General features: G+C 47.3%; 3 protein-coding genes across 5 annotated transcripts in view; all 3 read right to left on the bottom strand.

Annotated features, from left to right (window-relative positions):
* Positions 1-23,154, bottom strand: part of Oscp1 (organic solute carrier partner 1) — a 37,840-nt gene extending 14,686 nt beyond the window's left edge. The window contains exons 1-5 of one of the 2 annotated variants that reach the window (XM_059254953.1): positions 22,936-23,154; positions 16,241-16,270; positions 5,905-6,059; positions 1,315-1,482; positions 297-377 (exon numbers count right to left, since the gene is read on the bottom strand). In XM_059254953.1, coding sequence (XP_059110936.1) covers positions 297-377; positions 1,315-1,482; positions 5,905-6,059; positions 16,241-16,270; positions 22,936-23,047 — 546 coding nt within the window. In that variant the 5' untranslated portion in view covers positions 23,048-23,154. The remainder of the gene's footprint in view (positions 1-296; positions 378-1,314; positions 1,483-5,904; positions 6,060-16,240; positions 16,271-22,935) is intronic. The other variant, XM_059254954.1, reaches the window with a different exon arrangement.
* A 3,194-nt stretch (positions 23,155-26,348) lies between these two features.
* Mrps15 (mitochondrial ribosomal protein S15) lies at positions 26,349-34,697 on the bottom strand. Its single transcript, XM_059254952.1, has 8 exons — positions 34,451-34,697; positions 34,170-34,211; positions 33,038-33,116; positions 31,333-31,381; positions 30,424-30,508; positions 28,245-28,303; positions 26,730-26,921; positions 26,349-26,507 (listed from the first exon to the last, which is right to left on the bottom strand). Exons 1-8 carry the CDS (start codon positions 34,578-34,580, stop codon positions 26,370-26,372), a joined length of 774 nt encoding a protein of 257 aa, XP_059110935.1. The 5' UTR covers positions 34,581-34,697; the 3' UTR covers positions 26,349-26,369.
* A 3,393-nt stretch (positions 34,698-38,090) lies between these two features.
* On the bottom strand, positions 38,091-51,875 carry Csf3r (colony stimulating factor 3 receptor). 2 transcript variants are annotated; one of them, XM_059256113.1, is made up of 15 exons: positions 51,812-51,875; positions 49,646-49,945; positions 47,800-47,923; positions 47,484-47,671; positions 46,090-46,259; positions 45,854-46,007; positions 45,687-45,766; positions 45,094-45,307; positions 43,691-43,879; positions 43,217-43,318; positions 41,530-41,676; positions 41,280-41,420; positions 39,704-39,797; positions 39,434-39,515; positions 38,091-38,908 (listed from the first exon to the last, which is right to left on the bottom strand). In XM_059256113.1, the coding sequence occupies exons 1-15, from the start codon at positions 51,873-51,875 to the stop codon at positions 38,432-38,434; spliced, it is 2,526 nt and encodes an 841-aa protein (XP_059112096.1). In that variant the 3' UTR covers positions 38,091-38,431. The 2 variants fall into 2 exon arrangements, with proteins under 2 accessions (XP_059112096.1, XP_059112097.1); XM_059256114.1 differs by lacking the exons at positions 45,854-46,007; positions 46,090-46,259.
* Between the last annotated feature and the right edge of the window lie 18,183 nt (positions 51,876-70,058).

Raw genomic sequence — 70,058 nt, 5'->3', positions numbered from 1 at the left:
TGCGACAGTGTCTGAAGCAGGGACACTAAAGATGGGAAGCTTGAGAAAAGCTTTGAGGCCAGACTGGTACCTGGACAGCAAAGTTCTTCTGTAGAAGCAGAGAATAAACCCACATTTCAAAGAAGCTCAATGGAGGTGGGAAAAAAATGGCTGAAATCTATCACAAGAATGCTTATAGTCGCAGATTCAAAGCATAATGGGCATCACTTAGGCGTGCAAAATCCTGCTCCTGGTCTTTCTGGATGACGGGCTTGTGGCCAGGGGAGCAGCCACCCACAGGGGTTCCAGGCACTTACTCGGATGTGCAGGTCTTGGAAGAAGATGAGCAGTGTCTGCCGGATCAGCTGGAACTCCCCAGCAGAGAGACTCCCATATATCTGCCGAGGCAAGGGGGGAAGTTTTGCATTTTCCACCATGGTCTGAGTTGTAGGGACAGGTGGGGGGCGGGTGCTCAGGGGTGGGACCCAGATAAGCAGGGACCATGCAAGCAGGAGTGTCAACACCCACCCTCCCAAGTAGAACAGATCCTGCCACGTGTGGAGATATATTGTGTACCCTAATAAAGCTTGCCTGAGGATCAGAGGACAGAGCCAGCCACTAGATTAGACATAGAGGCCAGACAGTGGTGGCACACACCCTTAATCCTGTCAATTGGGAGGCAGAGATCCATCTGGATCTCTGTGAGTTCAAGGCCACATTGGAAACAGAGCCAGGCAGTAGTGGCACACACCTTTAATCTCAGTACAAGCACACATGACTTTAATCCCAGGAAGTGACGGCAGGGCGAGAAAGGTATATAAGGCGTGAGGAAACAGGAACTAAAGCAGTTCAGCTGAGACTTTTTCTGGTGAGGACTCAGAAGCTTTCAGTCTGAGGATTCATGGAAACAGGATTGGCTGAGGAGTTGGTGAGGTGAGGTTGGCTGTGGCTTGCTCTGCTTCTCTGATCTTTCAGCTTTCACCCCAATATCTGGCTCAGGTTTTTTTTTTTTTTAATTAAAAGACCATCTAAGATTTGAACAACAGCCATGCCAAAGGCCTTTCCCCACAATTTAGCAGACATGTACTTCCAACACCCTTTCAGACAAGAGGGAAGTTCTTTGTTGTTATTTTCCCTCTACAAAGGCCACAATAGAGAGCATGAAATGATAACTGCCCATTGTCGTTACAAAATAGGCAGCTGTGGGATTTTAGAATGTTCTAGGAGACTGGCAAGCTTTGACCCTGTCACTGTTATCACAGAACCTGCTGGTTCTTACAGCTGGCTGAGAACAAGGGTTGTGGCAGTGAGATGACAGCCTGGTGACATGCTTACCTCTATCAGCTGCCGGAAGGTCTCATCCACTTGCCGCAGGATGGTTGGGGAGTCCAGGATGAATCCCTTGATGGAGTCTAAGTGGTTGAAAGTGACCAGCAGCACATCCTTGGGGCGTGGACATAGCAGCACTTGATATTTGAAAGCCATGGTCATCAGGTCATAGAGCTGTCAACGCACACACAGAACAGATGAGATCACAAAACCAGTTCAGAACCCGAGCAAAGCAGTTGTGGAAAAGCAGGCCACGGGCTTGCCACACAGCTCAGGTGACCACATGGGTTGCTACCCAAGTCAGAGCAGTTCTGAGAATACAAGATGTTAGTAACTAAGCTAAGACAACAGGAGTAGCCAGAAAGTCTCTGGGCAAACCATGGTTTCTGGTCATCGTCTGTGTCTTCCTGATGGACACATATAAAACCATATTGGCTGCTGTGAGTTCTGCACTGGACCCTGGACTTGGGAGGATCTGGAATCCTGATTCAAGTTCTTCTTTGTTAAATTTCTTTTCTTTTCGAGACAGGGTCTCTCTGTGTAGTTTTGGTGCCTTTGCTGGATCTCACTCTGTAGACCAGGCTGGCCTCGAATTCACAGAGATCTGCCTGGCTCTGCCTCTCGAGTGCTGGGATTAAAGGTGTGCACCACCACTGTCCAGCTCAATTTCTTTTTTATATTTCTTTATGTGTATGCATGTTTGCCTGGGTGTGTGTCTGTGTACCATATAAGCACCTGGTGCATACAGAGGCCAGAAGAAGGTGCTCGATCCTCTGGAATTGAAGTTACAAACAATTGTGAACTACCTTGTAGGTGCTGGGAATTGAACCTGGGTCCTCTGGAACAGTAGCCAGTGCTACCCTAACCCTAACCACTTGGCCATCTTTCCAGGCCCTGTAGCTTGCTTTCTGTATTAGTATGGTTTTTTTTTTCTTCCTTTTCTTTTTTCTTTTTTCTATTTTTGTAGTGCTGGGAATGGAGCCCAGGCTTTGTGTACACTAGGTGTGATGGTTTGAACAGGAATGGCCCCCATAGGCTCATATATTTAAATGCTTGGTCAGGAGTGGTGCTACTTGACAGGGATTAGGAGGTGTGGCCTTGTTGGAGGAAGTATGTCACTGGGTGGGCTTTGAGGCTTCAGGTGATCAAGCCAGGACCAGTGTCACTCTCTTTTTCCTGCTGCCTCCTGATCTGGATGTAGAACTCTCAGCTCCTTCTCCAGCACAGTGCCTGCCTGCGGCCATGCTTCCCGCCATGATAATAATGGACTAAACCTCTGAAACTGTAAGCCAGCCCCAATTAAATGTTTTTCTTATAAGAGCTGCCGTGGTCATGATGTCTCTTCATAGCAATAAACATTGATTAAGACACTAGGCAAACATTTTACTAACTAAGCTAAATCCCCAACCCTATCCCCATTTTAATTTATTTTTTCATTTTTCAAGACAGGGTTTCTCTATGTCATTTTGGTGTTAATTTTAAATTTTGTAAGATTACAAAAACATTTAAATTATATGCATGTGTCTGTATATAGGGGTGTACACATGATTGCTGGCCAGAGGCACTGCACTGTTTTCTCCTGGAGACAGAATTACAGGTGGCTCCACCTGACATGGGAACTGAACTTGGGTCCTCTGCAAGGGCAGTATATGCTCTTAAGCTATATACTTAAGTCTATGCTCTGAGCCATCTCTCTAGCCTCCACTCTTATTTTTTAATTATTGAATTGATTAATACAGTTTTTTTTTTTTTTTTTTTTTTGGTTTTTCGAGACAGGGTTTCTCTGTGTAGCTTTGCGCCTTTCCTGGAACTCACTTGGTAGTCCAGGCTGGCCTCGAACTCACAGAGATCCGCCTGGCTCTGCCTCCCGAGTGCTGGGATTAAAGGCGTGCGCCACCACCGCCCGGCGATTAATACAGTTTTGAGACAGGGGACCAAGCTCACTATTTTTTTTTTAAATTTTTTTTTTTTTTTAAGATTTTATTTATTTATTATGTATACAGTGTTCTGCCTGCATACATGCCTGCCGGCCAGAAGAGTGTACCAGATCTCATTACAGATGGTGTGAGCCACCATGTGGTTGCTGGGAATTGAACTCAGGACCTCTGGAAGATCAGTCAGTACTCTTAACCTCTGAGCCATCTCTCCAGCCCCCAAGCTCACTATTAAGCAGAGGCTAACGCTGAACTTCTGATACCCCTGCCTCAACCTCCAAAGTGCTGGGATTATAAGTGTGCTTCACAACACCTGCTTCCTAGCACCATTTTTAAATACAGCAGGTAGTTTTTGTTTGGGTTAAACAGAAATAGAAAGTACACATTCAGCTGGGCGTTGGTGGCGCATGCCTTTAATCCCAGTACTCGGGAGGCAGAGGCAGGCAGATCTCTGTGAGTTCGAGGCCAGCCTGGGCTACCAAGTGAGTTCCAGGAAAGGCAAAAAGCTACACACAGAAACCCTGTCTTGAAAAACCATAAAAAAAAAAAGAAAGTACACATTCATTCATTTTCTCCACAGCATAGTGTAGTATATTATTTTAAGGTGTGTTACTTTTGTTTATGTTGCATTTGTTTAACTCTGTGAAGCTGTGTTACTGTGCCTGTCTAAAACACCTGGTGGTCTAATAAAGAATTGAATGGCCAATAGTGAGGCAGGAGAAGGGATAGCAGGCAGAAAGAATTAATAGAAGGAGAAATCTGGAAGGAAAAAGGAAGTAGCCAGAGAAGGAGAGGAGGACACCAGAGGCCAGCCACCCAGCTATACAGCAAGCCACAGAGTAAGAGTAAGATTTACAGAAGTAAGAGAACGGGAAAAATCCAGAGGCAAAAGGTAGGATAATTTAAAGTTAAGAAGGGTTGGTTAGCAACAAGCCAAGCCAAGGCTATGCATTTATAAGTAAGAATAAACCTCTGTGTGTGTAATTTATTTGGGACCTGGGTGGGGGCCCCTCAAAAGAGCAAAAAACAAACAACAACACCCCCTTGTTAGTGAGAAAACAGACTTGGGGATGAAGTAACTTTTCCAAAGGAAGATAATGGGAGGTAAAGGCTATTTAAAGCTAGTGTGTCTCACTGAGGCTTCTAGTACCAGCAACAGACAGATGTTGATTCTGTGTACCCACCATCTAGTGTTAGTCTACAGGACTTCAAAAAAAAAGTCCATATAAGGGAGCAAGTTGAGAAATAATTATCGTTATTCACATCTAACTTCATAATTGTCTACAGTCCCAGAACTTGGGGTGTGGGGATGTGGCTCCATTGGTAGAAGTTACTTAGCATGCAGGAAGTCCTGAGTTTGATTCCTAACACAACATAACCAGATGTGGTTGTGCAGGCTACCATTTAGGAGGTGGAGTCAGGAGGATCAGAAGTTCAAGATCATTCTTAGTTTCATAGTGAGCTGGAGGCCAGCCTGGGCTATGTGAGACCCTATGTCATTAGTTTAGTTTCTCTCCAATGTGCTGGATTTTTATGTGTAAGCATGTGCCTGTGGAGGCAGGACGTTAACCCTCAGTGTCGTCCTTAGGAATGCCATTCAGCTCTCTTCAGACAGATATCTTCCTGTCTTTACTCCCAGTACGGGGATTGTGAGAGCATGCCACCATGCCCAGCGTTTGGTTCTGGGGTCAAACTCATGGTCTCGTGTTTGTGAGGCAAACACTTGTGACTGTGCCCAACCCTGATGTCACACTGTGCTATAGGGTCCCCTCCAGAACACAACAGTATGTTTGGCTGCCGGGCTTTTCTGGGTTCCTCTTGGCTATGATGGTTTCTCTGACTTTGGTCAGGAAAATTAAAAAAAAATATTATTTATTAAGCTGGATGGTGGTGACACACGCCTTTAATCTCAGCACTTAGGAGGCAGAGGCAGGCAAATCTCTGAGTTCAAGACCAGCCTGGTCTATAGAGTGAGTTGCAGGATAGCCAAAGATACATAGAGAAACCCTGTCTCAAAAAACAAAAACAAACAAATTATTTATTATTATTATTATTATTTTATTTTTCAAGACAGGCTTTCTCTGTGTAGCCTTGGATGTTTGACCATTTTTTCTCTTCAAGACAGGGTTTCTCTGTGTAGCCTGTCCTGGAATTCTCTCTGTAGACCAGGATGGCCTTGAATCCAGAGATCTACCTGCCTCTGCCTCCTGAGTGCTGAGCTTAAAGGCATGCACCACTAGCACTCAGCTAAAACCTAATTATTAGGGTGTATTTATTATTTATATTAATGGGCTTCACTGTGACATCTGCATACAGGAACATCATGCTCTGATCATATTGGTCTTCCTAGCCCTCTCTTAGCCTCTTCCCAGAGGTAAAGCTTGGGGGTTGAGTGCTTGAACTGGGGCAGCACGTGCTCATGCCCATGGATAGGGACATGAACAGCAGGGCTCTCTTGGGGCCTGTGGAACACAACAGGGTTGGCTGCAGACGCCTCCTGAGACCCTCTCAGCCCGACAACTGACTATAGCTTATACTCACAGTACTTGCTTCTTCCAAGACACCATGACATTTGGAATCCTATTTGATCCCGCCTAGGACCACCCACAACGGGTAGGAGAGGGGCAGCTGAGCTGAGCTGATTAAGCGGCTGTCGGCTCACCTTATCCATGCTGGCCTGGTTCAGTCGCATAATGGAGGCATGAGCCAGGCGGTCATACACAGTCCTCAGGGCCTTCTTAGAGTACAGCTCCTGGGGTTTGAACAGCTCCTCCATAAACTTTCTGTTGAACATGGTTGAGATGATGTCATTTAGAACTGTAGAGACAAGAGAGAATCCAGATGAGCAAGAAAGGTACTGTAGGAAGCCCTGTGTAGGAGTGCTGTCAGTCTGTGAGTGGGTGATAGGCACAGACAGAGCTCAGATATGGGGTGCTTGGTGGGAGCAGCCCCTTGGGGAGACGCCCAGGGGTCCAGTAGGAAGCAGGGCTCAGGAGTGCTCCATGACAACCTTCCGGGCAAATGTCCATGATGACAATATTAGAAGAGTGGGCTTCAGGTGTTACACATCACTTTTCCCACCATTATATGCCTTGATAAGGAAAATCTTTCTTTTCTTTCCTTTTTTCAAATTAATTAATTTTTTTATTTAATGTTCATTGGTGTTTTTTTTTTTTTTTGCCTGCATGCATGTCTGTGTGAGGGTGTCAGAAGCCCTGGAACTGGAGTTACAGACAGGTGTGAGTTGCCATGAGGGTGCTAGAAATTGAACCTAGGTCCTCTAGAAGAGCAGTGCTCTTAACCACTGAGCCATCTATCCAGCCTCTGAAAAATCTTTAAAAAAAAAAGTACTGCTTTCCTGGGGTGGTGGTGTTGTGGGATATCTTTCTGTATGCTATGAACATGTGTTGCTCCTATTGGTTAAAGCTACTGGGTGGTGGTGGCACAGGCCTTTAATCCCAGCACTCAGGAGGCAGAGCCAGGCAGATCTCTGTGAGTTTGAGGCCAGCCTGGTCTACAGAGCAAGATCCAAGATAGGCACCAAAACTACACAGAGAAACCCTGTCTTGAGAAAACCAAAAATAAAATAAAATAAAATAAAATAAAATAAAATAAAATAAAATAAAATAAAGCTGCACTGGCCTATGGCAGGGCAGAATGGAGCCAGGCAGGAAATCCAAGAGAGTCAAGGAGAAGAAGGCGGAGTCAGAGGAGACACTGAGCGCTGCCAGGGGAGCAAGAGGTAACGCCACAAAGTCACATGGCAAAACATAGATGAATAGAAACGGGTTAATTTAAGATGAAAGAGCTAGCTAGCAAGAAGCCTGAGCCATAGCCCAAACAGTTTGTAATTAATATGCAAGCCTCTGAGTGATTATTCTGTAAGCGGCTGTGGGTCTGTGGGTGGGAGAAGTTTGTTCAGATTGCAAAGCCAGGCGGGACGAGAAACTTCTAGCTACAGTGGTGACACACGCATTTAATCCCAGCACTCGGGAGGCAGAGGCAGATGGATCTCTGAGTTTGAGGTCAGCCTGGTCTACAGAGTTCCAGTGTAGCTAGGACTACACAGAGAAACCCTGTCTCAAACAAACAAACAAACAAACAAACAAACAAAACAAATTAAAAAAATAAAGAATGTAGGGCTGGAGAGATGGCTCAGCCGTTAAGAGCAGTTGCTGCTCCTGCAAGAGGACCTGTGTTCCGTTCCCAGCACCCACATGGTGGCTCACAACTGTCATTAACTCCAGTTCTATGGGATCCAATGCTCTCTTCTGATCTCTGAGGGCACCACGCATGCATGCACATGATATTCGTGCATACATCTATGCAGGCAAAACACTCATACACATAAAATAAATAAATCTAAACATTTTCTATTAAAAAATAAATAAAAAGACTGTTATATAAAGACTATAAGTTAGAGCACATCCTTAAAAAAAGAAACAGACATTCTTTTTTAATATTTATTTTTAGGTGTATGGATGTTTTGCCTGCCTGTATGACTGCACCATGTATGTGCAGTGCCCATAGAGGAGGGTGTTAGATCCTTTAGGCCTGGAGTTACAGATGATTATGAGCCACCAAGTGGGCAATGGGAATTAAATCCAGGTCCTTTGGAAGAGCAGTCAGTGCTCTTAACCACTGAGCCATCTCTCCAGTCCCCTAGCACACACAGTTTTTTTAAAAAAAATTCAGGCGGGGCATGGTGTTGAATGCCTTTAATCCCAGCACATGAGAGGCAGAGGTTGGTCTCTGTGAGGTGGAGACCAGCCTGGTCTACAAAGTGACTTTCAGGCCAGTCAGGGTTACATGATGAGACCCTGTCTCAGAAAAACAAAAAGAGGGGGCAGGAGAGATGTCTGAGGTTAAGAGCACAGACTGCTCTTCCAGAGGACCTGAGTTCAATTCCCAGCAACCACATGGTGGCTCACAACCATCTGTAATGAGATCTGGCGCCCTCTTCTGGTATACAGGCAGAGAACACTGTATACATAATAAATAAATAAAATGTATAAACAAAGACATTAAAATTTCACTATAGTTTATGTGTAGAGGTGTGGTGGTGGGGCCTGTGGGGGACAGGGGACGACTCTGTGGCTTTGCTTCCTCCTTTCCACCTTTCCAAGGGTTGCAGGGATTGAACTCAGGTTGTCAGGCCGCATGGCAAGCATTTTGTCTGCTGAACCATCTCTGTGTGTTGTTCTCCTTTAAGCAATCTAAACCATTTTCACTTAAGATTGAACTTCACACATGTCAGGCAAACATGTGGTGATTGACTTTTCGTAACAAACATTTTATGAAAATAGACATGGCTGCCCAATGGTTAGCGATGATGGTGTTTTTAGAGTATATACAAAACATGCCCTTCAGATTGCTCCATGTTAGCTTGCCCTGATCCCTCTTTGATCTACGATATCGATTTCACAGCACCGGAATATATCCCATCCTGTTGGGCCAGTGAAAACTTCCACCTGTTGAGAATTAAAGATTTGTGAAAACCAATATAGCCCCAGTTCTAGTCACATGGATATTTTGCACTGCTCAGGTAAATGCAGAGAGGGGTAAGCCCTGGTGTGAGAACACTAGTGAACACTAGTGTAGGGAGGGCAAGCTCTGGTGTGAGAACACTAGTGAACACTAGTGCAGGGAGGACAAGCCCTGGTGTGAGAACAGCAGTGGGTACAGGTAAGCATAGATTGTTCTTAATGTATTTTTTTAAAGATATATTTATTATGTATACAATATGCCTGTACGCCAGAAGAGGGCATCAGACCTCATCATTGATGGTTGTGAGCCACTATGTGGTTGCTGGGAATTGAACCCAGGACCTCTGGAAGAGCAGCCAGTGCTCTCAACCTCTGAGCCATCTCTCCAGCCCCTTAATGTATTTTTATAATGTCATTGTGTGTTGTGTGTGTGGGTGAGAAGTACATGTGTGTTAAGACGCATATGTGGAGGTCAGAGGACAAGTTCACAGTTAGTTCTCTTCTTGCACAATTACGTGGATTCTGGGGACTGAATCCAGGTTGTCAGGGTTTGCTGGGCAGGTGCCTTTACCTGCTGGGCCATTTGCTGGCCTAGATGAGTCTTGAAAAAATTGAAAAGCTGGGTGGTGGTAATGGTAATGGGCCTTTAATCCCAGCACTCACATGCAGGAGGCAGAGGCAGGTGGATCTCTGAGTTAGAGACCAGCTTGGTCTACAGAGAGAGTTCAAGGACAGCCTGGGCTACAAAGAGGAACCTTATCTCCAAAACACTAAAAAAAAAAAACAAAAACAAAAACAAAACAAAAACAAAAAACCAAAAAAAAAAAACCCCAAAAATGAAATTATGTGTCTGTGTGTGCAGGTGCCCTCAGAGGCAAGAGGGCTCAGAGACTGGAGGGGTCTGATTCCCTGGAACTGGAATCCACCTGACACGGGTCTGGGAACCGAACTTGGATCCTCTGTGACAGCAGTGCATGCTCTAATCACTGACCCATTCCTTTAGCCCTCCAGATTGTTCTTTTTTTGTTTGTTTGTTTTTTCGAGACAGGTTTCTCTGTGTAGCTTTGCATCTTTCCTGGAACCTGAGTGCTGGGATTAAGGGTGTGCGCCACCACTGCTTGGCCCTCCAGATTATTCTTAAACCAGTTATTTTTAGTATAAAGATGAACATATATGCATATCAAGAGTATATATTCACGCCAGGTGGTAGTGAATATAAAGATGCATACCTTTAATCCCAGCACTTGGGAGGCAGAGCTAGGCAGATCTCTGTGAGTTTGAGGCCAGCCTGGTCTACAGAGTGAGATCCGGGACAGGCACCAAAACTACACAGAGAAACCCTGTCTCGAAAAGCCACACACACACACACACACACACACACACAAAGAGAAAAGAACTCAATATATATTCATAGACAACTGGGTTACATAGTTATATATAACAAATTCCTTTTTAAAAGATCTTATTTATTTATTATTTATTTTCAAGACAGGGTTTCACTGTGTTATTTTGGTGCCTGTCCTGGATCTCACTCTGTAGACCAGGCTGGCCTCGAACTCACAGAGATCTGCCTGGCTGTGCTTCCCGAGTGCTGGGATTAAAGGTGTGCGCCACCACCAGCTGGCCTATTTATTTATTTTTTAAAGCTATATTTTTATCACTTTTAATCATGTGTATGTGTGTATGTTTGTGGGTAAGCATATTCATGTGGTATAGGCATGTTCAAGAGTGCAGGTACCCAACAGAGGCCAGTTGGGTCCCGCTGGAGATCAGTTACAGGCAGTTGTGATCTGCCTGACGGAGTTGCTGGAGACTGAACTCTGGTCTTCAGGGAGAGCAGTACATATAGGTGTGCTCTTAACTGCTGGGCCATCTTTTCAGCCCGTGTTTTTTATTTTTAATTCTACGTGTTGTATCTGTGTATGGATGAATGCAGGTTCCTGTGTGGGTCAAAAGAGGGCGTCGGAGCCCTGTAGCTAGAGTTACAGAAGGTGGTGAGCCATGTGGTGTGGATGCTGGACACTCAGGTCCTCTGTGAGGCAATACAGACTCTTAACTGCTGAGCTGTTTCTCCAGGCCCTAAAATGAATTCTTAATATGAGTGCTTATTTCTGAAAGATACAAACTCCACTTTCTTTGTTTTCTTTTCTTTCTTTCTTTGTTTTGTTTTGTTTTTGAGACAGTTTTTCTGTGTAGCTTTAACTGTCCTGGAACTCAGTCTGTAGCCCAGGCTGGCCTCAAACTCACAGAGATCTGCCTGTCTCTGCCTCTGCCTCCTGAGTGCTGGGATTAAAGGCATGTGCCACCACTGCCCGGCTAAACTCCACTTTCTTTTGCTGATGCAAAGGAAGTGCTGGGTGGCTGGCTCTGGCTGTATGTATACTTTAAAGAACTAAGGCAACAAAGAGCAGAGAGTTGGTTGTTTGTGTGTTTCTCTGTGCAGACCTGGCTGTCCTAGAACTCACTCTGTAGACAGGCTGGCCTAGAATTCAGAAAGCCAGCCGCCTCTACCTCCCAGTGCTGGGATTAAAGACATGCACCATCACCCAGGAGTAGGGTTATTATTATTATTATTATTATTATTATTATTATTACTATTATAGTGGAAAGGGAAGCTGAGGGCTTTATGTGCTTAAATCCTTTCTTTTTTTCAAGGTAGAGTTTCACATGGTCCATCCAGGCTGTCTGGAATTAAGGCCTCTACCTAAGGATGGCCTTGAACTTCTGATCCTCCTTGCTTCCACCTTCAGAGTGCTGGGATTAGAGGCAAACACAACTACACTCAGCTTGTATCTAAATCTCAAACGGAATTGCTTCAGAGAGAAGGGGGAGGGGACATATTTTCCTCCCACACTGACTGTGGTGGTTTGAATGAGAACAGCTCCCATAGGCTCATAGGTTTGAACACTTGGTCCCAAGCTGAAACTGTTTGGGAAGGCTCAAGAGGTGTGGCTTTGTTGGAGGAGCAGTGTAACTCAGTGCTGGCTTTGAGGTTCCAAAGGCCCACACCATTCCCAGGGCTTTCTCTCTCTTTCTGCCTTATTGGTCAAGATGTGAGCTCTGAGCTGTTCCTTCATCTGCCACCAAGGCCTCCAACCCTCTGAAGCCATATCCCAGTTAACACTTTCTTTTTTAAGTTGCCTTGGCCATGGTGTTTTACCACAGCAAGAGAACAGTGACTAAGACATTGACACACAGCTGACTCCTTAGAGAACCGTGGAACTCACACTTCACCTTTGGGTCTTACCCTAGACGACATCCTGCTCCTCAAACAGCAAGAATTAGACCCAAGGCCAGCACAGGCGCCCTCACATCTGAGGATTCCGGCAGGGCACAGGCCAGCTAACATTCCCTCCTCAGGGATGCTCAGGGACACAGGAATCCTTCAGACAGAAACAAGCAAGGACCTGCAATAAACTGGGTTTTCTAACTTTTTTTCCTCACCACAGCCTTTATATAAAGTGCAGAATCTGCAAAGGACAGATACAAACGAAAGGCCACAGGGTCCTCAGAAAAGAAAAAGGGAAGAGTTTCCAGGAAGGAAAGTGTCCTCCCGTTAAAGCATCCCTTGTCAGCTGTGATTGGGTGAAAGTTGACAAGGGGCAGGGTCAATTCTCTAGGGTCTTTGAGCTCACTCAGAATCCAGGAAAGCAGCTTAGCCTCAAGTAAATTGGTTCCAAAAGCAACAAAACCCCAAGGTGATTGTTACTGACTTTGGCAAAGCAAAAAGAAAAATGAAGCTTTTCCCCAGGGATGTGAAACAGGTAAGCAACACCATGGCTCCTGCCTCAGACCTAAGCAATGTCCACCCACTGAGAACTAAGGACAGTGTCTGTCCCTGTGGACTTAGCAGGCTATACATGAGCCCCTAAAGAAGAAATGGAAGTTTCATGGCTGGGCCCTGGCATCCAGGGATCCCCTGTGACCAGTCATTCTTTGTGAGAGTGTGGAGACAAATTTTCCTCTCCCAGTTTGCTTTGTGTGGCACTTGGCCCAGACAACAAGGTGAACACCACAGCGCCACAAAGGAAGGAGCTCCACTCTAGAGCTACACGCTGCACCAGATTCACATCTGAGCAGTGGATTCAGTCAGACGTGTAGTCCGCCTTAGTTACCAGGTACTTAGATTTCCCTGTCTTTTTAAAATTAAAAAAAAAAAAAAGAGAGGAAATTCAACTTGGCAATGGCAAATGGATTTATAGTTTGCCTACACCAGGGAGAAAAGCCTACTTTCCCTTGTCTCCTCTGCAACATCACAATCTTATAGAAAAGATGAAAAGAAGACCATCATGTGCACATGCTAATTTGGCTGTGGGGTAAATGGCCCCAACTGTGTGTAGTTTCCTAGAAGGTAAGCTCCTCCTTTGGCCGATGCAGGGCTGCATAGTCTTTCCCTCTGCACAGCACGGGACTGGGGGAAATCTGAGTTCTTTGGAGTCCGCTGTTTCAATACTCTGACAGTTGAAGGGAGGGGCACACGTGTCTCCAACTAGAACATCCCTTCCCCTGCCAGGGCCAGGCTTCCACCATGGTGTTTGTTTTTGGCACTTGAGTGAGTTCTGCCTCATTTTTTATGAGGCAGAACAGAGTGGAGTCAGATTTGATCATGAAGTGGGGTGAAGCCGGGAGGGGAGGGTTTTCCACAAGGACATCAGGAGGGCTGGAAACTGGGCTCTTGACACGAGGCTCCTAGTTTGGACTTAGACAGATGATGAAGTCAGTGTCTGCTGATTTTTTTGACACTTCTGTTAAAATAAGCTCCAGCGCTCTAAGTACACACATGAAAAGCCCTCCAGACCCACACTTCACACCTGAAATTCTGCCAGGCATCAAAGGACGGGCCAAAAATTGCTCAAGGGAAGTGTCAAAAGATGGTTGTGAAATAGAATAGACACCAGCACTTCAGTTGGGTGTCTCTGAACCTAGTCTGATGAAATAATTATCTTGATGAAAGCAATTCAGTTTCTACCAATTACCCCTGCTCCAAAACTCACTTGTTTATGGAAATACGCACTATGGAGCCGAGGTTACAAGGCAGAAGCCAGGGAATGTTCTGCGTGACTACAATGGTTTGAATCTTTACGCAGTTTGGGACACTGGGCTTGGAACTTTATGTACAATGGCTCATTTAAAGTTCAAGGCAACTCTAAATTACCCCCATTCCCACATTCCATTGACGAGGAAAATTTAATCTGAGAGTGTTTAAAATCCAAGCTGACACTACTGATGATGGAGTTGAAATTAGAAAGGGTTCTGTCTCATCATATTATTATTATTTTTTAAAGCATTATTTATCTGAGACAGAGTAGGTAGCCCTGGCTAATCTGAAACTCACTATGTAGACAAGGCTGGTCTTGAACCCTCAGACATCTGCCTGCCTCTACCGCTCGAGTACTAGGATTAAAAGTATGCACCAGGAGCTGGAGAGATGGTTTAGAGGTTAACAGCATTGGTTGTTCTTACAGAGGACAAAGGTTTGGTACCCGGCACCTACATGGTGGCTCACAGTCATCCATAACTGCAGTTCCAGAGGATAAAATTCCCTCTTCTGACCTCTGGGTGCACCAGGCATGAATATGGTACACATACATCCATACAAGGAAAACATTCATACACATAAAAATAAATAAATATATACAAAAACCCTAAAATATAAAAGTGCACCACCACACCCGGCCTAATTATATAGTTGTGTGTGTGTGTGTGTGTGTGTCTGTGTGTGTGTCTGTGTGTGTGTGCACAAAGATCAGAGCACAACTTGCTAGGGTCAGTCTTTCCTTCTACCATGTGGGTCACAAAGATCAAACTCACGTTGTCAGGTTTAGGAGCAAGTGCCTTTACCTACTAAACTACCAATGGCTTCTCTTTTCCCCTTCGAAAATGGCATCTTACTATGTAGCCCGGATTGGCCTGGAATTATTTAGACCAGACTGGCTTCAAACCCACAGAGATCTGCCTGCTTCTGCCTCCTACGTGGTAGGATTACAAGTGTACATCACTATACCTTGATATATATATATCAATATAATATATATATTCTCATATATATGAGAATAATATACACATAAAGATTCAGAATGTTATAATTCAATAACACATCATATTTACATCCATCTATCAAAATTTGCTAGATAGATTTTTTTTTCTCCCCCCCAGATAGATATTTTATTCTATCTGTTTTTGCTTATCCTGTTCCAGATTCTTCTTCATTCCCTCTCCTGGCATTGTTTTAAGTTTATTTTCTTTTATAATTGTTTTTGTTTTCTACCAGATCACAGTCTAAGTAAATTTCTATCACAATTAGGAAAATATTTATAGCCAGGCGGTGGTGGTGCACGCCTTTAATCCCAGCACTCGGGAGGCAGAGCCAGACGGATCTCTGTGAGTTTAAGGCCAGCCTGGGCTACCAAGTGAGTTCCAGGAAAGGTGCAAAGCTACACAGGAAAACCCTGTCTCAAAAAACAAAAAACAAAAACAAAAAAAAATTATTTACAAAGTCAAAAACATTGTCTCCCATAATAATATAAAATCTATGTAATTAATTATGCTAAAAATTGTCTTTCAATAATAAAAGAAAACAAACCTACACCTTTAAACTAAAAATCAGAGATATCAAAATGCCTTCAGTGGGCCTTTCATATCTTAAATATACATACATTTTATGCACAAAATTAAAAAATGTTTATTAGCATATTAGTTATGCATAATAATGGGAGTTGTTACGACATTTTCACACATGTACATAATGTACTTTGATCATATTTACTCTCATTATGCTTTTAAGCATTATAAATATAGAGATCTGGAACATCTGTGTGAGAAGAGAATTTAAAATACTGAGGCTGGCTGACGAGAGGCATGAACCATTCCCACGTGTCAAATGAAGGCAGGCACCTATGACATGTAAACACTGAGAAAAGCGGAGGTCTCGCTCCGAGCAAGCCTCGGCCTTCCCAGGTTTGCAGCTGGTTGAGGGCGAGGGGGAAACAAGACTGACGGAAGGCAACAGTGCATGCATGATCCGTGCCTTCGGCCCACACTCTTGGCAGTCATGCAGCCACATGCTCCCATCTTCCTCCGCTGCTCACCAGGGATCGCTGTGTGCCAAGGGGAACATCTCAGGAGGGCCACTCACACTGACCAGACTCTCTGGTTACAGGATAATGTAAGAAGGACGGCTTCGGACTACCAGAGGACAACCTACCCGGGGGTGGAGCTTCTGCCCCAGCTGTCCCTGAAAGCTTGGACCAACAGAAGGGTGGGGGTCGGGCGAGTCCTCAGATGCAGTGCGGCCCTTCACTGGGGCTTGCTGGGCTCTCTCATCTTACACAGTGTGTTTATTCCTTTGGAGTAGAACATTCCAAAGTAAACCCAATGTCTTAGCTGAAGAAACTCACGCCTAGTTCTTACCTAGAAACACTTAAAGTGGTCCTGCTTTTAAAAGTCCACTTACAACGGACTGAGTGAACCTGTAAACGCAGACGGAACGCATGCAGCCCAGAAATAGCATACCTCGTTTTCTGTCCACCTCTGTCCATTCATCTATATGAAGCATACAAAAAGAAAACACCAGTTCAGGAAGCAAGAACATTAGAACATTAGTTGCATGGAGGCTTTACAAATACCATATTCAGTTTCTGGCCTGTGGAATTTTATTTTTTATTAATATTTGAATTTCATGACTTTTTTTTTTTTTTTTTTTTTCAGGACAGAGTTTCTTTGTGTAGCCCTGGCTGTCCTAGAACTAGCTCTGTAGACCAGGCTAGCCTCCAACTTAAGAGGTCTGCCTGCCTCTGCCTCCAGACTGCTGGGATTAAAGGTGTATGCCACCACTGCATGGCTCTTTGTGTGTGCATCTCTCTGTGTGTGCGTCTCTGTTTGCCTGCATGTATGTATACCACATGTGTGCCTAGTGCCCTTGGAGACAAGAGGGAGTCATCCTCTAGAGTGACAGACAGTTGTGATCTGCAGTGTGGGTGCTGGGAATTGAACCGGTGTCCTCCAAAAGAGCAGTCCGTGCTCTTAACCACTGAGCCGTCTCTCCAGTCTGTCGAATTTAATGTCTTATGTGCATGTTTCACCTCTAATTAAAAACTTTTTTTTTTTTTTTTTAATTAAGAGCTGTGAAAACTAGGTAAATGACTAGTGGAAAAAATAGCACAAGAGGACGCTCAGGAGGACTAGCTACCTTGGGGCTCCTCTTAGAAGGCTCCAGAAGTTATGTTCTCCAATACTGTAAGAACATACATTATGCTGGGTACAGTGGCACACATCTTTAATCCCAGCACTTGGGAAGCAGAGGTAGGCAGATCTCTGTGAATTCGAGGCCAGCCTGGTCTACAGAGTGAGACACTGTCTCCAAAAAAAAAAAAAAAAAAAAAAAAAAAAAAAAAAAAAAAAAAAAAGCAGCAAGCATACATAATTCAAAGCAGACTTTTAACACTAGCTCCCCAATGAAGAATAATTCCAAGAACAGACAGAAAAAGGAGTTTCTTTTTGAACAGTCTGATTAAAAAGAAATAATTTATTTAACTTTTGTTTTGTTTTTTTTCAAGACAGGGTTTCTCTGTGTAGCTTTGGAGTCTATCCTGGAACTCCCTTTGTAGACCAGGCTGGCCTCGAGCCCAGAAATCTGCCTGCCTCTGCCTCCCGAGTGCTGGGATTAAAGGCGCGCGTCACCACCGCCAGGCTATTTAACTTTATTTTATGTGCATTGGTGTGAAGGTGTCAAATCCCCTGGAACTGGAGTTACAGACAGTTGTGAGCTGCCATGTGGGTGCTGGGAATTGAACTAGGGTTCTCTGGAAGAGCAGTTGGTGTTCTTAAGCACTGAGCCATCTCTCCAGCCCTGGACAGTCTGATTTTTTTTCCTCCCTAGAGCTGGGATTGAATCTAGGGTCTTGTGCATTTTAGCAGGCAAGGTACAAGTGTTGTACCTTGAATTCATGTCTTTTTTTGGTTTTTCGAGACAGAGCTCTACCATAAGCCCTGAAAAATCAACTTTTCCCTTTCTCATGTTGTTGGTGGGAACATTTCAGTCCACAGCCTCCCTCCACTTCCACTTTTCCACCCCTTCCAATAAAGAGTTCCACACACATATCCATATGTGGAAAGCATTTCACAACTAATGGCATTTAGGGAAACTCTTGCCACTGTGTGCTTGGAAATGATTTCTGAAGTACACTGAAGCTATGCACACCTTCAGCACACACTGGCAGGGCCTCAACATACAGTACAAACAGCTCTTTTGAGACTAGCGGGCTCCACTGCGAGGTTAGATTCCCCTCCAAGTCACTGTCTTTCTCAAGAGTCACAGGCTTAGCTGGGCCTGGTGGCACAGGACTGTAGTTCTAGCTACTCAGGAGGCTGAGGCTGGACCAAAAGTTTAAGATCTGCTGGGCCTACAGAATGAATCCAAGGCGACTTGGTGAGACTAAGCTATCTCTAAATCAGGTGGGCTGGGGAGGGAGCTCAGCGGCAAAGCCCTTGCCTAGTGTGCATGATGCTCTAGGTCCAGTTCCCAGTACTGGGGGGAGGGTGATAAAGTCAGAGGCTTTTGGAGAGAGTGTCACGGGGAAGCAGGCCCTGGTCTGGCCTTCCTAAAGCAGTTATTTGTTTCTTGGGCATTGTATTCACACCTGATGGTTCTCTGTGGTATTAGCACCATGGACTTGCAGTATTTAGAGATGGAAAGTTTTCATCCTCTTGACGATGTGTCTGGGGACAAGGACACTCTGCCTGCTGTGGATAAAACTGGAAAACGCCAGGGAGCATTGTGACTCCAGTCGGCAATGGCACCCAGCACCAGCAGAGGGCTCTCGAGAGCTGCCAGGTGCTCCCCATTTTCCTCTTGAAAGAGGCAGGGTAGGTACCCTGAGCCCTGCCTTCTGCCCTCCAGATGAGTCAGTCTGTGACAATTCAACTTCAGTTATATTTTGCATGGGATGTAGGCCTATGGGTTCCGGGGCTTGCTGTTAAATTTCACCCAGAAAAATCAGAATAGAACACCACTGCTATTTAGTCCTTCAGTACAACATGTCTTAGGAAAACAAAATAAAACAACAACAACAACAACAACCAAACAAGCAAACAAAACAAGAACAAAAAGCCACTTCACAGTCACGTGGTCATGATCTCAGTTTCCTCTCCTGTAATAAGGAAGGTAAACACCATGTAACAGGGTTTTAGCTGTAGGGCTTTTCTGAGGACAGAAGTGAGGCAAAAGGTAGCTTTTATTGCCCACTCTAGTGCTTAAAATGTGAGACAGCATTTAGAATGCAACTCTCACAAGCAGCCCCTTTAAGAGCATACTTCCTTTCTGTTCAACTCTAAACTCTGTCTGGCTGCATTGTGGGAGAAACTGCAATGTCTGCCCTGGCCTTGTGGGAACAGGGACGGCCTCCAGGAGACCAATTAGTTGTGTAAGATAATGAAAACAGCGCCAAGAAATACAATCCCCTCAAAGCCTCCATGAGGACTAATTTAGCAAGTCTGTGTTTTTATTGGCCTGTGTGTAGGCATCTGTCCCAATGCCCTGGCTCCAGCTCCTGCAGCGACACCAGCTTTAACAGCAGAACAGCCTCGCTCTTCTCAGCTTTTCCATTTCATGATGTTTGCTTTCCTTCTACAAGGCCTCACTGGTCAACTATATCATCATTTCTTTTAGAAACTCGATATGCACACACACATGCACATTGTGCCCATTTGTGTGTGTGTATCTCAAAGTCTTCTGTCTCCTCCTGATCCACCAGATCCCACAGAATTCCCATACAGTCCCTTCAGAAAAGGCAACATAGTGCAGCAGTTAAGGACAAGCTGGACAGGAGCTCTAGAGTCTCATGGCCTGGAGTGGTCAAATCGCTTACTCTTCCCACCACCGTGCAACCCTAGGCAAAGTAGCTTTGGCTTTTCCTGTAGATTTGGCTGGTAGTGTTATCTATATGACAGAAGAGCTGTAGGCATCAAGATGTTTCAATGAAGTATTGATACAGTGGAAAAACTGTTTCCATAGTCAGGAGTGGTGGCTTGCGCCTACAATCCCAGCACTTAGGAGGTTGAGGCAAGAGGACTGTTGAGAATTCCAGGCCAATCCATGCTACTCAGTGACTTTTGGGACAGCTACAGCGTGAACCTTGTTTCAACAATGCAAAATAAATATTTTATTGTTGTCGTTATAGAGATGTGTCTTGAGTTTTAGAATCAGTTATGGACTGAGCTCATCAATTCCACTTCCAGGAGCTGCACAGAAAGGCTTAATCCAGTTCTCCCTAGAATCTCAAATGGCGTGACATCTGCCAGAAACTGTGGAATGAGTGAGTGTATGAAAATTAATTACTAAAGACGGCTGAAAGTCCATAAACCTGGATCTAGGCAAACCAGAAAGACTCTCACTCCTAAACATTTTTTTTTCCTGGATATAATGGCACACAACTGTGATACCAACACTGGGGTGGTGAGAACAGGGGGATCAGAAGTTCAAGGCCAGCCTTTGTTACATGAGACCCTATCTCAGAAAACCAGTGAGCTTTCATATATATTGTACTTCTGAGACAGGGTCTCACTATGTGGTGCTGGCTGGCCTTGTACTCACTAGGTAGACAAGGCCGGCCTTGAACTCATTGGGTAGACCAGGCTGGTCTTGAACTCACTAGGTAGACCAGGCTGGTCTTGAACTTGCAGTGATCCTCTTGCTTTAGCCATCCAAGTGCCTGGCTTACATACTACAGCTCTTGGTTTTTATTTTATTTATTTATTTATTTATTTATTTATTTATTTATTTATTTATTTATTTATCCAAGACAGTGTTTCTCTGTGTAGCCTTGGCTGTCCTAGAACTCACTCTGTAGGTCAGGCTGGCCTCAAACTCACAGAGATCCTCTTGTCTCTGCTTCCTGAGTGCTGGGATTAAAGGCCTGCATCACCACACCCAGCTAAATTTTTATTTTTAATTATGTGTATATGTCTGGGTATGTGCCTGTAAGTACAGGTGCTCTGGGAGGCCAGAGGAGGGTGCTGGATTCCCTGGGGTTGGAGTTACAGGTAGCTGTACACTTCCCAGTGGATGCTGGGAATGGAACATTGTAAGTGGAGCAAGTGCTCTTAACTGCAGACCCTTTTTCAGCCTGCGACTTCAGTTCTTAAAGACAAAGCGTGGCTCCTATTTACAGAACTTTGCCCAGACCGCCTCTGGAAAGACAGTAGCAACTACTAACTGTGTACATGAAATGCATGTTCATTCAGTCCTTACAACTTTGCTTTCAGGTGTGTATTATTATTATTGTTATTATTATTATTATTATTATTACCATTTTATAGAAAAACAGGCTCACAGAGGCTACACACCAAGATCATACAGCTAGCTAAATGTGGAATCTAGACCTGCATGCCTCCAAAGTGCACATCTTTTTCTTTTCTTTTTTTTCTTTTTCTTTTTTTTTTTTTTTGGTTTGTTTGTTTGTCCGTGTAGTTTTGGTGCCTGTCCTGGATCTCACTCTGTAGACCAGGCTGGCCTCGAACTCACAGAGATCCTCCTGCCTCTGCCTCCTGAGTGCTGGGATTAAAGGCGTGTGTTACCGCTGCCCGGCTAGGGCACCCTCTTAATTGCTAATTTACATTGTCTTCCAAGAGGCAGAATACCTAGAGAAAGCTAGCCAGTCAGTCCCTAGGGTCATTAGCCTGAGTGAAATCACACCACACAGGCAGCAAGAAACACAGAAGCCTTCTGAGGAAGGAACAGGATGCTATAGAAAACTGCCAAGTTGTTCAGCAAACCTTTCCTGAGCACTGCTTTATTCTGATCTGGTGTTGAATGCTAGATGCTGAAGTCCAAACATGAGTAAGACAAATAAGTAGGTAGACACATATAAACAGATGTGTTTCAAACAGCCATGTAGTAAAGTGTAGAGAACCATGGACAGGGTGCTGTGAGCACATTGGAAGTCCTTTTCCTATAGAAGGAGGCCTCCTGACGGATAATGGTTCTTCAGGTCAGTGGTACAGAAGATCAGGGAAAGGATGGAGAGGCAGAGACCACAAGCATGGAGTCATGAAGGACACAGTTTAAAGCTCAACATACACTCTGATGTGATTAGAACTCAAAGTGTGAATCAAGCAAGGATGGGAGATCAGACCGGGAAGGGTGCCAGTGTGTCTTGCACAGGACTTGGCCTCCATTTAGACAGAAGTGGAAAGCTGACTGCAGGTTTTAGGGAGAGATGGTACTAGACGTTTTTGCATTTTGTAAAGCCCTCTGGTAGCAATGTTCCAAATGAATGGAAGGGAATGACCTAGGGAGTTCTCTTATCTGTCTAGGCATGAACTTATATGCAATCAGACACAACAATAATTAACCGAGTGTGTACATTTAACATCAGTTGGGTGAGTGTGCATACGCTGTTGCGAGAGAACAGTGTTTTCATCACAATTCATCACCTCTCCCTAGAAATATAATAGTTCACACTCAATCCCAGGAAATTTGGTGAACAAAGTTGTTTGATGAGAAGAAAAAATGGGACAGTGTTCTGGGTGGTCATTTCTCTGTGTATCACATATGGCATAATTTTGCATTTACAAGCTTTCCAATATTTTCACAATCGCATTCCCCTCCAACACTTGCAAAGGTAAAGAAATAGGTTTTCATTCTTATCTATTATTATTTTAGGCCCCTACATTTCTAGACATGACTTCTGAAATAAGCATGACTAATCTTCAGCGTATGTGTGAGGACAGAAACACGCGGGGGTCAGCATCTGTTCCGCGGGGGTCGGAGAGGATGATGATACTAGCCCAAAGCATATGGCCAGGTGAGCAGCCGGGAAACTTTGGGAAGCGGGCAAATTTCAAGAGACCAGGAAATGGAGGTTTCAAGTACTTTGAGTATGTCCAATGCAGGTGTTAGGTTTCTCTGTGGGGAAATGCTCTTTTGGAGAATTAATTTGACTCCCGAGGGCTTCCAACTGCATGGACGCTGCGTCTTGTGAGAAAGGTACCCGGCTGTCAAAGTGAAGTGCGCAGAGGCCTTGGTCTGGCTGTTGGGAAGGGGGCGGGGGGGGGGGGCAGGAAGAGGGGTGCCGGTCTGGCCTTAGGTATAGGGGGTGGAGGCGGGAGAGCGAGGCGCGCGAGGGGGTTGGGGAGGGCTAGGCTGAGGGTCTGGATGGGGACACTTAGCATCGTGGTGATGAGGGGAGCAGGCTGTGGGGGCCTCTTACCTTTGCGGGCCTTGTCTCCGGGAATGTTCTGAGCCCTCAGCCGCTGGTCCAAGACGTAGAGCATCTCCCCGCCCAAGTTCAAAAAGAGCAGCGGCAGAGTCCGCACCGACATGATGGAGGAAACCCGCAGGGCAGGTGAAGGAAGAGCCCCAGGGTTAGATTGAGCAGCCTGGAGGCCCCTCCGCGTCCCATAGTCCGGTTGCTGGGGCAACGCCGCGGACCGGAAGGAAGAACCAATCAGAGGGCGGTTTGATGAGAGGTGGCCCAAGAGCGGGGGCTCATTGGGCTAGGTGACAAAGACCGCTTTAGGGGATTGGTCCGAACGGGTGCGCGACGTTGGCCTCCGGGGAGCGCTGGTTTTGAGTTTTCCTTCGGAGCCTTCAAGTGCCGCGATCCTTCCAGACAGCCCCGCACGGGATGTCGCAGCATAGCCAGGTCCCAGTCTTACCGTGGATGAACGAGGAAAGTCATCCCCAGCCCTGGGAGCCGCCTGCCCGGTCTAGAGTCGCGACCCGCTGTGCTGTTCCGGGCAGATTTGTCAGCATCTCCCAGAGATGCTCAGGGAAACCAGTGAGATCACGGCAAGCGCCACGAAGACGCCCTAAATTATACCAGTCCCTCATCTCGATAGGTTATATCATTTGTATTTCCTTCCTAAACCCTCCCGGAAGCGATGCCACACCGGATTTCCTATTCAGTGAAGCAACGCGGCTGGGCCCTCCTAGCGGCTTAAGCAGGCTCCGCACACGGTTCTCCACCCTCCGCTCCAGGATTAGGTTTGGCTGGTTCTTTTCAGCGGATCCCAGTAGATTTCAGTGTGTCTGCTAATCATTTCCCCCTCCAGCCACAGCAGTCTTAAGTTTTGGCTCCCACATCCACCTTCCTGGGTCCTATTAATAATCAGCCACCAAATTCTTTTTCTCATATAATCTTTCTTTTCTCAAGTTTATCCCTTAATTTCCCTTTCTGTATTCCTATGTTCCTTCGAATCACTGCTCTGTGCAGCACTTAAAAAAACAGCACGTTCCAGACTGAACGATGGTGGCGCACACCTTTAATCACAGCACTTAGGAGTCAGAGGCAGGCGGATCTTTGTGAGTTCAAGACCAGCCTGGTCTACAGAGTTAGTTCTAGGGCAGCCAAGGCTACACAAAGAAACCCAGTCTTGAAAAGCAAACAAACAAAAATATTACCACCCCCCCCCCCCGCTTCCTCCTTCTAGCATCCTCCTAGTCGGTTTCCTTTCCTCTTAGCAGCCAAGCTTTTTGAAATTTTATCGTACAACTTGAACTTCTTGACACCCCAGTCCCACCTGTAATAAACATCTTTATCTTATGCTGAGCCTCCATACATTGTTATCAGCCTAGCTCCCAAAAGTATTTGAAGTTTTGTCAAAACAGACTCTCTTTCTCTCACACTCTCCCTTCTATGAGTGTCAGGCAGTATATGGAATCAAGACTGAGCTATGAACCAGGCTTGGTGACACAGGCCTTTGGTCCCAGCACTTTGTAGGTAGAGTCCAGCCTGGTCTACATAGCAAGTTCCAGGACAGTCAGGCCTGCGACTTTATCTTAAAAAACAAACAAACAAACAAACAAACAAACAAACAAACAAAAAACAAAAAAAACCACAAAACTAGAGAGAGCTAGGTTTGGACCCTAATTAACTTGTGAATTTGGACATGTTGCCTAATCTTGCTGAGCCTGTTTTCAATAGGAAGACAAGTAGGTCAGGTGTAGTGGCACACACTTTTAATCCCAGCACTCAGGAGACAGTGGCAGGTGGACCTCTGTGAGTTCGAGCACAGCCTGATCTACAGAGTGAGTTCCAGGACAGCCAAGGCTACACAGAGAAACCCTGTCTCGAAAAACCTAAAAAACAAAACAAAAAATATGAAGATGAATTGTGTCGTTATCCCCTCCAGGAACAGTAAGAAGGCCTTAATGAAATGGGCCTGGAGTGGACTAGAGGTCCTATGCTACAGGACCAAGTGCCAACCTCTCAGGCGACTGAGGGGTAAGGAGAAAAGGCCACATTAGTGGATCGGGCCCGCAGGAAAGGCAGTTTTAATGTGCCACCACCACCCGGCTTCATCTTCACTTCTGATTCTTTCTGCCCACTCACCTTCTCCTTCATCTCGGGGGTGGGGGGTGGGGTGGGGGGGGGTGGGGGTGGGGTCCTGTGCCCTGGGAGTCGTTTTTCCTGGCATGGCCAATTTTCCTTTTACATTGCTTCCTGGTCAATATAAACTCTTGGAGAGGGGCTGGAGAGATGGCTCAGTGGTTAAGAGCATTGGCTGCTCTACCAGAGGACCCAGGTTCAATTCCCAGCACCCTCATGGCAGCCCACAACTGTCTGTAACTCCAGTCCCAGGGGATCTGACACCTTCACACCAATGCACATAAAACAAAATTAAATAAGTTAAAAAAATTACTCTTGGAGAAAGGGTTTCATGTAGTCCAGACTGGTCTCATGCAACCAACGATGACCTTGAAATGATATTCTTGCCTCTCCCAAGTGTTGGAATTGCAGTCATTCAAACGCCACAGCCCAGTATCTCCAGGAAATCACACACCCAGGGCTTCAGCCACCTGGCAGCTCCCAAACTGCTCTGGTTCAGGTCTCAGCCCTGATCTTCCACCTGTTCTTTGGTAGTAGCACTTTAACATATCTTTCTCTTTGTAGGGTTTTCCTTCTCAGAATGAGGTCCGAAGTTCTTTCTTCAGTATGATGAACTCATAGGCTGAAGCCCTATGTTACAGTATTTAATTTCTGAGTCCCACTGTCCCTGAATGTGTACCTCTAGATTTCTTTCCCTTTTAACTTGCAGTTCCTTCCGCCTAGATGCCATTTCTCTCTGCCCTGTAAACTCCTCTGCTGTGGAATAATCCTTCTGTACACTGTGTAGATTACGCTGTGATTGGTTTAATAAAAAAGATGACGGGCCAATAGCTGGACAGGATAAGGTTAGGCAGGAAAACCAGACTAAGGACACCAGGAAGAAGGAGGAGGAGAGTTGCCAGGAGATGCAGAGGGAACACATGCTGCAGGACAGGTAAAGCCACGAGCCACATGGCAATATGTAGATTAATGGAAATTGGTTAATTTAAGTTGTAAGAGCTAGTTAGTAACAAGCCTGAGCTATCGGCTGAGCATTTATAATTAAGTCTCTGTGTTGGTTATTTGGGAACTGGCAGGCAGAAAAGGAAAGAAAGGTCCGTCTACACTCCTCCTTTATCCTTTGGGACCCAGTCAGGTAGATAGCTCCTACAGCTTCCCTCCTACTCTGCCAGCATTACCTCTCTGAAACATACCCCATGACATGTTCCTATGACGGCATCCACTGGGTGATAGCCAGAACTCTGCCTCTGAGATCCCAGGGCCAAATGAAAAGAAGGCATGTTCCATCACTCTTCAAGGCAGAACGGACTTTATTAATTTTCTTTGGTCACCTCTTGTAGGGTTTGGGAAGGCTTCCCTGGCACCCCCTGGCTGTTTTGTTTTTTGGCAGCCACTGCAGCAGCTTTTAAGGCCCTTCTTTGCTTCTTCTGCTTCTGCACCTCCTGGAAAACCTGGTGGTTGAAAGGGGATAGGAAAAGGCTTTCTAATTTTACGCAAAACCTCAGGTTTGGAGCAGGTCTGTGGGAACTCTCTGATGGAACCCCATTCTTTCTTCATGTGCTGGTGACCTGGGCCAGTTCTAAGCCATGGTCAGAAACAGACAACTTCTCCCTTCTACTCTTTACCCCGGTCCAGGGAGACCGAACAAAGCAACCAACTCTATTGATTCATACCCGAGTGCACAGGGCCTTCTTGGCAAGGATGCGGCGGTGGACCTTCTGGAAGTGCAGAGGGGGTAAGGTATACTCCACCCCCAGCTCTCTGCACGCCTTCTCGAAGACATCATAGTTGGTCTGCCGGAGGAGTTTGAGCATCTTTTTCCTTTGGTCGATGCTCATCAGCAGATGGCGTTTGTGGGCTTTGTCCTAGAGAAGAATCTGCATTACTATTATTATTTATTGTTTTAAGACAAGGTCTCACTGTGTGGCCCAGGCTGGCCTCAAACACATGGCAATTCTCCTGCCTCAGCGTCCTGGTTGCTGGGATGACAGGCCTAAGCTTATTTATTACTTACTTAGCTTACTTATTACTCTTAATTTTAGTGTTTTATAAGTATTAACATTGTTCTGCAGGAGGCACTGTCAATGTTCATAGTTACAGAAGGAAAATAAAGGCTTGAGCTTATTTAACATTCAATAGCTCTTCAGACTGTGGGCTCTGAGGTCAAGTCTTCAGTCTGGGTCTACTGGCTGGTCTGACTCCAAATCTCACACTCTCCCCTGTACTATTCACTCAGCTTCTCCAGCACTTAGCAGATTGTCAGCTTGAGTAGGGAGAAACAGGACCTTACTCTCTATTCCAGGTCCTGCTCCGTGAGGGGCCTCTGCAGTGGGGCTGGGATTCTACACGTCAAATGAGCAAAACTGATTTCCAAAGAGCATATTCAACCAGCTCCTGGGAGTACTTAAGGCTAGACCAGTCTGTGTTCATAATTACATACTTATTAAAAACCACAAGCAGTTGGGTGTGATGGCACATACCCTATAATTTAGCTCTCAGGCAGCTGAAGCAAAAGGGTGGAAAGTTCAAAGTCAGCCTGGACAGCACAGGGACCCAAACCAATGGCGATTTCCTACTTCTGGCAGCTCTGTGCTCTGCACAGAGTGGTTAAGAACACAGGGCCCTTGGCAAGACTGCTTCATTCCAAGCATCAGGCATCACTTCTAACAGTGTCCCTTGAGGAATAATGTCACTCCATAGAGAGACTGCGAAAGACACAGTCCCAGGTTCCCAAGAGATGAGGTGAAGAGCCCAGAGAAGTGCTGTGCACCATATTAATTGCTAGTATTAATTCTTATAATCCTTGCAATCCTGTGGCAGGGGTCTCACTTTGCAGATGTGAGAGGCTCACACCAAAAAGCTTCCCAAAGTCATAGCGACTTTAAGTAGAAGTGACAGAGCTAGGATTTGAACGGGTCAACCTGACTATCCATGCATTCAACAAGTATCTATCAAGCAGCCACTATGTGTCCAATGTGACCACAGTCTACAGTCTGTTTTCTTGACTACTGATGACTCTCAGCAGAGTTCTGTAAGGCTCCCTTTGTCCCTCTAAAGGCAGGAGGGGAGTGTTTTCCTACTGGGGTTGAGGTGTCAGTCATTGGCTTCTTAGGATCCACAGCCCTTTACTCCCAGACTCCCCTCCCCTAGGCTACTGTGGTTAGCTGTGAGTGAAGCCCAGGGCTTACCTTTCGATGTTTCTGCATATGTTCTTCATAACTGCGGATCTTGACAGTCAAGGCAACAACTGAAACCACAAACCACAGAGGATGAGAGCTGGGCACAGAGGAAGGAAGTACCCAGGCCCACCTCATGTTTTAAGAACCAAAAGAATAACAATCACCAATGCTTTTGTATAGCTTTCTAAATTCCAAAGCACTCTGAACTGCAAGATCTCAAGAGACTGTGGATTATCTTTCTACTAGAAAAGCAAGCTCAAGAAAAGGAAATGACTTAATTCATAAAGGTCATTATCCACCACAGCAAACAGCATTGTGTAGGAGGAGGTGGTGGTGGTGGTGGTGGTGGTGGTGGTGGTGTAGTGGGAGAAGATGGTTGACACAAAGTCTCACTATGAGGTTCAATCTGACCTTACACTTGCTATGTAGCCCAGACTGAACTTGTAATCCTTCTGCCTCTGCCTACTTTACCTAGAATTGTGGGTGTGTGCCACTATGCCTGGCTGGTAAACAGCACTCTCAACGGCATAAATTTAGTCCTATTTTCTGACACTGTGATATAGTGTTTTCATGTACAAAGCTCATGCCTGAGAACAGTGCAATTCAGCTACAAAAATAACGGAGGCACAGGCAAGTGGATCTCCGTGAGCTGTCGACATGGCAAGCTTCAGGCCAGCTGGGGCTGCACAGTAAGACAATGTCTAAAACAATGGTTGTCAGTCTGTGGGTCTCAACCCCTTTGGGGGACACCTATCACATATCCTGCATAGCAGATCTCCTGCATAGCGGATATTTACATTACGATCACGTCAGTAGCAAAATTAGTTATGAAGTAGCAACCACAACATGAAGAACTGTAATAAAGGGTTGCAACATTAGGAAGGCTGAGAACCACTGGTCTAAAAGGAAAGAGACAAAGACCCTAAAAACAACAACAAAACCAGAAACCCATCAATGTTTTCACTAAGCTTAGGATTTTGTGTTGAATCGGGCTGCATTCATAGCTACCTGGGGCACATGCAGCCCGCAGGCCACAGTTTGAACATACTAGCAAGAGCATTAAATTCAGGAATTACCTCTAGCATACAATCACAGTTAATGACTCACCACTCTACTAGAGGTCCCAGCCAGCACATTAAGATAAGATTCTAAAACTGTCAAGAGGGTCCAGAAGGTGGCTGAGTGGGTACAGATGATGTGGCACAAACTTGACACCTGAGTTCACTTCCTGTTGTCCATGGTGGGAGAAGGAATGGATTTCTGGAAACTGTCCTCTGATCTCCACACCCTCACACGTCATATACTTACATACACAATAATAATAATAATAATAATAAATAAACTGAAAATATACTATTTTTCTGTGCTTTCATTATTAAGTTTTTAGAACTAAAACTTCTCAGAGGACTGGAGAGGTGGTGTAGGGTTAAGAATAGCTGCTATTCCAGAGGACCCAAGTTCGGTTCCCAGTACATGGTGGCTCATAACCGTGTGTAACTACAGCTCCAGGAGATCTGAAGCCCTTTCTGACTTCTGCTGACATCAGGCACACACAGTGCAGACACACATGCAGGCAGACACCCATACACATTAACAAAATGGATTTTTAAAAAAGTGAATGAGGCACGAAGAGGGAGGGGGCACTAAAAGCTGTAATGTAGGATAATGGCTACCGGTAAGGAAACATGCAGAGACTTCACTGGGCCACTAATTTACCCCACTGCTGCCCCGTGGTTCAAAAGGCTTTCACTCATGTCTAATGAAGGCTATTACCAATTCCAGCTGGAAACTAACAGGAACATGGAAATGTTCAAGCCAGTGGGCATAACAGCACTCCACAGATGTGAGTCTCACTGTTACTAGCCTAATCTCTTGTTTCCAGGGTGTGTTCATATTCTCTAGATTATCAAGTCTTGCCACAAAGTAGGACACACAGTCTTTTGCCCTGCCCCCAGCTAGCTCCATCTTCAGAGTGGGAAGTAGGAACCCTAGAGAAGATAGGTGACCTGTGTGATTTCACACAGAGCAATGGGCAGGACACAGCGGATCACTCAGCATCACTGACTTTGGGATCCAGAGTTCCAGTCCATCATATCTTTCCCCTTCCCAAGCCACATCAAGAGCCCTAGATGAGGTACCAGCTAGCAGACTCCTTTGAACCCCCACTTCCAAGGGCCCCTGGACCAACCTCGAGCCTCCAAGGTTCTGGAATCCTCAGGGTTTTCCGAAATCTTGCTCATCCATTGTTCTTGTTTGATTTTCAACTTCTCCTTCTGTTGAAGACAGAAATTGGGGGAAATCTGTGTGGTTTATGATCCTTGAAGGACTAACCTTCCTGACTGGAAGGCTGCAGTTATGGCAGCTAGGCCCAGAAAAAGTGAGGCCAGAGCTTACTATATTCACTATAGCCTTGGACAACCACATGGCTACGCATATCTTCATGAGCCCAAGGTTAAAAATAGAAATAAGAGAAATAGTTTGTTGGCTTAATGTCCTTAAAATTTGCTTACTCATTCATGTCCACATCTGTGGTGGTTTGAGTAAGAATGGCCCCCATAGATCTTATACTTGAATGCTTGGTCACCAGGGAGCAGCACTACCTGAGAAGGATTAGGAGGTGTGGCCCTGTTGGAGGAAGTGTGTCACTGGGGGTGGACTTTGGACTTGCAAAAGCCAAGCCAGTCCCAGTGTCTCTTTTTGCCTATGGATTAGGATGTAGTTCTCAGCTACTGTTCCAGTGTCTACATGCAGGTCACCATGTTTCCTACCGTGACGATAATGGACTAGACCTCTGAAACTGCAAGCCAGCCCCAAATTAAACGCTTTCTTTCATAAGAGTTGCCTTGGTCACCGTGTCTCCTCACAGGCAAAGACAAACTAAAATAGTGCCCAAGATGACATCTTTACTGTGCACCTGTTTATCAGATGTCAGAGGCACAACGGAGGAGCAGAACTCTCTCTTCACGGTGCTTACGTTGGACAGAGTCTGACAGTGGGAGAAACGGTCTGACTGGGGAAGCCTGAGGTGGAGGGATGGAAAGAGTTCCCAGGGAGAAGACTGAGGGTGGCCGAGACTTAGGGCAGCACAAGTACTCACCTTGTTGGCCATTTCCAAAGACAAGATTCTTTTCACAACATCATCAACTCTGCGGGAAAAACCAGAGCAATGAGACAAGTACTGGGAAGGGGAAGAAATGTTTTTCTCTTCAACAATTTATGTATTTGTATGTGTGCAGGTGTCTGTGGAGGCCAGAAGATGTGTGACCCCTGGAGCTCGGAGTTATAGGTGATTTTGAGCTCTCTGGCATGGGTGCTGGGACTAAAACTCCTGTCCTCTGGATGAGCAGCAACACTCACTGCTGAGCCATCTAGCTAGTCTAACCACGAGCCATTTAAACTAGTTGACAGTAGTTTAAAAAGGGAAGAATGGCAGAGTGATACTTTATCTTAAAAGGTGGTGGCCCTGGAGAGATGGCTCAGTGGTTAAGGGCATTTGTTGCTCTTGCAGAGGACCCAAGTTCAGTTTCCAGCCCCCACTTGGTGGCTTATAATCATACATAACTCCAATCCCAGGAGATCCAATGCCCTCTTATGACCGCTGTGTACTAGGCATGCATGTGGTGCATAAACATTTATGTGGGCAAAACATACATAAATAAATTAAAAAAAAAATGGAACCAACAAAAACCAAAAGTAATCAAGAACGGGGCTGGTCAGATGTATAAAGGTGCTGTGTAAGCCTAGGCAAGCCTGAGCACCGGAACCACAAAGCTGCAGAGGAGAACTGACTCCACAGAGTTGTCCTCCCATTTCCATATGTGACCTTGATAGCTATCCTCTCCTCTCCCATCATGTACACACACACACACACACACACACACACACACACACACACATACACACACCACACACACACACACACTTATCATAAATTAAAAAAAAAAGCGGAGGGACTGGAAAGATGGTTCAGTGGTTAAGAGCACTTGATCTAGCAAAGGGCCAGTGTTTGGTTCCTAGCACCCACATCAGTTGGCTCACAACCTCCTGTAATTCCAATGCCACCTTCTGGACCCTGTGGGCACTCACACCTATGCACACACATGCAGACACACACATGCACATAAATAAAAATAAATTGTTACGAAGAGTTAAAAAGCAAGAACAAATGACAGTTACTTCTAAAAGAAATGCAGCTCTCCAGAAGTGGGCAGTCATTTCTCAGGGATTCAAAGGCAACATGGCTCTGGTTTGCTGGGCTGAAGACAGCACCAGACAATGGGGGCTGTTGGCTTGAGTGTTCTGGTCTTGTCTTGGGGAAGGCAAAGGGAGGATTTGCACCTTAGTTGGACACAGCCAGACTGCACAGTAGGCAAGACAGTCTGTCAGCTTGGGATTCAGGTGCTAGCTCTGTCTCTTAGATACTTAAAACAGAGTATGTCTAACTCTATACAAATAGGACACAATTTTTTCTCTCACAGGGCTTGTGTGAGGTCAAGAGAAGAGAGATTTCTACTAAGTAGAATCTACCAGCAAAGCATGTTAGTTCTTTGGCATCTATTGGTACAAGGTCTTCACTCAGTATACCAGGAAGAAAAGGGCAGTTGAGCTCTATGAGCATCGGCTGCCCCAGCTTCCCACCCGAGCCCACCATACCTGGGGTCCTTCCCAGTGTTCACCACACCCAGGGCTCCACATAATCAAGCTTCAGGTACAACAGGCCAAGTCTTTAAGTAACCCTTTCCCCGCTCCCTGCCCATCCTCCCAGGATTCCTGTGTCCTCAAGTAGGTTTCTTCCTGCTTACTTCTCCATTCTGGGGATGATGTCCTTGTATTCTTTGATGAATGTGGAAGGAGGTGGCTCATCATCTCGGTTGGGCTGGACTGTCAAACACAAGAATGGAATGGAAAACAGGGTTAACTCTCAGTCTCCCAGGCTCCACTCTTTGCATTCACTTACCAAATCTGTGAGAAATGCCTAGGGTCTCAACAAGGTAACAGACCTATCTAAGCCCAGTTTCTCCTCTGCAAGCCCTGTGGGCACCTGCTCTCCTGTTTCATGTTGCAAACAGATGGCCTTCAAAGGACATGTACTGTGCCTGCACTTCTCATAAACCCACTTGCTTCTACAGTTATCAGATGCCACACTGGGACAGGTTCTCCCGTAGACAGGAGTGAGCTTGGCTTCCTTTGAATCACTTAATTTCCAGTCTGGTCCATGGTCTGGCCTAGAATAAGACTTAACAAAGCTTGCTGGTTGACTACATGAATGAAATAAAGGGGCAGAGAAAGTGCAGGTAGCTTTGGGGGAATGCCAGTATCTAGTACCGATGACCAAAAGCTCAGCTTTGGTGTGTGTAGCATCCCTACTGTGTCCCTGGAGTCCAACCCAGCCCAGCCCAACCAAGATGATTATCCTGTTTAGTTTGACTCTGCTCTGCTACTACATACAGTACACTAGCAGCGATAGATACTATTGCACCTTACAATTTATTGAGCACAGGGCTAAGGGTGTTTTTCATACGTTATCATGATTGAGTCCTAATAACAACGTGTTCCAATGGATCCTTTGACACTCACATCAGCACTAGTTCACATAAAGTAAACTGGCCTCAAATAACATTTGTTGGTTGGAGGGCCCTAAGACATACTAACTTGGGATGGGAAACTACACCCTTTAAGCAGAATGGCGGATAAAGAGCGCTCCACTCTAGGAAGATCTGGTGTTGCCCGCCAAGAACTCAATCGTTTTCACTAATATTCCACTACCTCCTCGTGCACCCTATAAACAAAGACTTCTGGTCTAGGGCTCTATATGACATGGATGTAGGGGGTCTTCCGGCCTGCCCCTTTGTGCACACCTCTGTCCCTTTGTCCACCCCTAAGATTTCCAAGCGGTCTCTCGTCTGCGTCAAGTCTCAGCCCAAGTCCTCCTACCTGGTTTCTGGATGGCGTATGCACGGACGGCATGCAGGAGACCTATGCAGAACAGAAAGAGCTGAGACTCACTTCCATCCGCAGCCCAGCATGACCCGTCTACCACGGACTGTGGGCACCTGCACCTAACTAGCGCTCTAGTTCCCTCTCTCCCACTTCGTCACTCCTTTCCTAGCCACCACCCTTTGTTTCTCATCCTGCCACTGCCTTTCTCCGGTCTCCGGGTGCCTGGTGTCCTCCATCTTCGCCCAGCCCCACTGCCCCCCGGCTCGGCGGCTCACTCGGAGGCTGCAGGCCGCAGCGTGCTAAGGCCGGACTGGCGCTTCCTCCGCCCCGCAGCGCAGACACCGGAGCCTGTGCCACTGCATGGGCACGAACGGAGCTTAGCGAGCGCCACGCCGCCCGCAGCATGGTGACTCCTAACCCCGCGGGCCGGCGCCGCCACTGACCCCGCTGCCGTGGCGCTAGGTTACACGGGCGCAGCCATGACGGTTCAGGCTCGGCCAATCGAGGTGAGCGCTCGACAAAAGCAACCGAGGCCTGAGCGAATGGATTGGTCGGGAGTGCGGAGGAACTGGGATGGAGCTGGCGGGTTTGGCCTGGTGGGTGGCCTTGCTCTATGGCTGCTGGCGTAGCGCTCTAAAATGCCACTTATTGACCTTGCATTCGGTCTTAATCACTTCCTGAGTTCTTGACCTTAGGTCGGTGGTTCTCAACCTATGGGTCACGACCCATGGAGTGGGTGTCGAATGACCCTTTCACAGGGGTCGCATATCAGATATCCTGCATAATTTATATTACAGTTCATGACAGTAGCAAAATTACACTTAAGAAGTAGCAACAAAAATAATTTTATGGTTAGGGTTACCATAACATGAGGGATTTTGTTAAAAGGTTGCAGCATTAGGAAGGTTGAGAACCATTGCCATAGGTTCTAGGTTTTTGGAGGCTTCTGTGGAACTGGCCATACCCACTCATATTCTTTCTCATCCCTCCCTCCCTGGAGTCAGGGGCCCTGTAAGAACCCCCAGGTTACAGCTTTCTTTGGGTGGCTTTGTAGCCCAGTGGCTAAGGATGGAGGTTTTGGAAGGGTACTGAGCCATTACTATGAGAGACCCTGTGGGCAAAGTCTACCTCTCTGGGCCACAGTGTTCTCAAACATCAAACAGGGATGGTAATGTGTCTTTTAGGTTGTTCAGCCTATAAACTGAGGCCATTGTATACAAAACACCCGGTTAAATAGTCGGCATTCAGGATTCAGTTAGGTGTGATAATAGGGATGAAAGGGCAAATACAAAGGAAAAGTTGGGGGTGTAGGGGAAAAGGGCCAAGGAAAGAACACCCTGCCCCTGACTTGACCCCAAATCTGAGACCAGGGCCAGAGGAAAGTAGACATAGGTAAGGTTTTTCTGAAAAGGACTCCAGTAGCACAGGAAATGATCTCATGAATTGATGAGAGTGTGGCTGCATGAAATTAAAATAACTTCGGGCAACTGGGGATGTAGTTTGGTTAGTAGAGTCTCTGCCTAGAATGCACAGTCCTGGGTTGGAGCCTCAGCAGTACGTACAAATTGGGTGTAGTGCCATGTGAGAGGATTAGAAGCTGTTCAAGGTCATCTTTGGTCTGGAGGCCAGCCTGTCTCAAAAAGGGGTGGGACAGGGAAGATGCTTCAGTTGGTAAAGTGCCTACTGTGCAGCCATGAGGAGCCAAGATCAGATTATAGCAGCCATGTAAAAGCCGGGCACACTGCCTATAATTCCAGTGCAGGGGTTCAGGGAGGCAGAGTAGATGAATCCCGGGAGCTCAGTGGCCAGCTAGTCTAGCTGAATCCAGGAGTTCCAGGTTCAGTGAGAGACCCTGCTTACAAAGTGAGGTGAGGGCTGGAGAGATGAACACTTGTTACTGAAGGGACACAAGCCCACACAAGCATGTGGCTCTGGCAGGCCTTGCCCTTCTCTCCCATTCCCTCTTCCTTGCTAAAAACCATTAGATTACATTTCTAAAGCTAGCCACCAAGGTCCATTCCCTTATTTGGCCACTTCCTCCTCCTGAGGCTGACCACCAAGGTCCAGTTATTGGAAGTATTGAAGTCCAGCAATCAGAAGCTCCCTTTGACTCACCTAATTAATATGCCCAATTAAAATTAAACACCTCGCTGGCCTTTAATCCTAGCACTCGGGAGGCAGAGCCAGGCAGATCTCTGTGAGTTTCAGGCCAGCCTGGTCTACAGAGCGAGATCCAGGACAAGAACCAAAACTACACAGAGAAACCCTGTCTTGAAAAACAAAAAAACAAACAACAACAACAACAACAAAAACCACCACCAATAACAACAACAAAATTAAACATCTCATCCTAACACAGGGGTTCCTATTTTACCTTTATAAACCTCCATTTGTCTATGGGCCATGTCTGTCTCTATCCAGAGGTAGTCCTTTGTCCCCATGGGACAAAACCCCTCCCCCCTTTCCCTTGTCCCCTTCCCCTTCTCCCTCATCCCCTATCTCTCTACCACCACATCCTAGCCCATTCTAATACAGACCTCCCCTTCTCCTCTTAAAAATTACACCTGCGCCGGGCAGCAGTGGCACATGCCTTTAATCCCTTGGGAGGCAGAGCCAGGTGATCACTGTTCGAGGCCAGCCTGGTCTACGGAGCAAGATCCAGGATAGGCACCGAAACTACACAGAGAAACCCTGTCTACAAACAAACAAACAAACAAACAAACAAACATTACACCTGCAAGGTCACTTGCTGCTGTTTTCTGCCTGAGTCACTTTTCTTCCCACTTAATAAAGGGTCTGTCTATGAAAACAGGTGTTTGGGTGTGGTTTGTGCCTAATCTGGGGTCTGGAAGGGAGCCCCTGCTGTTCGGGGTCTTCTTCAGTTGCTCTGGCAGAGGACCTGGGTTTGGCTCCTAGCACATGACAGTTCACAGCCTTCTGTACCTTTCCTTCCAAGGGATCTGATGCTCTATTCTCATCTCTGAAGGCACCAGGCGTGCATGTGGTGGTGCACATACATACATGTAGTCAAAACACTCATACATGTAAAATAAGTAAATATTAAAAAAAAAAAAGTAAGCTGGATGGGCATGGTGGTGCATACCTGTAGTCACAGCACTTAGGATAGGTGGATTTCTGAGTTTGAGGCCAGCCTGGTTTACAAAGCAAGTTTCAGTCCAGCCAGAACTAGTGAGATCCTGTCTCAAAAACAATACAAAACAGTAACCGTGGAAAATAGAGTTCAACCTTTGGTCTCTACACCTTCCTGTTTCAGTCTCCCTAGTGTTGGAGCTGTAAGTACCCCCGGGGCTAGTCTCTTCCTGTCTGTTCTCTGTATTTCCCAGTACAGCAGCTCCTCCCAAGAAGTCTTGCCTGTTTCCTGATAGTCAGTTTCAAGTCTCCACTGCCAGTACGGGAGCTCTCTATGGGGCCTGAGCTGTCCTGTTTGAATCTCTGATGCTAGTGCAGGACTTAGATGCTAGGCAGGAGCTGGTGGAAAGAGGGAAGGAGGGAAGGAAGGAAGGAAGGAAGGAAGGAAGGAAGGAAGGAAGGAAGGAAGGAAGGAAGGAACGAACAGATGAGTGATTCTGAGAAATATCTTCCTGATTGCTGGGCCCTGAAAAGTAAAGACACTCAGCCATGCCCAAGGGATTCTTTTGTTGGACTAGTGAGGTGGCTCCATAGGAAAAGGTGCTTGCCACTAAGCTGTGAGTCCAGTTTCCAGGATCCACATGCTGGAAGGATGGAGCCAACCCCCAAAAGTTGTCTTCTGACCTCTGTGTGAGAGCCCCCATCCCAACAAAATAAATCAACGTAACAGAAAGTTTATTATTTATTTAGCTTTTGCTTATTTTTTGAGACAGGATCTCCTTATGTAGCCCAGGCTGGCCTGGAACTTGCCATCTTTCTGCTTCTTCTTCCTGTGTTGGAATGATGGGCATGTTGACCACCACGTCTAGCAAGAGTTTCTGAAAACACCAGCCCTAACTCAAATTCTAAAATCAGTTTAACAGACTGAAATCGTGGGAAACACAAAAGGCGAGTGGTGGGCTGGAAGCAGTCTCTATCTGGATCTTGAGAGTATGAGGGTGTCCTGGGGGTGCAGTCTGTGGAGGCTGGGGTGAAGGAGAGGTACTAGTGGTCAGGGATGGAGCAGATTAGGCCTTTCTGCATCTCTTAGGGCCAGTAGGTTTCAGTGGAGGACTCTTCTTCTCTGAACTGGCCAAGGCCTCCAAGATTCATGGACCCAGAAAGTCCTAGAAGCCATCTTGTTCTTCAACTCCATGGACCTGGAGCCCCTGAAAGCGGGGGAAATCAAACGATGGCCCAAAGACACAGTCATCTTCCTGGCTTGGAGGTTGAGGCACAAAGGTCTCCTGGTGTCTTGGATGGAACCAGATGTTTTCATAGGACTTAGGGCTGGGTGTGAGGCCCCCCAAAAGGGGCTGAGTAGAATCACAGCGAAGGTACCGCATTACTCCTGGGCTGGTGGGGCTCCCCAGCACCTGACCATAAAGGACCTGGTCATTAGTGCCAGAGGAGGGTTGGAACTGGTTGGAAGTTGCTCTTGGATCTCCTTGGAGCACGTAGGCCTGAACCAGGGTAGGGAGGCTGCTAGTCTGAGAGTTGTCACTGGAATCCCAATTGGCTAGCTTCTTATCTTCTTCCAGTACAGTGATCTTGGTGATTGGTGGCATGCCAGAGTCCCAGAGACTGGGCAGCTGGAAGATTTCCTGAACACAGGGATACAAAATGAGACATGGTTTATCTCAAATGTCCGCCCCACCCACTGTACCTTCCTGAAATGAGGCAATTGTGTGATCTCTCTTGCTGCTGTGTGGCAGAGCACAGAGGGATGTACTTGCCTAGCACCTGTACATTCCTGACATGTGTCATGGAAGACCTCCCCCTGCTCCTTGACCCTACCCCCCACCCCCCCACCCCCCGCACCCCCAGCCACACCCCCAGCCACAGCACCCACGAGTCCATTGCATAGTGAGGTGAAGCTTTGAGAATCAAACTCAGGCCTGCATCTCTTCAAAGCAGTGTGTGCGTGTGTGTGCGTGTGTGCGCGTGTGTGTGCGTGCGTGCGTGTGTGCGTGTGCGTGTGTGTGTGTGTGTGTGTGTGTGTGTTAGTGGGGTGTCTCTGGTTGAAAGTGAGACTTAAGTGTGTGTTCCTCAGAAGGGCATCATCCCTTTAGTGGCTGTGCCTCATCTGCCAGTCATGATATATATCCTTTTCTGCCTCATGATTCTACCTCAGTCATGATGGTGGGCACCCAGGAGCTCAGGCTGCTGTGGGCTGGATCTGGTACATTTGGCCAGAAGAAATTCTTCCTGCTGGAGAGAGGGGCAAGTGAAGTCTGGGTCAAGTGTGCCCTCCCAGCTTGTCATTCTTTGCCCTACTTGGACAGCTGAAGCGGGGAAGAGGTGGAAGGACAGACTCCCAGACTGGGGCCCCGGAAGTCCAGGAAGGCAGGGAGGCACTTCCCCACCCGTGGGTAACAGGAAGTCTGGGGTACACTCACCTGTGCTTGCAGCAGAACCAGAGGGTCCCACAGAAGCTGACGAATGAAATTAGGAAGACAAGTAGGCCCAGGAAAACTTGTAGCTCAGATGTCTCTGGGGCGAGAGAAGCAAGAAGAGCTTACTGTGTGGCTTTTCCACTGTGAGTCATGATCCTACATGAAGGATCCATCACTGAATGTGGGGATGGTAACGTTTTGGCCAGAGTAAAAGGTTTTTAAAAGGATAACAACCAAAGATTAATTTTAAAGAACCAAACACGTGACGGGTCTAACATGTGTCTGCCAGTGCTCACCTGTGTTGCATCTCGCAAGTTCACTGCAGCCTTGGTTCTAAACACACATGTGCACTCTGCACCTACATGCCATCACATCACACAGTACCACCAACTATTGCCTGAAACATCTCGACTCAGATTCAAGACTATCATATGCTACGATCCTCAGAATCTCATTGTGTTTACTGGGCGTACAAAGGTTTCTGCCATTGCGGGAACATAATGGTTTAATTCTGGAAATAAAGACTTCCAATATTTCCCTGCTGTCAATCCTCAGCATGTGGACATCAAACCAGTGTATCTTTGGATTGTATCATATTAGAATGATTAATTTTAAGAATTGCTGTTTGAGTTAAATTTCACAAAAAAGAAAAAAAATTGTTGAATGAATTCAAGCTTGGGATTAGGCCAGAATTTTTAACAATTTCTGAAATGTGGCCCTAAGCACACATCTGCCATTTGGTACTAGATATTTATGCAATGTGTGGTTCTTAGCATCGATGATTGTAAAAATCAAAGTATTGATTAACTCTGAAAAATGCTGAAGGTGGCTGAAGATGTTCTTTGCCCCCAAGTGTCAAACATCCACCTATTATTTAATTATCTGTGTAAGAGAAGCAAGCACATCCGTCTCATTAGTATGCAGGTTTGCTTTAGTCTTTAATAAATGAAAATTGATATGCATACCAAAGAACTGTTTCAAAATAAATCTATTATTTATCCTCAGTAAGTGTTTGATCTGTGTGTTTTACATGTGTACATACTCAGAATTGTGTAAAACTTTCTTGTGTGAAAAGGGTTATACATCCTGGGCAGGAGTATATGTGAGTAAGACTGGTGGGCTGCAGGTCCCCTTCATATGGACCCTGGTTTCCTCTTCAGAGTGGCAGATCTGAAGGAAGGTCCCATTACTCTCAAAATTAAGATTTCTTTTTCCTTTTTTTCAGGTTGGCCTGGAAGTCTCTAAGTAGATCAGAATGGCCTCATACTCACAGAGCTCCTTTTGCCCCTGTGTCAGTGTTGAGATTAAAGATGTGTGCCATTAGCCGGGCATCAGTGGCGCAAGCCTTTAATCCCAGCACTCGGGAGGCAGAGCCAGGAGGATCTCTGTGAGTTCGAGGCCAGCCTGGTCTACGGAGCGAGATCCAGGACAGGCACCAAAACTACACAGAGAAACCCTGCCTCGAAAAAACAACAACAACAAAAAGATGTGTGCCACCACACCTGACAAAATCAGAATTTCTTGAGAGGCAAAGTGGGATACCCCGCCAGCACCCTGCACTGCCAGCCTTCCTCCTTACCTAGGGCCAAGGTCATCAGGGTTAGTCCTGTGCTGTTGGAGGACCCTGCCCGGCTGGTGGCCATGAGGTAGACATGATATAAACTGGCCGGTTCCAGGTGGTCCAGGACAAAGCCATGGAAGGAGACGTTCAGGGTGATGGCTGTGGGTGGAGCATATGGTCAGCTTGGAGTGTTAAAACATCTCATTATCTGCTGAGGAACACCCCTTCCAGGCCTCCCAGGCTCCTGGGGAGCTGAGGATAGACTCACAAAAAGACTGATTCTGATCATTGGTCCAGAAGATGGTGTAGTGGGTGAGGGGTATCATCCCGAGCCAAGGGGTCTCAGGGACCCACTCCACCTGTGCCCAGGTCCTGCCAATGTGCTTTAGATGTAGCTCTGGAGCATGAGGAAGGGCTGTGGAGAGAGAAGGGGGAGACAGAAGGGTTGATGTGATCAGAGCGAGTGAGTCTGACTGGACTCTGGTGAGTTTTTGGACCCAGAACCTGGAGTGTACAGTAGATGACTGAGAAAAGAGAGTTCATGGAGCTGAGTGTGGTTGTGGGTGTCTAAAATCCTAGTACTCTGGAGACTTGAGGCAGGAGGATTGCTGTGCATTTGAGGCTAGCGTAAGAACCTATTCTAAAACAAATATAAAAGGAGCCAACAAAATGGCTCAGCAGGCTGGAGACCCGAGTTCAATTCCCTGGACCCTACAGGCTCTACTTTGCTTTTATGTTGCTGTGATATATACCATGCCTAAAAGCGACTTGGGGAGGAAAGTTTATTTCAAGCTTACACTTCTAGTCGTGATTCATTGTTGAGGGAAGCCAGAGCACAAACTCAAGAAGGAACTGAAGCAGAAACCGTGGAGGAAGGCTATACTTACTGGCTAGCTCTCTGGCTTGCTCATCTAACTTTCTTATACAGCCCATCCACACCACCTAACTAGGGATGGTGCTTCCCATAATGGGCGAGGCCCTCCCGCATCGATTAAGATGATTTCTCACCGATGTGATCACAGGCCAATATAATGTGGGCAATTGCTCAATTGAGGTTCCCTAGACCCAGATGACTCTAGATAGCATCAAATTGATAATGAAAGCTATCTAGTACACCACACAAAGGGGGAAGGAGAGAATGAACTCTGCAAAGCTGCCGTCTGACCCTCCACAGGCACTTTGGCACGTGTGCATCCATTTGTACACATCATACACACATAATAATAATAATAATAAATGAATTAAAACAATAGCAGAAACAATAAAAATCAAACTCCAACCCACCAAAGCAAGAGCAAATGTGTGTGTGTGTGTGTGTGTGTGTGTGTGTCTGTAAGACAGACAGAGACAGAGACACAAAAGAGAGATCCCTTCCAAGAGGACACTGTATTTGTTTGAGTTGGAGGTCTCACCACATAGCTCAAGTTGGCCCCTAAATCATAATCCTACCTCATCAGAGTCATTAGGGTCAGAGGTACACACTACTTTGTCCAGAGTCTCTCCCCCCAAACCCTAGGATTTCATCTGAATTCCCTTGCCCTTTATGGTTCACAGGGGCAGAGCCTGGGTTTGAAACCAGTTCTGTCTGGTTGCAAATCCTTGCTCTCCGATTTCTGCCATATCTGCTTTTATCTGACTTGGTATCTGATTTCTGCCACTCACCCTCTGAATCATGTCAAGGACTCCATTCAATTCTATCAGATCTGACACTGGATTTCTGCTGGGGCCATGGATTGATTCTGTGAGACTCCCTCCCTTCCTGATTCTCTCACATTCATGGCTTCCTGTCTTCTACCCCATCTCCTGAATTCTGCCCAGCTTTGGGGGGCCCAGTGTAAGCCAGGATGGAGAGCACCCCTCTCAGAGGCCAGAAGTAAAAGGGTACCATTTCCTCATACTCCCCGTTGCTAGGGCCCAGCCAGGGAGAGAGGAGAGGATTCCGATGGTAGACAAACCTCTCTCTCCAGAGTAGGTGTAGACGTTTGCACAGGGTCCAACGATGCCTGGATATAGGGGAGCCACCGTGATTTCATAGAGCTGAAAGGGATTTATGTTTTCTGCAGAGAGAAGATGGGATGATGCTAAGGTTGGGGGCTAACCTCTGCCACCCAGTTTCAGAATCTCCTTTCTGCATGGCCTGATTTGGACTATGGGACTAATGGCAGAAATCTCTTTTAGTTCATTTGATGGATGTCACGAAGGGAAGGCGGAACAGAGAACTAGGAAAGGAGCAGAGTGTGGGCTAGACAAAGACAGGATCTGGCTAGAGTATAGGAAGAACTTCCCCAAGGTAAGAGTTCAGAAAAGGCTGGGGAGGCTGTCTCTATAGGGAGGTTCCACTGCCCTTGCTCCCTCTAGACAAGCACCATCCCCTCTGTTCCCCTTTCTTGTCCCTCAAACCCCCCCCCCCCATCCCAGGCCTGTCTCACCCTGTAACAGAATTCCAGTAATGTTCCCATTGGGCTCCATCCTCCAGGTTTTATTGTTGGAATTGTGGCTGGGGGACTTACAGCCCCACTCAATCAGATAGCCCTGAGGTGGAGAGCTGGGTGCTTCCCAGTCTACCCAGATGCTCTCTGGGTCTTGGGCCATGGCGTGGAGTCTGGTCACAGCTGGACCTGGAGAGGAAGTGGGAAACAGGAGAGAAGGTGAAGAGTATGCCAGCCTCAGTACTAGACACTTGGATTCCAATCCTGCCTTTGCTACTGACAGACCTGTGATCCAGGGGGTAGCAACATCGGAGCCTCAATCTCCTCATCGGTCAAGTGGAAGTGATAACAAAAAATCTCCACCTTGTAGAGGCTTGGGTTGTGTTAAAGGAGGGTGTACAGAACAGACCTGGCCCTCAGCTTGACCTATGTGATTCACTGCATTTCCTAACCGTCACAGCAGGGAGGTACTACCGTCGTCTCCTTTTTATCAATGAGTAAAAGAATGGGAGATACAGAGAGGTGAGAGGCTTACTAAGATTACACAGCTCTCTGGCGGTGGTGGCACACGCTTTTAATCCCAGCACTTGGGAGGCAGAGCCAGGTGGATCTCTGTGAGTTCGAGGACAGCCTGGTCTACAGAGCGAGATCCAGGACAGGCGCCAAATCTACACAGAGAAACCCTGTCTCGAAAAAACAACAATAACAACAAAAAAAAAAACCCAAAACAACAACAACAACAAAAACAACCACCAAAAAACCAAAAAGATCACACAGCTCAGAGCTGGGGAGATAATTTAATTGGTAAAGTGTTGGTAAGGTAAGCACAAAGACCTGAATTTGAATCTCAGAATCCACGTGGAAACAACAACAACAACAACAACAACAACAACAAGAAGCAAAACAGGCATGTGGCACTTATAATCCCAGCTCTGGGAAGGTAGAGACAGGTAGCTCCCTGGGGCTAACTGGCCTCCATAGAGTAGCTTCTAATCAGAGAATTTCAGACCAATGAAAGGTCCTGTCTCCAAAAAAAGTGGACAGCACCTGAAGAATGACATCTGAGGTTGTCTGCCAGCTGCTATCTGCATTCACATACAACTTATAAGTGGGAATCTTAGCTCTGGGTGTGTGTGTGCATGTATGCATGCATATTCTCCCAGACAAGCCTAGGTCTGGCTAACAATAATAATTTAGAAGTTGGTTCAAAGTTGGCTCCCCCCAGAGGCAATGTTGGTACACATCCACTTGCAGGTTTTGGAGACAACAGGGGCCAGGAAGGGAAGTAACCTGTCCAGGTCACTCTGTTAGCAAGCTGTGGGACTAGACAGGTAGGAGCCTAGGCAGCCCAGCCTTCACATTCCCATGCTGCTCTCTGCTGTCCAGCGGCCAGCCCCCTCTACCTTGGTTCTCTAAGAAAGCCACTGGAATAGGCGGAGAGGTCCCCCCTGTGTTGTAGGCCACAAGGGTCACGTTCTGGGCCCCTGAGGGCAGGTGGAAGATACAGCTGAGTTCTGTGGTGTTGCAGAGGTGTCTGTCCGGCCCTTGTTGATCTGAGGGACTCCAAGAGAGCAGGTACCCCTGGATCTGCCCGCTGTCTTCCCGCAGGGGCGTTGGCTGTGATGGGTGAGGAAGAACATGGTGAGGGAGTTGTCTAGCTCAACTGTGAATTGGCTAGTACCTAGGATACATGGGCCGGCCATAGGAACTGGGCCCTAAGCCCCTCCTCTCCCTTCCTCTATTTCCCTGTGGCAAAATCTATAAGGAAGAGGCCAGTTAGTACATGCGGCAGGTGCTGCTTAACTCTTCTCTGACTGGACCCTTTGGGGCACAGGTGATCCCAGAGCCCTGCATTGCAGTCTCTCCCCAAGGCCACTACCCAGCTTCTGAGGCTTGTGAAATGCATGCAAACTGCCGCCCAGCCTTCCAGGCACATTGCAGTCTTGAGCCCCACCTTGGGGCTCTGTTGCGGAGGGAGGGGGTCTCAGAGAGTCACCTTCCAGAACAGTTGCACATTCACAGTCCCGGGCTCCAGCTGCTTCTTCTTCCACCATGTGTCCAGTCTGATGGTAGGGGCTGTAAAAAGGGGTGAGAGGAGAGGGTTTTGTCGGGGAGGGCCCTGGGGACCGGACTAGGCTCTGATGGCTGCTCCTGCCTTCTCACCCTTAAGGCTGGGCCTCAGCTGCAGGCCGGGGCTCCAGCTGCTCCAGAGTCCAGGCAGAGGTGAGCGGATGCATCGAATCTGCAGAGTGTATACTGGTGCCTGGTGGAGCCCACAGAGCTTGAACTGGTCCTTGCTAGAAGGCAGGTGGGGCACCTGTCGTGTGGGAGGTGACACTAAATCCAACGTGTCCTCTCTCAGTCCCCCACCTCCATCTCGAGGTTGTCCTGTGTCTCACCAGTGTCCAGTTGGCTCCCCTAAGCTGTGGCTGGTAGCGGAGTTCGCACTCCTGCTCCATGAAACCACCAGGCTCCCACGGCTTCCAGCTCAGCCACAGGCAGCCGGGCTGGCGTGGGCCTCGGTCAGGGTTAACGTCCAGGGCCTGCAGCATGGGAGGCTCCAATTTCACTGTAAGGAGTGGGGTTGTCAGACTTTCCCCTGCCTCATGGGGAGGGCTCTGCCTTAGCGCCCCATTCCGTGTCTTTCTCTCTGTCTGCTGCCGTATCTCTAGCTATGTTTGGGTGTGAGTATCTGTGTTTACTAGGTGAAGGCCTGCCTCAGGGGCTTTGAACTGTTGCGATGTCAGCTTACAGGATTCTCTTTCCAGATATCCAGCGGCTTGCTCCCTCAGTTCCTCCAAGGGTCTACTTACTTAGTTGTCAACTTCCAAAGTCATCGGGCATCCCGTTTTATTTACTTTGCCATCGAAATTGTTGCAGTATTCTGGGGGGTGGGACCTCTGAAGTTTTGTTCACTGCCGTATCTTTTTTGTTTTGTTTTGTTTTGAGAAAGGGTTTTCTCTGTGTAGTTTTGGTGCCTATCCTGGATCTCGCTCTGTAGACCAGACTGGCCACTAACTCACAGACATCCACCAGGCTCTGCCTCTCCAGTGATGAGATTAAAGGCATGCACCACCACCGCCCAGCTCACTGCCATATCTTTAGGACTGCCACAGCCTAGTAGGTGTGTGTGTGTGGGTGCATACAGGGGAGGAGGGGAACCTCAAGAAATCAGCCGAAGGCTGGGGTGGTGGATCCTTGGGTAAAAGAGCTACTACGCAAGCCGGACAACCCAAGAGTTCAACCCCCAGACCCATGTCAGAAAGCCCAGTGCAATGGCACATATCTGTAATCCCAGCACTACTGTGGCAAACTGGGAGGAGAAGACAGGAGAATCATCCCGACGCTCCCAGGCCATCTTGCCTGGAGCACAAGGGCAGCATCAGAGACAAGAGAGACCCTGCCTTCAAGGTAGGAGGAGAGAACAACTCCAGAAAGTCCCTCTGGCCACCACATGTGCCCCATGATATGTATGCGCTGCCCCTATAAATAAGGAAATAAATGAGATGAGCTGGGTGGTGGTGGCACATTTGAGGTCAGCCTGGTCTACAGAGCAAGTTCCAGGAGAGCAAGGGCTACACAGAGAAACCTTGTTTTGAAAAACCAGCGAATAAATAAATAAATACTATGAAAGAGTGAACCTAGTCTCTGGTCCTTATTTCTCTCTTTTTTGTTTCTCTCCAGGGCTCCCCAAAATTCCCCATATGTGCCTAGGTCTGTGTTTCCTCCCTATACCCCTCTGGGTCTCCCAATCTGGAGATTTCTCCCCTTTCTCACACCCAGTATCACTCACCGACATCCATGGGGTCGAGGCACAGCTTTGGGGACTCACTGGTCCCTAGCGCGTTCTCCACTTGTACCCAGATGACCATATTCTGGTACAGGAGCAAGTGTTTGCGGTGGATGGAACAGGTGTTCTGCCTGTCCTCCGGCACACAATCCAAGATGGGGTCCTCCTGGTACTGACAGTCGGCACGGCTCCTGCCAAGAGGCTGGGCTTTGGAAGAAGGCAAGTCCCCCGCCCTTTTCCTCTGGCTCCCCACCCCCCACAGTGACTCGCCCCCCAACCCAGGATCTGGAGGAAGGGGCTGGCAGGAAACTCTATGTACCTGAAGCTCTTTAGGGTGAAGTTGGTGGGCAGGTGGGTCTCGGGGCCTGGCTCCCACTGGCAGACCAGGCTGTTGGTGGTGAGATACATGAGGCAAGACAGGTTGGAGGGGCTGGCAGGAGCGTCTGGATGGAGTGGGAAGAACGTTAGGAGCCTTCATGGGCATGGGGGGGGACTTGGGGGGGACTTGGGGCCTTACTTCCTCGGGCTGGACTATTCCTTGTGCAGTGTGGATCTGTCAGGGTAGCTATGTTACTGTCAAGTACAGGGGCGAGCATCTCAGACCCTCAGAGACAGCCTGGGTTTCATTCTGGTTTGATCAATCGCTAGCCATTGGATCCTCAAGTGATTGAACTGCCCCTGTGCCTCAGTTTCCTTATCTGCAAAGAGGGGTGATGGTAACCAACTTCTCTCCTAGGTTTCTTTAAGGGCTGTTGGTGGTTTGATTGACAGTGGCCCCCAAACACTCATGTTTGAATACTTAGTTCTCGGTTGGTGGGACTGTTTTGCGAGGCTTGTTGGAGAGGGTGTGTCACTGGGGGTGGGCTTTGAGGTTTCAAAAAATTTGTCCCTTTTCTGGTTAGCCTTCCTCGTCTCCTGCTTGCTGCTCAGGATGTAAACTCTCAGCTGTTCCTGTCACCATGCCGTTGCTCCACCATCGTGGACTCTCACCCTCTGGAACTGTAAGTCCCAGTCAATGCTTTCTCTTACAGTTTCCTTGGTCATGGTGTCTTGTCACAGCAAGGGAAAAGCAACTCCTACGAGTGCTAAGTGACTTCCTCTGTACAGGGCACTCACAACTGTCCTCATGCAGGTGGGAGCCGTGGTGAGCACTGCTTTCTTTTCCTTTGGAGACAGATCTCATGATATAGTCCAGGCTAGTTTCTAATTTGCCTCCATGCCTGGTTCTGTTATTTATTTTTTTTTTTTTTAAAGATTTATTTATTTATTATGTACACAGAAGAGGGTGCCAGATCTCATTACAGATGGTTGTGAGCCACCATGTGGGTGCTGGGAATTGAACTCAGGACCTCTGGAAGAGCAGTTGGTGGTGCTCTTAACCTCTGAGCCATCTCTCCAGCCCCGGTTCTGTTATTGATCGGTGTGGTGCTAGGATTAGAACCCAGGGCCTTGTTCATTGTTAAGTATGTATTCTACTGTGGGACTACATCACCAGCCCTAGCACTAATTTCTTTTTGGGGGGGTGGGATAGACAGGGTCTCACTGGGTATCCCTAGCTGCCCTGAAACTCAAAACGTAGATCAAGCTGTCCTCAAAATCACAGAGATCCTGGGAAGCAGAGGCAGAGGGATCTCTGTGAGTTCAAGGCCAGCCTGGTCTACAGAGCAAGTTCCAGGACAGCCAGGGCTACACAGAGAAACCCTGTCTCACAAAAAAACAAAAACAAAAAACAAACAGAAAAATCCACAGAGATCCACCTTCCCCTGCTGGGCTTAAAGATGTGCCATTATGCCTTGGTTCTTATGTTCCTTATACCTCAGCTTGGCACAAACTCCATCCTGCTCAATTTGGAAAGAACTGGGACTGGGCTTAGGAGGAGCTAGAAGTAAGCCTCTCTTACGGCCTAGGACCTGAGCTGGTCAAACAGCCACACAGACAAGTGTTTCTACAAGGAACACTGTGGAGACTGGCCTTCAGTAAGTCACTTGCCCTCACTGGCGGTCAGTTTCTCCATCTGGAGAACAGGCTAGATAATAACACCTGACAGGAAGAACCACGCCCTCCTCTGTCATACTCACAAAGGGCTACTAGAGCGAGTTCATTGCTCTCCTGGTTTTGGCAGAGGGGCATTGGAAGCGGATGGGTGGATGGTGGGAGGGACTTACAGCCTGCCCGAAGCTCAGCTTGATCCAGGACCTGGAAGCTGTTGGTCCACGGCACTAAGCAGAAGAGAAAGGCCTTGGTGTGGTTCACGTGAGGCAGAGTGATGGTGGATTCCTGGGTCCCATCAGGCAGTCGCCGCTGTCTGTCTCCCGGCTGGTTTGGTCCATCTTCCAGTCTCCATAGGATCTGTGGCTCTCCGTCCAGCTTGCTGCAGTTTGGGCTGATGGTGCAGGAGGCCATGACAGGGTCCCCCAGGCGGACAATGGGGACTGAGATCCTGATGTGCCCGCAGCTCTCCAGACCTGGATCGATAGAGAGTGGGCCCTGGAGGACTCCTCTGCCAGGCCAACATGGGCCATGTCAAGACCTTTGGACTCCTAGCCTCAGAGCCCTTCCCTGTCCTTTCACCCTCCCATCTGGAAGGACACAGGGACTAAACATGAAGGGTAAGCACGGGGCCTGCAAGATGCACACTATAGGGAGAGATAGAGACAATGTGTTCGTAAATGGTTATCAATGAGCTCTGCAGAGAAAAGCAGCTCCTGATTTGTGGTTGTTACTTCCCTTGGTGTGAACCCTCCTTACAGTGTGAACATCCCCTGGAGGTGTGAACACTCCCAGAAGCATGAACACTTCCTGTGTGTGGTGTGAATGCTCCCCGGGTTATGAACACTTCCTATCATGTGAGCATGCCCCTTGGTGTGGATGCTTCCTGGGATGTGAACAAGCCCTGTGGTATAAACACTTCCCATGGTGTGAACGCTTTCCCCATGATGGGCATACTCCCTACTGTGTGAACATTTGTATCCCATGCCTTCCCTGAATGTAGTTATGAATGCAGTTTATTCCTCTTAGACAGCGTCAGTTCTTCACCAGGGAGGGACTGGGTAGTGAAAGCCACAGAGTGATAAGAACCCTCAAGGCCACAGCAATCCTTGTCCAGTTCAGATCTGATTGTAAGAGCCCATCTTGATTGTGACACTTCAGAGGCGTGACTGCCTGCAAAGGCAGGCTGATGTGATGGGTGTGAGCCTAGACACACGCACTAGACTGCCTGTCTTACTTATTATTAGTGACCCTAGTATACACGTAAGTGGGACTCTCTGTGTCTTACTGCTTTCATCTGTGAATGGAGATAAAGAAATGGTTCCTACCACTTAGATCCCAGAGCTGTCCCTGTAGAGTGAACCAGTCATGCCTTACATCCTATCTAGTACCTTCCCGAAGCTGCTAAGATCCTGGCGTGTAACAGCCCTGAGGTAGGATGGGATAATAGGGTTGGCTTCCCACTTTATAGCCTTATATCCTAGTCAGCACTCCCACTACTCTGCTAAACCCAGAGACCCCTATAGTCTAAAGGTATTTCCTTTGTTTCGTGGGCTGCTGTTGGATCTCTGCCACACTCCAGCCTCCCGTGGCTGTGTGGCTGGCATTATTAAGGACCTAATTATGGCAGTAAGTCTCAATACCTGTCTATGAATCAGCATCAGGCTTGATTTCCTTCCTTATCTAGCACTACCTTTGTGTCTCTGGAAGACTCCAATTTTCTTGTTGTTGTTGTTGTTCTGTTTCGAGACAGGCTTTTACTGTGTACCCCTGGCTGTCCTGGAACCCACTCTGTAGGCCAGGGTGGCCTTGAACTCACAGAGATCCACCTGCATCTGTCTCCTGAGTTCTGGGATTAAAGGTGTGCACCACCATTGCCCAGCTAAGGGAATCAGATGTCTTCACACAGTTGTGAAGAACCCTCGCTGGCAGTCAGTACGCTCAGTCAAGGTTAAGATGAAGTTCCACATCTTTCACATAGCCCCTGGCCACTCTCACTGTTTCAGCTCAGACTGTGGCTGCAGCTAGCTGCCACCGGGTCTATCCTTGAAGAAGCAACATGATCGCTCCCATCTGTGGATCTTTGCACCTGCTCTTCCCCCTTCATGGTGCTCTTTTGACCCTCTCTCACCAGGTTGGCATGTGCGCATCTTGGTGAGCAGACTGTATCCTGGAGTCCTTCTACCCCTTGTAATTAGAATCGTGATTGCTCTGCTGCCTCTGAATTCTGTGATGTAGAGACCTTGGCTGTTTTGTTCATTGCCACCTTCCCAGGGTCTGGCACACAGCAGCCTGGGGACCTATGCCTCCCTTTTAATCCTCCTCCCTAGCCCACAACTTACTTTTAGGGAGTAGCAAGAAGATCAGGGCAGCTCCAGTCAGGGTGCAGGCTCCCAGCCCCACCATTGTGCCAACTTGGTGCTTACCTGGAGGCAGTGAGAAATGGTTAGAACAAGCTTTGTAGCCAAAGCTGAGGCTAATCCTTGCTCTGCCACAATTTGGTCAGGTTATTTGACCTCTGGGCCTTAGTGTTTGCAACATGGAGGTAACATTGGCCTGCACTCCCTAGGACTTTGAGAGAAAGATGTGAAATGGTTCAAATCATGGACTTTCTCTCAGCTTGACATTAAGGAAATGACTCTGTGTGCGTGCGTGCATGCGTGCGTGCGTGCGTGCGTGTGTGTGTGTGTGTGTGTGTGTGTGTGTGTATCACCAAGGTGAAACCTGCCACCCAGAAAGAACAAGGATCAGAGCCACTAGGAACACAAGCTTTCCTTCCCTCTTGCCCAGGACATCTCTGTCTACTAATCCTTGTGTGGTAACTGTGCTGGCTAGTTTTATGTCAGCTTAATACAAGCTAAAGTCATTTGGGAAGAGGGACTCTCAGTTGAGAAAATGCCCTCACCGGATTAGCCTGTGGTGCCTTTTCTTGATTGATGTGTGATGGGAGAGGACTCAGATCTCTGTGGGCAGTGCCACCCCTGGACTGGTGGTCTTGGTGCTATAAGAAGGCAGGCTGAGCAAACTGTGGGAGCAAGCCAGGAGGAGTAAGCCAGTACTCCTCCATGGCTTCTGCTTCGGTGCCTGCCTCAAGTCCCTGCCCCGACTTTCTCAGTGAAGGACTGCTGCTTGGAAGTGGAAGCTGAAATAAACCCTTTCCTCTCCAAGTTGCTTTTGGCGAGGATGTTTTATCACAGCAATAGAACCCTTAACTAAGAAAATAACCTCACATCAGCACACCAGTTTGATCATCTCCCATCACCACGTGCGCACACATGTACATACTGAGTGGGAAAGAGCCCCAGGACTCAGGGCGCTGGTCCCACAAGGCTCATGTCAAGAGCAGGCAACTGAACGCAGAAAAGCCTAGGCATCCTCCCTAGGCTGCCTGGGGCTGGCATGTTTGGCATCAGTACAGTCCCCCAGGTGAGTAGGAGCTCGGGCTGGAGCCTATGCCTACTGTTTGCAAAGAGGCTGGGAACCCAGTTCTGGTCCTGGTTCCAACACTTACCTGCCTGGTGAACTTGGATGAGTTACTTCATCTTTCTGAGCCACAGTTTCTTCATTTGTGAAAGGACGATTAACAGTAACGCTCATGTCTCAGCAGGGCTATAAGGACGAAGTGAGACCGTTAAGACTAAATAAAGTCTTTGGCACTGTGCTGGAGGAACAAGCTCTCAGAAGCAGTGGCTGTCTGTGAGCCCTAAAGCAGGAAGTCAGCCAATGGAACCAGCAGGACTTAGTGCCCGTCCCCACAGCCTCCTGGCACAGCCAGCTTGCCCTGGTCTGTGCCACACTGCACAGCCCCGTTTCTGGGTCTGCTTCTAGCTCCGAGGTTCTCAGGCTGCTCCCATCCCTCTCGCTGTCTCTGTTGGGTTCTGCAGCTGCTCTCACTGTGCCCACTGACAGGGCCTTTGCTGCTACAGCATCCCCTCTTCCTGCCGGCCTCTCCTTTACTCACCATTGCCAACCTTCGCCCTCGGTTCCCTTCTCCCGTCCTGTTCTGTCGGTGGGAAGAGATTGAGGAAGGGGACACCGGGACTAAACCAAGGGAGAAGGCTTCCAGGTGTGGTAGAGATAAAGGTAGGGGTGGGTGGATGGATGGATGGATGGATGGATGGATGGATGGATGACAGAAGGGTAGACAGGCTGGAGGAAAGAGATACACAGAAATAGACTGAGGCAGAGCCTGGCCCCGTGGCGTGGGCCTGAAATCCTAGCTACCTTGGAAGTAGAGGCAAATGTATTGCAAGCACAAGGCCAGCCTGGCCTATAGAAGGAATTCAAATCTAGTTTGAGCATCTTGGTGAGAACCTATCTCAAAAATATAAAGCAGATGGGGATGTAGTTCAGTTGGTAGGACGCTGGTCTAGCGCACACACAAAGGGCTAAGCTTGAGCCCCAGTACCACACTGAGAATCAGGCATGGTGGTGCAGGCCTGTAATCCTAGCGCTTGGATTTCAGGAGGATCAGCAGTTCAAGGTTCTTATCTGCGTGAGAGCCACACACTTCAACAACAACAACAACAACAACAACAACAACAACAACAACAACAAGGGCTGGAGAGACACAGAGAGAAGTAGAGAGGCAGGCAGCAGAAGCTAGCCCAGTGGATCTGGAGAGCCAGAGGGGCCCGGCAGGCCAAGTCTTGTAGCAACTGTTTAAGAGGCAAAGGAAGCTGTAAGAGGAAAGAGAGGCCCAGAGTCTCTGAGACAGCCGTACTTGCCGAGAAGGAGCAGCCCAAATGGCTGAAAACAGGGAGTAGCCAAGAGGAAATCCTTGGTGGATCCGGGTCGCTAGAACACATCTGAGGGACAGAGGCCCCGGGAGGGATGTGTTCACCCCAGAGCTCAGCTCCTGTTCCCGAAGAGATTCAGCTGTCTGACCTCCCTGATGCCACACACACAGAGACTCCCAGTTCCCAAGGATCACCTGTCGAAGGCCCCCTGACTGGCCCTGGCAATGCTGGGGAATGGTCTGGGGCCTCCAGGGCTCCGCCCTCCCCTGGTTATGCCGGGGCTGGGGCGATGCGCCCAGCCTCGGTGCTTGCGCTCTCTTCTCTTGCTCTTCTTTTGGGGCAAGCTCGCGAAACTTCTCTTTCTAGCTCCGTCGTTAATGACAGGCCAGGGGACCCAGGATTGCGACACCTTCCTGGCTTCCCTCCTGCTCTACCCTGAGCCCTCACCCTTGGGGGACATAGGCAGCCCCTTCCTCTCAGGAAGGAGGTTGAGGGAAACTGGTGAGCCAGCGACCTTCCTGCCTCAGGGGTCTTAGAGGGCTGGGCTTTGTGGCAACCTGGCTCGAGGCCCCCTCTCCCTTCTCTCCGGATTTCCTGAGCTCCCCGCTTTGAGTCTGGGCAGGGCACCCAAGACAACGCAGGGCCGAGGGAGAGCTGGGGTCTTCAAGGATTCGTTCAAAACTGAAGCGGGACAAAAAGACAGGAAGAAGTAAGGGGCGGGGGAAACCCTCTCCGCACTGAGTCTGGTTGAAGCCTCTGCCGGAGGAGAATTGATTCCGGCACAAGTAACATTTACTTAGGGTTGTCTTCCCTTGTCAGCTGGAAACCTGCTGACAGTAAACCCCCTGACAGTAAAAGGTCATGCCCTCCTCACCTGTTTGTGTCATCCTGGTGGCTCCTGGTTTTGTCTTGTCAGGTTTTAATCCCTTCCAAGATGCCTCAGAACCCACCCCACGATTTCAATTACCAACAAAGAAAGCCGGGCATGGTGGCGCAGGTATTTAATCCCAGCACTGGAGAGGCAGAGGCAGGTGGATCTCTGAGTTCGGGGCCACTCTGGTCTACAGAGTGAGTTCCAGGACAGCCAGGACTGTTACACAGAGAAACCCTGTCTTGAAAAATATCAAAGAAAGAAAGAAAAAAAAAAAAAACAAAACAAAAACAACCCCACCAAAATAGTATATTAGTGTGTTAGTCAGGGTTCTCTAGAGCACTGGTTCTCAATCTTCCTAATGCTGTGACCCTTTAATGCAGTTCCTCATGTTGTGGTGACCCCCATCCATAAAATCATTTCCATTGCTACTTCATTACTGTGATTTTGCTACTGTTATGAATCATAATGTAAATAGCTGTGTTTCCCGATGGTTTTAGGTGACCCCTGTTGAGAACCGGTGCTCTAGAGGATCAGAACCAACAGAGTGAACACGTGTGCACACACACATACCTGCATTAATTAAATTAGCCTATCTATGCAATGCAGTCGAAGTAGTAGCAACAGGCATCATACATCTGAGCACCCACCTGGGAAATCCTCAGCACATGCTGGGTGCCTTAGTAGTCCCAAGGTGGTTCTGAAGACCCGGAGAGTGTCTGGTCCTCAGTCAACGTTGGAAGCCCGGAAACACTGATTTTTAACTTGAGTGAAGGAATCTTCCGGGTGGCGGGAGCAAGGTAGATTATCTGGCAGCCAGAGGGAAGGTCTGAAGGCGCCACCCACATTTGGGGTGGGTCTTCCCACATCAATTAAGGCAGTCAAGATAATTCTGAGGGATCCTGCTCAGGCAATTCTAAATCATGGCAAGTTGACATTTAAAATCAAACATCATGATCAATCCTTTGTCAATGATACACAAACAGGTCACTTTAAAAACCGTAACCTGGGGTTGGGGATTTAGCTCAGTGGTAGAGCACTTGCCTAGCAAGTGCAAGGCCCTGGGTTTGGTCCTCAGCTCTGGAAAAAAACCCAAAAAACCAAAAAACCATAACCTTCCTTACTGGGGTGGTGGTGGTGCATGCCTTTAATCCCAGGATTTGGGAGGCAGAGGCAGGAGGATCTCTGTGAGTTTGAGGCCAGCCTGGTCTACAGAGCAAGTTCCAGGACAGCCAGGGCTACACAGAGGAACTCTGTCTCAAGAGGGAAAAAAAAGTCTCTCAACTATAAACTTCTTCCCCCCATGCCCCAAGTGCTGGGATTAAAGGTGTGCACCACCACCGCCTGGCTTCAAGGGTAAACTTCTATGACTATCAAAAGCACATTACACATTTTCAACATATTATGGCACTAATAAACAAATATCTGTTCCAGTTGCTTTCTGTTGCTGTGATAAAAATCATGACCAAAAGCAATTTAGAGGAGGAAAGGGTTTATTTCAGCTTACACTTCCAGGTTACAATCTAGCTTTGAGAGAAGCTAGGAGAGCAGGAGCAGAGGCAGGAACCGTGGAGGAAGATTGCTTCCTGGCTTGCTCACTGGCTCATGCTTAACTAGCTTTCTTATATAATCCAGGACTTCCTGGCCAAGGATGATGCTGATCTGGACAATTCCTCAATTGAGGTTCCCTCTTCTTACCTGACTCTAGGTTGTGTTAGGTGGACAATGGTTCAGGGACATGGAGTGTTTTCCACAGCTGGCATTTTTTGTTGTCCCTCTCCAGGATTCTCTTGCAATTATCCACAGACACTGAGGATTCAGGCTGCTCACAGTTAAATACAGTTCACTACCTGATAAAGGTTAGGTACCAGCACCCGGGTACCTGCAACATGTTAATCCCGTGACTCTTCCTTCACAGTGTATCTAGCATCCCGGGCATGTGGGTGTTCACAGTAAGGTTCCCGGGCATGTGGGTGTTCACAGTAAGGTTCAACTTGGCTCTGTGTCTGGATGTTTTCAGGATCACACTTTGGAACAGTGGCTGTCATGTCGCTCTCTGTCCCAAACCCTCTGATGGCTCTCGTTCACTTTGGAGGCAAGGTGAGAGACTGCTCAGTGAGCTGCCTGGCTTCCTCTGCCTTCCTCAACCCTCTTCCTCCATCCTTCCTTCCTTTCACTGGTGTCTTCCAGCTTCTCTCTTTTCCTTGTTTCTTGGACTTGCTGGACTCTCTAGCATCTCAGTACCTCTGCACTGGCAGCTTCCTTGGCCGGGACTGTTTCTCCTCAAAGGAGGGAGAAATGTGGGGCCCCTTCTCCCCTTTTCAGGTCTTTGCTCAAATATCATCATCCTATTGAAGTCTTCTGGGAACCCTTCAAAAAACCGTACCTTGTCCCTCATTCCTCTTTTGGTCCTTCTATCCCCATCCCTGCTAGAACTGAACCTCCATGCTGGAAAAAAAAATTTCGTCTGTTCTGTTCAAAACTGCAGCCCCAGATGGTCGTGTTGGTACATGCCTGTATTCCTAGCAGTTGGGAGGTGAAGCAGGAAGATAACCGTGAATTTGAGGCCTGAGCTTCATAGAGAATTCTAGTTCATTCTGGATTATAGAGGGAGACCCTGGCTCAAAACAAACCAACAGGGCCCTAGAGATGGCTCAGTTAAGAGTACTCAGTACTCTTGCAGAGGATCCAGGTTCAGTTCCCAGCATCCATATGGCAGCTCACAACTGTCTGTAACTCCAGTTCTAGGGGATCTGATGTCCTTTTCTGGTCTCCTAGGGCACCAAACACATGTCTGGTGCACATACATACATGCAGGTGAAATACTCCTACACATAGACAAAATAATTCTTTAAAATAACATAAAAAATCATACAAATAAAGCCAATGAAAACCAAAAACCAAATGGGCACATCATGGTAGCTGCGGTATCTACAACTTGCTCATCACAAGGTAAGTTAGCAACCCATGCTTACTGAGTTATTGAAAGGCTGAATGCTCTTCATCAAAATGATCCCTATTCCCATTGACTTGTCTAGGTAACTTGACGATAATTTCCTCCTCCCCAGGGACTCGGAGCTATCCTTCCCCCTCTGGGTGGGATCTCTCAAAGACCACAGTCTGGAGAGTGTTGCAAATGAAGCAAGAAGGAAGTTGGGTTCAACATGACTGAGACTCAGTAGTGTTGGTTCAAACTTCGAGAGTCTAAAATTATTTTAGGCATATTTGAAGTATAAAAAGTTTCCTGCCAGGCGGTGGTGGTGCACGCCTTTAATCCCAGCACTCGGGAGGCAGAGCCAGGCGGATCTCTGTGAGTTTGAGGCCAGCCTGGTCTACAGAGTGAGATCCAGGACAGGCACCAAAACTACACAGAGAAACCCTGTCTTGAAAAACAAAAAAAACCAACCGAACAAACAAAAAGTTTCCTGGTGATGATTACTTCGAAATTCTTTATAAAGACCACGTGACATCGTCCATAAAGATGGGTTCTATAGATTGACTACACAGGACATCTTAAGGGTCTGGGGAAAGATCTGGTGTGATCTCAGTTATACAGATAGCGCCAGGCTATAAACCACCTCCATTCCCAGCCTTCTGGGCGGAAAACAGATTATACAGCCCTGCATGTTTAACATTCTTGGTTTTCTAGTGCTTATCTGTGAGTACAGGACTTCATTTCTTCTATACCCCTCCTTCCAGGGCTGCCCACACCCATCAGTCTTTCTGACTGAGGAGAACCTGTGCCTAGCGCCTGGAAGACAGGCTTCTTGATCCAGTCCTTGGCTGAGGATCCAGCCCTGGCTTTTACAGAACACTAAACCCTTGTCTCCCTCCTGCCCTGACTCTGCAGCTCAGCTCCTCCTCTGCTTAAAGGCAGAACCTTGTCCTCCTAAATCCCTAGAATAGTGGGGTCTCAACCTTTGCAATGCTGCGACCCTTTAATTCAGTTCCTCATGCTGTGGGGACCCCCAACTATAAACTTACCCTCATTGCTACTTCATAACTATAATTTTGCTACTGTTATGAATGGTGATGTAAATATTTTGGGGAGATAGAAGTTTGCCAAGGGGGTCCTGACCCACAGATTGAGAACCACTGCATTAGAGGTTCTAGCAAGCAGCCCACCTCCCCTCGTGTGGACATCCACTTCCACTTGTCTTCCGCTCCCGACAGGCTGAATGGGTTTGCGTTTTCCAGCCTGCCCAGGCTCTGCCACACTTCTGTGTTTTTGTTCTTGCTGGACAGGTGGCTGTCATCTCTCTGCTAAGTGAGTCCCCTTCCTGATCTAGGCTTTGAGCGGCGTCCAGCATCCTTCTCCTCGTCCGTCTTGTAACACAGTAGTGGATTGTTGCTGTCTGCTTTCTTCACCAAATTTCAGTCTGTTCAGGGCAGAAACTACACTCTGGCCTCAGCTCCTAGCTCAGCCCAGTGTGAGGAAGTCACAGACAGCCCTCTTTCCTTTGGGCTGCAGAATCCTGGGGACATGGTTAACCCCCCCCCCCCAACCTCTGCTTTCCCACCTGCCACAGGGATAGGAGTCACTCTCTCCAGGGGATGATTAAAAGAACTTTCAGAACTGCAGTGACGGAGCCTGGCATGGTGGTGTGTGCCTGGACCTCAAGTCTCAGGCTAGCCTGGGCTACCTATCCAGACCTTGTCTCAAAAGCAAACAAACACAAAAACATCAACACCAGTACTCACCGCCACACCCTAAACAACACAAGCCAACCAAATGAAATAAAACAACGGGGAGAGACGTGCCGTCAATGCTCAGCACGGCAGCCGGCACACAGTAGGCATTCGGTCGCTCTGCCTTCCCTTTGCCTCTGCCAGTTTGATATTTCAGAAAACCGCTTTTCTGATCTCCTTGGTCCACTCTCCTCTGAGAACTTACACTAGGAAATGGAACTCTTGGGGCTGAGATAGATAGGAGGAAACGAAAGTTGGATTTGCGGAAGCACTTTTATGGGCAAGAAGCACTAGAGAGTAGAGAGTCTGAGAGCGTGGGATGAAGAGTCACACTGCTTGCTTTTGTCACTTCCTGTGGGACCTAGTTATTTAAGGTGCCTGAGCCTCAGTTTTGTCATATTTTGTTTTGTTTTTAGGGTTTTATGTATCTCAGTGTGCGCCAGAGTGTATGCCGTGTGCCCCAGGGGCCTGCAGTGCCTGCAGAGACAGGAAAAGGGCATCAGATCCCCCAGAACTGGGGTCACAGTAGTTGTGAGCTATCTGATGTGGGTGCTTGCAATCGAATCCGGGTCCTCTGCAAGAACAGCAAGTGCTCTTAACTGCTGAGCTATCTCCCCGTCCCCTCCCCCATTTTAAAGAATGATTTGTTTTTGTTTTATGTATACCAGTGTTTGCCTGCATATGTGTATGCATACCATTTGCATGCCCGTTACCTTCGGAGTTCAGAAAGGGTGTTAGATCTCCTGGAACTGGAGTTACAGATAGTTTTGAACCACTCTATGGGTGCTGGGAACCAAACCTGGGTCTTTGGGAAGAGCAGCCAGTGCTCATAACGGCTGAGACATCTCTCCAGCTCCCGAGTTTTGTTTTTGTTTTTTTGATGTTTTTGTTGTCTCATATGTAGTCTAGGCTGACATGTCTGTATCTTACGTAGTGACTTTCAACTTCCTATCCTCCTGCCTCCACCTCCTGAGTGTTAAGATTATAAGCCCAGGTTACATGTTTTGGGGTCAAACCCAGGAGTTTGTGTATGCCAGGCTATTGCTCTAGCAATTGAATCACATTCCCAGCCTGTTTTGACAACTTAAAGACAGGGATCATGGCGCCTGCCTCCCAGGATCCTTGAGAGAAGTCAGTGAGAAGTAAGCCTCATGGAACAGAGTGAGAAACTAGGCAAACGTTTAAGGAGTATTTACTACGCAAGCCCAAGTGCTCAAGGCAACAAAGCATCTGCCTCCACCTGCGTCGGGCATCTGCTGTGAGGGACTTCCTCCTCTTGTCCTCTCCTTCCTCCATCTGATGAGGCCTCTGCGGTTGGAACACCCTCTCCCTTCCCAGCAATGTCCTGTTCTCAAAAGCCTGGATACCAAGAGCTGGACCATGAGGGACCGCTGCATGGGTCAGGGAACTGCTGGGTCCAGCGGGGCTCCGTCAGGCATCGCAGGTCCGCCAGGCAGCTTGAGTGTACAGAAGCACAGGCTGTGCTCCTCCGCCATGGCTTGCTCTGGGTGGAATAGAGCAGTCGGCTGAGATTGTGCAAGCAGGTCATTGTGCAAACACATCCCCGTGTGTGACCTTGATTGTGCAAATAGGTGTTTACTGGAGACTCCCAGGCTTGGGCAGCGTGTTTACAAAAATTGCCAAAGTTGTCATCTCGGAACCAGCATCTGAGCTGGGTGTGTTGGATGTGTCTGTCTTCCCAGTTTTCCAGAGGCTTCAGCAGGAGGATCAAGAGTTGCAGGCCACCCTGGGCTGTGAAGGGAGAGTGTCTCAGAAAACCACCACCACCTACAACAAGCCCTCCAGCAAACTAGCATCATTCTGTAAAGAACTTGATGATTCACTTTTCTTATTTCCAGACTCAGAGACAATGCCCTCCAGTATTTCATCATACACTTCCCCTCATTTGCAAACTCAAGGCATTTGATACTCAGGATTGCTCTTAAAGCTCTTAAATACACACACACACACACACACACACACACACACACACACACAGGAACACACATAAATATTTACATATATATATAAATTTTTTTCGTCTTTAAAAAGCTTATGTGTGCATATCTTTGTGTACTCTAGAGAAGTCTTCAGAACTGTAGCTGGAGTTCAGGCAGTTGTGAGCCACCAGACAAGGGTCCTGGGTATGGAATTCCATCCTTTGTAAGAGCAGCAAGTGGTCTTATCCTCTGAGCCAGCACTGCAGCCCTCTTAAGGCTGTTTCAAGATGGCAAACTTCACAAGTTCAAGAATCTTTACTTCTTTGCCTCTGAAACTGAAACTGTTAGGAAACTGAGGCCCAGCGGGGGAAGTGACCTGCTGATGTCACACAGCTTGAGGGAGAGCTAATTAGCCTACACCCTCACCTCGCTTTCAGACCCACCCACTTCTGACCCTGGATCTTGACTCTAGTCCTGGAGTGGAGTGGGACTCCAGCCGGGAAATGAGGAGTGGGTGGGATTCAAGAGGAGGAGAGACAGCTGTGCTGGGTGGAAGATCATTGGGAGCGAAGGCCTAGGGGCTGGATGAGGAGTGCGTGTGTGCCCGCGTGCGTGTAGGTTAGATTCTAACTTTGACTCTGTATGACCTTGACTAGCACTCGGCAGTCCTGCTTCCTGGGTTCCCACTTATGGGAAGCCCCTTAGACACTCCAATCCCTCACCCCAAACTGAGTTCCTTTGCACTTTCTTTTGAAAAATCTACTTCCTGTTCTGTTGAGTGGCTCATCTGAAGGCCCTTTGCCTTCATCCGCACATCTGGCCTGGCATGCCTTCTGGTGGGTTCTGTTCCTTCTCCTTCTCAAGGCCCTTCAGGAGCCGGGAGTCCTGTCTTTTCCAGTTAGCATTAGCTGTCAACTTGATACAGACAAAAACCACTCCCTCCCTCCCAAAGAGTCTCAGTTAAGAAGTTTTTCTTTCAGGTTGGTCTGTGAGCATGTCTGTAGTCTTAATTGATGTGGGAGGGTTATTGTGATTGGCACCATTTCCTGGGTAGGTAGTCCGGGGCTGATTAAGAAAGCTGGCTAAGCAGAAGCATGTGGGTGAAGTCAGAGAGAGTCAGCCAGCAGCTTTCCTCCATGGTTCCTGCCCCGACTTTCCTCAATGACAGATTGGGATGTGGAAGTGTAGCCCAAGGAGACCCCCCCCCCCCAACCCCAAGCTGCTTTGGTTAGAGTTCTTTATCACAGCATCAGGAAAAGAAGATGAACACTGTCCATCAGGTATCTGGATGGCTGTAACTGCTTCCTGCTCATCTCTAGGTTATTGCCCACAGGATAAAGTTCTAGGTGGCCTTCAGGACCCTGCCTCTCCCAGCCCTGGGGCCTCTTCCCTGGGTTCTTTCTGTCACCTTTCTTTCTGTGAACCCAACACATGAGCCATTCCACTTCCATTACTGTCTCACGTGGTCTTTCCACAGCTTCAGGTCCTTCCCGTACTTCCCGTCTGCTCAGAATGCTGTTCCTCTGATGTCTATGTCTGCAGAAGAATCCCTCATGATTCCAAACTCAGCATCAGCACCATCTCTCCTGGGAGCCCCCTAAGTTTCCCAGGCTTGGTTGGATGCTGCTCTGCTGGGCTCTCAGGGTCCCTGTGAAGGCAGGGATAGACCTGTGTGACTCTGGGACCCTCTGGAGCCTGGCACGGAGCACCTGTCCACCACAGGCTGATGTGGCAATACCACCCAGTTACAAAGGTGTAGTCTTGTCCACTTTGTGGCAGGCAGCACCACATCATCCTGCTTCCCTGGCCCTCGATAGGCAGGATTCCCTATCTGCCTTTGATGGGCTCTCTGGGGCAAGCAATGAGAGAAGTGGGACCCATTTGACCCTGTATGACAGTGAGGAAATCACAGGACTGAAGGCTGCGATGAAGTTAGACCAGCTTCCCAGGGGCTCTCTTGGGGAAGGAAGCAGGAGTCTAACATACTCTCCTCTCTTCATGTCCCCTGAGGTCTGCTGCCCATTGGGGACTCAGCTCTACATCTCAGGGCCCGGTTGCTATCGTATGGTTGGAGAACTGCTGTAGAAATCAGAGGCTGAGACACATACTTGTTTAGATGCCTATCTGGCTTGCAGGAAAACTTTCCCTTAGATGAAGGTATGTGCCCCCAGGCTAGGCTGCTTCTGCCTCATGAACTTCTTTGGAAGAAGGCTCTAGATCCATTTGTTTAAAGATGGCCAACTCCTCCTAACCACACAGCTGGCTTAGGCGCCACTGTTTAGAGTCGCGCAAGTCAAAGTGAGAAGGTGAATATTTTTGTACATCTTTTTTCTTAAAAACATTGCCAGGAAGAGTAGCCAGAAGGAAAAGGACAGGCTGAAGAGAGAGGTGAAGGCAGACCAGAACGTCTGGATCTTTGTCTCCGTCTGCAAACTTCCTGCTTCTCCAGTCTGGACTGGATCCTGAGAGGGAAGAGGGGTTCTGTTCCCAGGAGGAGCCAGTACTTTGGCTCCGTCTCTGCCTCTTCAGTCGGGACCCAGGGAGCACAGGGTTAGACGCCTGCCCACAGACAAGCCTTTGGGCTGGGAGGCAGGCACAGGGCAGAAAGGCTGTGCCTGTTGTAATCTTGTGGTTGCAGTGTTCTTAGGAGTTGTATAGACTGCAGGGCCAAGGCTGGGTTTGTGATCTCTAACAACTGTCTGGCTTCCTGTGCTGTTCTCTTATGCTTTCTGGAATGCCCGTTTATCTAATTCATTCATTCACTTCCTCACCACACCCATGGCTTGTCTCTCTTTTTTCCCATTCATTTCTTAGCCATCTATTTATCTATCCATCACACCCATCCACTCATTCATCTCCCCACCCTTCATCCATCTATCCTCTAAACCATTCATCCACCTACCTACCCATTCGTCCACTCAACCCCCACCCACCGTCCATCCATCCACCCACCCATCTACTTGTCCATCCTTGTAGCCACCCATCCATGCATCCATTCATCCTCCATGCCCTCTTTCATTCAGTATATTTGCAGACCAACTACCAATCAGCTCCTGAGCTTGAGACTAATATGTGGCCAGACTGCTGGCTCTTATAACCTGTGACAAGCAAACTTTCACCCATCCCCATTTGTGTTACACTGTTAGCCTTTTCCTAAGACCTCCAAGTATCTCCCATTCCCCGAGGACACTCTAACATCGCCCTGCTACCCTCACAGATTTTCTCCCAAGCTCTAGGTATGACAGAAACCAGAAATGTGGTTGGTGTTCCTCCTGATTCTCAGCCTCATATCTGAAGTGGATCCCCTGGAATTGGAGTTATAGGTAGTTGTGAGCCACCTGACATGGTGCTGGGAACTGAACCCAGGTTCTCTGCAAGAACATCTGAGGCATCTCTCTAGCCCTTCCTTTATTTTTTTATATGGTGTGTGTGTGTGTGTGTGTGTGTGTGTATGTGCGCGCGCGCGTGTGTGTGCATGTGTGCACACATATGCACACATGTGTGTATATTTGTGCATTTATATACGCACATGAGGAGGCCAGAGCAGGGTGTTGGGTATCGTCTATCACTCTCTACTATATTCCCTTGAGACAGAGTCTCTTACTGAACCTGAATCTCACTGTTTGGTGAATAGCAAAAGAAAAAAAAAAAAAAAAGAATAGAGCTAGAGATATAGTTCAATTCAGTGAGTGCTTGCCCAGTATACAAGATATCTGGGGTACACACACACACACACACACACACACACACACACACACACACACTGTTCTAGGGACCAATGGCAGGTTGTCAGGCTTGTGCAGCAAGTGTTTTTGCCCCGAATCATCTCTCTGCCCTCTGTCATCTCTTTTAGGGGAGTTGAGAATACAGCTCTATGACTACCCAAGGCATACTTTAGAAGGGTAAATTGTACGATAAGAGAATTATATTGCAACAAAACTGTTTTATGAGAAAATATTTAAAAGAAAGTATCTTTTTTAACATTTATAAGAAAGTAATCTGAAGTAATCTGACACTAACAGACCCATTTCTTTCCTGTTCTCTGTCAGTGTGCTCAGTGGGAGCTCTGGTTCCATTTGTAGCCTGGAGGAAGCCCTGATTTACACATTGTGAAAAAAAGCTGATTACATCTATAACTAATTTGTTTTTCAAGACAGGATTTCTCTCTGTAGCCTTGGCTGTCCTAGAACTCACTCTGTAGACCAGGCTGGCCAAAGGTGTGTGCCACCACTGTCTGGTATAACTAAATTTCTTGACAAAGCTTATCTATTTCCCTCTTCTGCAACGTGTATCTATTAGTTTTATCCTTTTTTTTTTTTTTTTTTTTTTTTTGCTATTGGCCTTTGAGTTTTTTTTTTAGGTGGAAGCAGAGTGGGGCAGGATCTTGCTGTGAATCTAGGAGGGTCTGGAACTCTCTCTCATCTTTCCATTTTATTTTATGAGCATGGGTGTTTTGCCTGAATATATGTATGCACACCACATGCATGCTTGCAGAGGCCAAAAGTGGACATCGTTCCCTGGGATTGAAGTTACAGATGGTTGTGAGCCACCTTGTGGGTTTTGGGAATTGAACCCAGATCCTCTTTAAGAGCACCCTTTGTTCTTAACTGCTGAATCATCTCTCCAGCCCTGGTTTTGAACTCTAGATCTTTCTCTCTTAGACTTCCAGGTGATGGAATCAGAGTTGTGCCCTCGTGCTCAACTGACACAGGATTTAGCTACAGAGACCAAGCTGGCCTCAAACTGGTGATCCTCCTGTCTCTGTGCTGGAATTATACTATTGACATTCTTGGCCATGTTTTATGGTCCTTACGGCTATAAGTTTCTTTAGAATCACTAAGCGGAGTATGCAAAATATTCAGATTTACAAATGGTACCATCTTGTTTCCCAGAATGTTTGTGCTAATTCATAGCCTAGCTTGCTGAGTAAAGGAGTATCTGCTGATTGGATCCTACCAGCCCTTGGTGGGAAACTGTCTTCATTCTGCTAAGTTAGAGGGCAGACAATCTTATGTTGTTTTCGTTTTATCAGTAGAATTGATCTTTTGTGACATTGATTGGTCTTTCAGGTTCCACTTCTGAGAAATGCCTGTTCATGTCTGTTGTTCATGGTCTCCTTGGGGCCATCGGTAGTGTGTGTCTAAGTGACTGTGTCCAGTCAGTGGCTTGTCTCTTCATTTTCTTTAGGATGCCTTGACGCTGAAAAGGTCTAAATTTTAATGTAATTGAACTATTGAATGTTTTCTCCTCCTCCTCGTCGTCGTCGTCGTCCTCCTCCTCCTCCTCCTCCTCCTCCTCCTCCTCCTCCTCCTTCCTGTTCCTCCTCCTCCTTCTCTTCTTTAATGTTTGTAAGAAAGTAATCTGAAGTAACTTTCTTTTGTTACATTTCTTCTGTTGTTTGCTTTTCAAGACAGGGTTTCTCTGTGTAGCAGCCCTGGCTGTCCTGCAACTCACTCTGTAGACGAGGCTGGCCTCAAGCTCATAGAGATCCATCTGCCTCTGCCTCCAGAATGCTGGAGATTAAAGGTGTGTGCCACCGCTACCCAATACGAATATTTTTATCTTATTGATGGATAGTGATTGAGAATTGAATGCTGGGCCTTTCTTTGCATGCTAGCTAGGCACTCTACCTTTGAGCTACACCCTTAGCTGGTGATTTTCTTTTTCTTTCTTCTTTTTCCCCAAATAAAAGATTTAATTTAGTTTTAACTATATGTGTGTCTGTGTGTGAGTATGTGCACATGAGTGCAGTTGTACATGGAGGCCTGAAGAAGGCACTGGATTTGCCTGACACCTGCACTGGGAACCCAATACAGGTCCTCTGTAAGAGCAGTGCACGCTACGAACTGCTAAGCCAGCTCTTTGGCCTCACAGCTTTACATCTTGTTGAAGAAACCATTCCTTTTCTTAGGTCATAGAGACGTTTCACACACACATATACACTCACATTTTATACATACATATATTTATACTGTTGTATTTGTGTTTGAGGCAAGATCTCAGTATGTAGTCCTAGTTAGCCTTAAACTCACAGTAATCCTTCAGCCTCAGCCTCCTGAATGCTGGGATTACAGATTTATATCGCCACACCTGTCCTTATTTCTTGTTGTTGATTTGCTTGTTTGGTAATAAGATTTCACTGTATTGCCCAAGCTAGTCTTGAATTCACAATCCTCTTGCCTCAGCTTGTGACATCATAACTAGCTATATTTTCCTCTATAAATTTACAAGTTTTGTTTCTGGTATTTAAGTTCAGATCCACCTAGAGTAAGCATTTTAGGGCTTTGGGAAAGTTCCCTATTTAATGTTTCTATCTGTGGATACCCACCTATTCATTTATCAAACTCTTCCCCTTTTTGCATGATCCATATCCTGTCTCTATCCATGCCCCAGATCAAGTCCTCACGTGTTGGTGGTTTCTCTGAGGCCCCATTCTGCTCCAGAGATCCATGGGACCATCTGGTATGTATGCTATCTGTCCCAACGATTTCACTTTTCTCTGTTGAGATATCTGGTAGGGAAAAATCTCCTCACCTTTCCCCCCGTTTCCAGTGGTGTCCACTTCTGTCTTTGCTTTTCCAAGGCATTTTAGAGTTCACTTGTCTAGACCCATAGAAGTTCTGCTGTGGTTTTGGTGGAGTCCCATTGACTTTATCAGTTTAGAGGAACTCAAGTCTGCCTTTTCAGTGAAGGGTTTGTGTGTGTGTCCTGTGTATGTGTACATGTGTGGGCATGGGCACACATGCGTGTGTGTATGTGTGTGTGTGTGTGTGTGTGTGTGTATGTGCGCACACGTGCACATACGGAGGCTGAAGGACAAACTGGGGTGTCATTCCTCTGGAGCCATGTACATTTTTTACTTTTTAAAAAATTATTTATCTATTTTTATTTTATATGTATTTGTGTTTTTCCCTCCGTATATGTCTGTGTGAGGGTGTCAGATCCCCTGGAACTGGAGTCACAGACAGTTGTGAGCTGCCATGTGGATGCTGAGAATCAAAACTGGGTCCTCTGGAAGAGCAGTCAATGCTCTTAACTGCTGAGCCATCTCCCCAGCCCTGCCTGGTTTTTGGGTTTTTGAGACAAGGTTTCTCTGTGTAGTCCTGGCTGTTCTGGAATTCACTCTGTAGACCAGGCTGGTCTTGAACTCACAGAGATGCACTTGCCTCTGCCTCCTGAGTGCTGAGATTAAAGGCGTGTGCCACCACAGCCCAGTTTATTTTTATTTCTTAATTATTTTATTTTATTTTATTTTATTTTATTTTATTTTATTTTAGTGTGTGAGTGTTTTGCCTGCATGCATGTCTGTGTACCACATGGGTGCTTGGCTCTTGAGGAGGCCAGAAGAGGGCATCAGATCCTATGGAACTGGAGCTACACATAGTTGTGAACTTCTGGGTGCATGCTGGGAACTGAAACGATTCTCTGGAAGAGCAGGAAGAGCTCTTAACTGCCAGTGCTGAGCTGTCTGCCTAGCCCTATTTTTGAGATGGGGTCTCTCATTGGCCTAGAGCTTGCCTATTAGGCTGAGCTGGTTGGCTAGAGCTTCAGGGATCTGCCTCTCCTCTTCCCAGCACTGGGGCTGTAAGTGCATGCCCCTCCCCCTGCCCCTTATGGGGTTCTGGAATTGGAGGATTTAAAAATATTATTTATGTGGCTAAGAAGATGACTTATTCAGTAAAGTGTCTACTCACAAGCATGAGAACCTGGATTTGGATCCTTCCTACCCATGTACCCATGTAAAATACGATGTAATGGCACACATCTGTAACCCTAGGGCTGGATTATGGCACAGCACACATCTGCACCCCCAGGGCTGGTTGTAGGAGTGGATCCCTGGAACTTGCTGGCCAGCCATTCACTCAATCGGTGAACTCTAGGCTCAGTGAGAGAACTTGCTTCTAAAAGTAAGGTAGAAAGCTATAGAAGACACTTGACATTCATCTCTGGTCGCCAGCACATAGACCCCTAGGCGCACACACACATAGACACACACACACACACACACACACACACACACAAATAAATGTAATGAAAAAATCCCAAATTTTCTAGAGGTTTTGAGTAGATACAATCTTTTATTGTTAAGTTTCTCCTCTTAATTTTCCATTCATGATTTTTAAAAAAATCACAAGTGTTAAATCATATCAAAGACTTCTGTATTTATTAAAAAGATACTTAATAATAGTGTATTGCACATTTCAAAATAGCTAAGAGAGCAAATTTCAAATGTTCTCACCACAAACAGTGGTATTTGAAGTGACGAATATGCTAATTAGCTCGATTGTGTTCCTAAAACATAACATCACTTTGCACTCCATAAACGTTTCAGATTACAAATTGTCAATTT

Source organism: Peromyscus eremicus, chromosome 2, assembly GCF_949786415.1.
Source record: "Peromyscus eremicus chromosome 2, PerEre_H2_v1, whole genome shotgun sequence".
NCBI classification, from domain to species: Eukaryota; Metazoa; Chordata; class Mammalia; order Rodentia; family Cricetidae; genus Peromyscus; species Peromyscus eremicus.
Note: the sequence above shows the minus strand (reverse complement) of the source record. Positions and strands in the feature narration are given on the sequence as shown.

Bases quoted from the DNA above. Each gene is read 5' to 3' on its own strand.
- Mrps15 (XM_059254952.1), bottom strand. From the start codon at position 34,580: ATGCTGCGGGCGGCGTGGCGCTCGCTAAGCTCCGTTCGTGCCCATGCA. The intron at 31,382-33,037 runs GTAAGCAGGAAG...TTTTTCCCGCAG, and splicing joins ATCATCCCCAGAATGGAGAA to AGTTGATGATGTTGTGAAAA. The intron at 28,304-30,423 runs GTTGGTCCAGGG...TTGTGGTTTCAG, and splicing joins CAGAACCTTGGAGGCTCGAG to TTGTTGCCTTGACTGTCAAG.
- Csf3r (XM_059256113.1), bottom strand. From the start codon at position 51,875: ATGGTGGGGCTGGGAGCCTGCACCCTGACTGGAGCTGCCCTGATCTTC. The intron at 47,672-47,799 runs GTACATAGAGTT...GCCTCTTGGCAG, and splicing joins TTCACCCTAAAGAGCTTCAG to GAGCCGTGCCGACTGTCAGT. The intron at 39,798-41,279 runs GTAAGGAGGAAG...CTCTCGCCCCAG, and splicing joins CCTGATGACCTTGGCCCTAG to AGACATCTGAGCTACAAGTT.